The sequence below is a fragment of the Papio anubis genome, chromosome 8 (genome assembly GCF_008728515.1).
Source record: "Papio anubis isolate 15944 chromosome 8, Panubis1.0, whole genome shotgun sequence".
Taxonomy (NCBI): domain Eukaryota; kingdom Metazoa; phylum Chordata; class Mammalia; order Primates; family Cercopithecidae; genus Papio; species Papio anubis.
In genome coordinates, this window is record NC_044983.1 from 55,382,507 (window position 1) to 55,454,595 (window position 72,089).

Genomic DNA, 72,089 nt, shown 5'->3' on the forward strand with positions numbered 1-72,089 from the left:
TTTAGGATATTACTCTACGAAAAATATTCCCTGAGCAATGTGGATGTTTCTGGTTGGTCAGAGTAAAACTGATTTTACTTGAATCCAAACAATTGATCGCATTATTGCCTGGTTAACTGCTCTGAGCCAGTGCCCATTTGATTAGTCTTCTTAATAAAAATTCACAACCAATTTAATGGGCAGCTTTTCTGACCTATTGGATGGAGTACTGTACTCATGGGGGTGTTATAAGTATTACTCTTCATTGCTCTAGATAATTGGTATCAATGATTGAGATGACAAAACATCATCACAGCAAACGCAAAATATTCTATTAGAAAGTTAATAAGGTAGAATAATCTGAATGAGAAAATAAATGTGTTCATAATTTCTTAGTTGCAGGCTCTTGATAATAAAATGAGAGGTATTTACTTAAGAAAGTAGTGAGGAGCTTCATATGCTGGCAGTCTGAGTTTCATTCTGGGTTACCTTGGCCTGAAGATACACTGAATATCTTGGAGATCTGATACCTGACTTCAGTGTCTTGTCAGTAATAAGGACCGCTACAGGCTGTGGGAACACCACATGCAAGAATGAAAACCACTGAAGCCCCAGTCTGGTTTTGCTAGTTGAGAATTTGGGCTCTAGGTTTTATGTAAAATATGCACATTTTAATTGCTGGGAATGTATACTAATGTATGGGTTAGTACTTTATTAACTCAACAAAGCACAGCAGTCAGCTAGACCTGCCCCATTGACCATGGTGTTTAATGGTGGGTTAAGGCCCATGGGAGGATTTAGCTACATATTTTGAGAGAGGGAAGTAATAGAGACGCCATGGATTTTGAAAGATGAAGGAAAGAAAAGTGGGTACTTCAAGTTTCACAGGTGGAAGAAGAGTAGTTCCCTCTCAAATACAGGGACCTAGAAATAAAATGCCTTGTGTGGGAATAGCTACACTGGCACATAGAAGCATATTCCATCTACAAGCTTCTGCTCTGGGTGCTTGGTGGCACTGAATATCACTGCTGGCTGTGAGCACTAAAATAGTGCCTGACTGATGGGGGGCTAATAGTGGCAATGATGAAGGTTGGACAAAGGAGTCCATTGTGGGCAGCAAAACACATTCCTTTTTCATTTCTCTGGGTCTTGTATAATGCAATGTAAGAGGGGAAGTTTCAATAATGATAATATTGAGATTTTCACAAATTTCAGCAAGAGTAAGGGCTCAGTCAGATCAAATGAAATCAAAATATTTTAAAAGAAATACAACATACGTTTCACATAAAGTGCAGTTACAATAGCGAGAAAACTTAGAGGGTACACAATATGAAAAATATGAGCTTAATTTAAGAGAAGAAGGAGCCTGAATCATAACTCTAAGAAGAATTAAAGCCCAAGAGGCTTATTTCCAACTTCCCTCAGACTAGAAATCTCTTGATCACGTATCGCTAGTCTTTGACCACTGGCACCAAGTAAGACATTTTCTCTTTACAATGTCTTACTTAGTGTAGTGTTTGCAAGCATAAGGGTTAGAGTTAGACAGCCTAGACTTGAATCTTGCCTTGCGACTCTGTTACTTGTGAATTTAAACAAGTTGCTTAACTTCTGCCAAATGAAGATAACAGTAGTACCAAGAGTACTCAGTGCTATGCAGATTAAATGAGTGTCACAAGAGTACCTAGCATGGCAGCACAGAGTGAGCATTCAGTAAATCTAACTATTCTAACTATCATCATTATTTCCATTACCATTAGTCAGGCTTTAAGCCTTTATCACCTAGGAAATCACAAAATTCTAACATCTCCCTGCCTCAGTTGGAGTTCTCTGGTACCTTCCTCATATCAACCTAGAGGGAGGCCCCTAAAATAAGGTTTTTATCATTTTTCCCAGTATTTTAAAGACCTTCACTATCTCTCCATTATCTACATAATCATTTTTTAAAAATTATGTATATTTGTAGCTTACATTTAGCTTTCTAACTGTGTTTCCTTTCCTATATCTTAAGTGAATGGTCTCCTAGGTGTTAGTCTTGCCCTTCACACTTCTGCTTGAGTACTTCAATGATTAAAATATTTGCTGACCTACTGATAAATTCAAATATTTCTTTCAGGAAAAAAAGTTGAGAAAGACACATTTATTTGCTCCACATATTTCTGTGACCGGCATGGTGAAGAAACTTTCACAAATATTGTCCCTATGATCTTATTTAGCCTTCATACAACATAATTCTTCTTGGAAATGGAACCCTGGGTATTTTGAACTCTTGATGATGATGGACTTAAAAGAAAATGGATTAAGCATTAGCAGCATAGCATGCCCTGGGCTATTGATATCTTATTTATGGTGTTACCCGATACCGAAAAACACAAGGTTTGGGAAATAAAAGAGAATGCTACCATTATGTGGTTATCTTAGAACATGGAGCCAGACCATATTGCTATTAATAGGACTGTGGTATATGTAGTGAATATTGCAATCAGGTGGCAGGAAAGGTAAGTAGACCTTAGTTGAGCAAGTGAAAAAACTTGTCTTCTTTGTAAAAAGGAGATCAATTTTGTTCAGACTCTAAGGTGTTGAGATGTTTCCAAGGTGGGCAGAACTTGGATCTAGATCACAGGTAATGTAAGGGGCAAGTCCAGAAAAAATGTGAGGATTTGCCCTAAGCAATTATTATTTTCTTTGTCCTATAGATTTCACTAAAGTCTACTAAACTTGCTGCTTGATCTCTGCTGAGCTGTGTGAAATTGAACAGGGCACTAGTCTCTTCTTTGGCTACCTGGTTGAGCCCATTTATAGCTGACACACTCTCATGACCCCCAGTGCCAGGAAACAGCTGATGTGCTTTATATCCCACTATATTTGCTTTACAAAAATTTTTATAAATGGAATAATACAGAAGGTAGTCTTTTTGTTTTTGATTCCCACTTAATGTTTGCTGGTATTCTTTATATTATCCCACAGGTCTCTGAATTTATGTGAAATTTTCTTCAATCATGACAATACCTTTTGGTAATTATTATGTCCTTTTGGGAATTTATATTTTCTGATTCATTGTTGTCATGCTTGCCTTTAACTCTTCAAATGTGATTTTGCTTTACTTCCTTGAACATATTTATAATAGTTGCTTTGAATTATTTTTCTGACACATTGAGATTCTAGAGACAATCAAAATTAGTCTATTGACTGCTCTTATTTTACCCCTGGGATGGGTTACCCTTTCTTGCTTTTTGTGAGTGCCTTGTAATTTTTGGTTAAAAGCTAAGCATTTAAGGTAATATAATTTAACTTCTCTGAATGCTTATTCCCCCCAGCTCCAGCATTTGTTGCTGCTGTTTTTTGTTTGTTCATCTGTTTAGTAACTTTCCTGGTCTAAATATATGAAATGGTTTGACAACACAAGACAATGTTATAAATTTGGTTTTAAACATTTGTATAATATATAAAGAAATTATAATTCTGAAGGAATTATAAGGGGGGAAACAGCCTTTTGCTTTTATACTTGATATTTATCACTCTGATGCTCCCTGTCCTTTTCTGTGGAACTGGAATAATTTCTCATCATAATGAAGAACTTCTTTAGTATTTCCTGTAGTACAGCCAACTAGCGACAAATTCTTAGTTTTCTTTTGTTAGACCCCCAAGAAGCCTGACTGAGAGGAGGAGCAAGTAAAGAATTATAAATAACATTTAATGAAACTGAAGTTCAGGAGGGCTAGAACAAGAACAGAGTTACAAATAAACAAAGGAAGAACACTTAAGGATATCTAAAACAACACTAAAAAGACTCCTCACAGGTGAACACTATGGGTTTCGAATTAAAAATTCCAGTATATAAATTCAAGTTCTCTGATAAATTAATGGCCTGGAAAATCAAGTGCAGGAAATATCTCTAAGTATAGAGTAAAATGACACAGAGAAATCACTTAGAAAAGGATGAAAAACTTAGAGATGGTTCTAGGAAATCTAATATAAGAAAAAGTGCTCCAGAAGGAGAAAAATGAATAGATATAAGAGGGGTAATCAGAAAACTGTATATACATACAAAAAAATTCATTCAGCAAATAAGAGATCTGTTTTTAAAGATTAAGGAATACTGTATTTTACACCAAAATAAGAACAAAAGCCAACAACCAAGAAGTATTTTGGTAACAATACACACACACACACACACACACACACAAACACACATTAATGCAGTTCGGACAGAGCAAATTATCCCCGTTTCCTAATAGCAAACTGCCTTTGGGATGTTTGTTGGTAACTATGCAAGTTGGAAGGCAGTGGAATATCATCAACAGACCAGTGAAATAAAAAGTCTTATTTCAGAATCCTGTGCTCAACCAAGATATTATACACTTGACTGTTTTTTATTTTAGATCAATAATATTCAAGAACTTAGCATATTACCCAAGTGGCCACCAAAAGAAAAATATTTGAAAAAGGTTCTAACAGCATTTGCGGCTATAAATCAGGGACCTTGGAAAGAAAGCAGACCCCGGGAATCGAACACGGTGGTGAGCAATCACTAAGAATGCATTTAATGATAAGCACAGACCATCTGGAAATATATAATATGAGTTTAAGAAAAACTATTGAGGCCAAGGTCGGCAGATCAAGAGGTCAGGAGATCAAGACCATCCTGGCTAACATGGTGAAACCCCATCTCTACTAAAAATACAAAAAAATGAGCCTGGCGTGATGGTGGGTGCCTGTAGTCCCAGTTATTCAGGAGGCTGAGGCAGGAGAATGGTGTGAACCCGGGAGGCAGAGCTTGCAGTGAGCCCAGATCACAGCACTGCACTCCAGCCTGGGTGACAGAGTGAGACTCTGTCTCAAAAAAAACAAAAAACAAAAAAACTATTGAAACAGAAGAGGTATACATCAAAGTAAATTCTATTAAGTTCAGAATTATGCCAACAAATCATATAAATGGAGATGTAGAAGAAAACAGGAAAAGTTTTCTAAATGTCTCACTGAAAGGAGGAAAAATGTAGGAGAGAAAAATGCAAATTATGAGAGACATAATATTCCATGTTATGAAAAAGACAGGAAACAAGACAAAGATCGTTAGAAAAATGTACTGTGTGGTAGTTATTTAAAAATAATTTTAAAAGAGATTAATGTCTTAATGTTTAAGGGTGAAAATGAAGTGAAGAACAAGTTATCAGAGTAGTAAAATTAAGGGAAAAGGTAAAATAATCCAAAATTTAAAATCAACATAGAGTAGATGAAAAGATTAGTTATAATACTTTTTTTTACATTTTAATATTGTAGTCAGGATATGACCATACTCAATAAAGATAAAAATTTAAATTAATAATAAAAAGAAATGGCTAAAAGATACAAAGTTTTAGTTATTCAAGATAAATAAGTTCTAGAGATCTACTATACAGCACAGTGCCTATAGCTCATGATATTATATTGTATACTTAAAATTTGCTATGTTGGTGAATCTTATGTTAAGTGCTCTTATCACATATACACAAAAACACCACATCATCATCATCATAAAGGGGATGGGAGAGAACTTTCAGAAAGTGATGCTTATGATCATGGCCTTAATGGTGATGATTGTTTTAAACAGGTTTATACTACCTCCAAACTCCTTTCAACACTTTCCATTAATACATAATGCTTTTTAAATGTCTATCGTATCTTCAATAAAGTGATTTAAGAACAAAATATAAACTTGACTATAATGAAACCTAATAAATTTATTAAGTGTTTAAATGCATTTTCTATATCATAATATAAATTTTAAAAATAACAAAAGTAACTGAAATATGTTAAATATTTTGAAATTAAAAATATTTTCCTAGATTAAACAAGAAGTAAACAAAAAGTACTCATTATCTAGAAACCAATGGATAGAATACTTCGTTAAAAAAAATCTTATGGAATAAAGTAAAGGAGGTGTATCAGGGAATAGTATGATTTTAAGTGCCTGTATTCGTAAAGAAAAGAGAAGAAAACACTATAAAATAGATATCTTTGCAATCTTCATAAAGGAACAAAAAAGAGCAAAAATAGACTAGAAATGAAAAAGGAGATAAGGAACCACTAGAGACGACTACAGACATTACATTGGCAGAAATTTGAGACCTGAAGAAATTACATGCTTGCCTAAAAACATTCTGCCAAAATATCATAACTGATGTTAGAACAAGTGGATAATTTGTGGACGTTAGAGAGATATAAAGTTAACATGAAAAAGGCCACTAGGCAAATGGTTCTGGAGATGAGTTTTATCTAATCTTTAAGAATAAATGACTCTAAGATTATTCAAATCAATAAAGAACAAAGTTCCACATTTGATTTATACAGTCATCATTACAAACAAACCTGAAGAGGAAAAACAAATATGACATTATGGATCAATCTTTTTATTACTAAGGTTATAAAAATTCAAAGGAAAAACTTAGTAAATGAAATCTTGCAATGTATTATAAGAATAATACGCTATGAGCAAGCAGTGTCTCTTAAAGAATGCAAGCGTGGTTCAATATCAGGAAATCCATCAATAAAATCAACTGAATTAGCAAGTTAAAAGAGAAAAAGCATATCATACTACAAAATGCGGTTATTAAATACTGCAGCCATTGCTCATAAAAAATTTAATAAAAAGAAATAAAAGAACAACTTAAATATAATAAAAACTATCAAAAACTGAAGACAAGTATCTAAAATGGTGACACTACAATCATTTTAATTAAAATTAGAAACTATTAAGAATTTCTACTATGATATTAGCGTCGTCTTTGATGCTTTAGAAAATGCGATATACCAAAAAATATACGACATAAATATTTAAAAAGAAGAGCTACTTTTATTTCTTTTTCCTGACATTATTACGTACCTAGAAAGTAAAAAATAATTGAGAAAAATCAGAATTCTTAAGAGAATTTCATAATGTGAAAAAATACAAGATAAATATCCCCAATTAATAACTTTTATATACTCTGGCATAAAGTTTTAAAAGTGAAACTGGAAAGGGTATTCCATTTATAATAGAGACCAAAAACCTTCTATAATATTAAAAATATTAAGAATGTTAATATTCAATAATTAAAATTTAATTAAATTATTAACAAAATTGATAAACAATTAAAATGTAATATTTACAAGTAATATTTTGAATAATTAAAATATTCTTCAAATATTAAGATTAAAATATTAAATGACTTATTTCCGCAATTATATATAAGTTCAATGAAGTGCCAATGAGCATTTGCAGACCCATTTGAAAATGTATAAAATGATTAAAGTTCACAGTGGATAATAAATGTGTTAGAAAAGATAATAAAGTTATGAAGATAAAAAAATTGAGAGCGGACTTGCTTACCAAATATTGGAACGTATTGTATGTTCATCAGATCAGTGTGGAACGGTAGTCACCCTTTATCCACAGTTTCAGTTCCCATGGTTTGTTACCTGCCATCAACCCTGTGCCGAAAATACTACACGAAGAATTCCAGAAATAAACAATGCGTAAGTTTTAACTTGCCTGCAGTTCTGAGTAGTGTGATGAAATCTTGGGCTGTCAGGTTCCGTCCCTCTCAGGACATGAATCTTCCCTTTGTCCAGCACACCCACGCTGTAACAGCTTTCCACCTGTGAGTCACTTAGCCGCCCTTTCCGCAATCACATTGACTTTCTGGTATGGTAGTGCTTGTGTTCAGGGAACACTTATTTTATCTAATAAAAGCCCCGAAGTACAACAGTAGTGTTGCTGGCAATTGAGCTATGCCAAAGAGAAACAGTAAAGTGTTTCCTTCAAGTAAAAAGGTGAAAGTGCTCCACTTAATTAGAAAAGAAAAAAAAAAATTGTATACTGAGGTCGCTAAGATCTATGGTAAGAATGAATCTATCTGTGAAATCACGAAGAAGGAAAAAGAAATTTGTGTTAGTTGTGCTGCTGCACCTCAAAATGCAAAAGTTACAGCCCAATGCATGTCAAGTAGTTAGTTAAGTTGGAAAAAGCACTAAATTTGTGGGTGGAAGACCTGAACAGAAACGTGTATGGATTGATGGCAATCAGGTTTGATACTATCCATGGTTTCAAGCATCCACTGGAGGGGCTGGAACCTATCACCTGTGAATAAGAGGGGAACTACTGTATTAGGATAGCAATAGATAAATACATCAGACCAATAATTCAGAATTACGTCCTATGCTTTTCCTTTTTCTTGTGTTTAAATGTGTGGCAGCTTTCCTTACTCTTTAGTGGTCATTCTCCTGAAAACTAGCTTTGTCTTCATAAATAATGTTGGCACTATTTGCAATTCTACATTCAGGGTTCTCATTTAGGAAGACAAATTCCCCACCCCCACCCCTTCTGTTGAAACCTATGGATCAGTCATGCATAAATATGAGAGGATAGGCCGAGCGCAGTGGCTCACGCCTGTAATCCCAGCACTTTGGGAGGCTGAGACGGGCGGATCACAAGGTCAGGAGATCGAGACCATCCTGGCTAACACGGTGAAACCCCGTCTCTACTAAAAAATACAAAAAACTAGCCGGGCGAGGTGGCGGGCGCCTGTGGTCCCAGCTACTCCGGAGGCTGAGGCAGGAGAATGGCGTAAACCCGGGAGGCGGAGCTTGCAGTGAGCTGAGATCCAGCCACTGCACTCCAGCCTGGGCGACAGAGCCAGACTCAGTCTCAAAAAAAATAAAATAAAATAAATAAATAAATAAATACAGTCATGCATAAATATGAGAGGATAGGCCGAGCGCAGTGGCCGACGCCTGTAATCCCAGCACTTTGGGAGGCCCAGGCAGGCAGATTGCTTGAGGTCAGGAGTTCAAGATCAGCCTGGTCAACATGGTGAAACCCCGTCTCTACCAAAAATACAAAAATTAGCTGGGTGTGGTGGCATACACCATCAGTCTCCACTACTCCGGAGGCTGAGGCCAGAGAATTGCTTGAACTCAGGAGGCGGAGGTTGCAGTGAGTCCAGATTACCCACTGCATTCCAGCCTGGGTGACAGAGTGAGACTGTCTCAAAAATTAAATAAATAAATAGACAGGCTAACTTAATATCATTGACCTTGAATGTAGGTTTGCAACTTTGAAGTTATAGATTTAAATGCTAAAGAGAAAATACCGATATTCATATGCGTTTGGAGAAAATATATAATTTTAGATTAAGCTTCATTGTTTAGAGCCATACTATCATCAGGATATACGACGTACATCTTTATGGCTAAACAAATAACCTTTCATTAAATCTAAAGTGAGTAGTACCATGCAATCAAGGGCTGTGAAGAGTTTATTTTCTTGGCTCTGTCTGTTATTCTTTTATAGCACATTTGTGTCCAGCTTTATTGTTCAAAACATCTTCAGGAGACATTACTTTAAACAAAATTGATTGTAATATGGTGATTCAAGTTATCTAGCCATTAGATCTATTTTAAAATTTTGTAAAGGAAACACTGTTTTAGCAAAATTAAATAGAGAAAATTGTGGCAAAACATGCAGCAATAATTTATTTTTGCAAAACAAAAAGCGTAGAACTGATCTCTAATTACTAGCCTTTGAGGCATTTACAGCTAAATTAAAATCATCATTAGCTGTTAAGTGTGTTTGCTTTGATTAGTTCCTGTTTTATGAGGTTTTAGGCAGAAGTAATTTGGTGGTATTATTAATGAATTTAATGTTAAGTGGAAAAAAACTTTTGTTATCTGACAAGTACCAGCTCTGGAATTAGCAGTTTAAATTTTGTCAAAAGTCACAGAGATGCTTTCTAACATATTTGCCAGGTATTGAAAATGATTTTCTTTAAGTTATCTTAAAAGCTAGTGTAATGGGAAAAAAGAAATTGCCAGTCTTATTCCCTTAACCATTATATCTCAATGTTACAAAGTAGAAAAGCATAGACTTTTAATACAGTCCTGTTCAAAACCACATTTCACCACTCTGACAATTTGGAACAGTAACTTAGCCATCCTATACTCAATATTCTTCATCTATAAAAATGTGAATATTAACATCTTTTCCAAAAAAGTAGCTTTAAAGATTAAATAAAATAGTGAATGTTAAGTAGCATAGTGGCTGTGGTACATGCACTCAGTAAGAGTTAATCTCTTTTGCCTTTCCTCTCCACTTGATCTTGTGTGTCTAAAGATATTAGAAAACTAATTCCAAGCATCTATCCAAAGATAAACTGAGGGATTTAGCATATTCATGTTATTATTGCACATGAATTTTGGAAAGACAAATAATCTGAGTGTATGTGAGCTTCCTGTTTTAAACAGATAGTGACAGGAAAAATAAAAGTATATTTTCAACAATTTTGTATCAATGGGAAGATGGTTCTTTTTAAATATAATTTTATGATTTCTGAGAGCAGTTGAAAATATTTAAACCCTGTTCGTTTCATTTGCCACTAAAACCAGTAATTAAACTTAATTGCTCCATGGGTCCAGATGTTAAGAGCTACATGGAGTTAGTTAGCACAGAAAGAAACAGAAGTCTTTTTTAAATGGAGGGAGGAATTCAGAGTTGGCCAAGGCTGCATTATTGCATTTTTGTGGCTCCAACACCATCGAAGTGTTTTGTCATACTCTACAAATTTAGTGTCTATGACTCCCATAGATCATCACTATATTCATGAAGGCTAATTCTCAGAATGTTTATATCATATTAGACATTTGTAACTTATTCTAAACGTATTTCCAGCAACTAAATTGCAACCATTGCTATGATTTGAGGGAAATATGGATTTTTGTGTACAGCAATGAGGTAATATTTTGATGCTACAAAATTCTTTCTCTTGGAGCCTTCTAACCTCTCTGCATACTGTGGCATGCTTAATTATAAGACAGAAGTAATCACCCATATTTCCCAAAGTATGCATCAAGCAAAAAGATAAAGGAAAAAAATGCACATTTGTGTTACCATTATTTTGATCTACTTATTTGTGAAAGAGCAGCATGATCAGAAAATGACCAGAAAAAGATTATGGGTAGGAATAAGTCCCAGTATTTCATCATAAGAGATGAATTGCTGTTCATATTTAAATTATGCATCAGGATATGAAAGGTTCCTGCAGGTTCCATAGGACCAGCACTGGTTTGCAAACTGGCCAGGGTAAAATTAATGGCAGGTGGAAACCATTTTATAGCCCTATTGGCATTCATTCTGATATGATACCACTGCCTTTTCGATGAGAAATGTTGAGAAGCAGCTCTCCATCATAAGCTCTGTACAGATTTTACATTAAGTTGTTTTTCATAAAGTTCTTTTTAAAGTTGTTCCTTTATTTGGAAGAGAACAAGCAGTTAAGCTATTGTGGCGACATACAGGTTGGTGTGAGCGTGAAAGCATGGTGTTTGTGTAAAAATGTTTCATTAGAAGGACGTAGTCAGTGGAGTTAATTCACATGCCTTGTACTACTGCTGGACAGAGTTTGCTCTGGTATAACTCAAGAGCTGAAGTTGAGAAATCTCAAGTTATTAAATATTTGAGCCATAAAAGAAATTTTAATGGAAAAACATGAGAGTTGGACTAGAGACCCGCAAATCTGCAATAACAAAGTTATTTTTCCTCCAAGAATGTTTAACAATAATTGTTTTTAAAAGTTGTACGTGTATAAAAACCTAAATATCACTGAGATAAATCTACCATTTGATTAGCAAATTCAACATTTGCTAAATTGCAATCAATCACCAGAACACAAGGATTAGTCCAGTGATTCTTATACAAATTCATTATATGTTTATCACCATTTTCATGATGGAGCATAAAATTGAAATAAGATAGCAAAAAGGCACCAAATCAAAATAAATTACATGGTGATTCACAACAGACTGTGATAAGCAAAAGATAGCAACATCAACTGAGATCTAGCACCTCAGAAAAAGCACTGTTTTGTTTCTCTGCTATGTAACACAGAGGCAGTGCCAGGCAGCCTTAATTATCCATCAAGATCACGTCCTGCCCCTAAGCAGTCTATATGATGCAAACTGATTTCACTAACAAATATTCAATTCACACTTAGACACAAATGCTCCATTCACGGTTTTAAAACTTTCTTAAAGAAGTGACTTTATTGACTAGTCTCTACTGATATTCGTGTGTATGAGTTGCAAGAATCAGGAAAATAAAATCCAGTTATGTTAGAGCATTTCTCATAATTTCCTTGTGAAAGTTCTTTCTCCTTGAAAAGATTTAGTTTTGTTAGTCTATGGACAAATAGACTTGGCCCTCATTGATTTATTCTAAACTAGTCTATATAAAATAGTGATGCACAATTTTTGCTCCTTAGTTCACCTAAAACTGGGTTCTTGTCACACAACCAGGAAAGATTAGGCACACAGACACGTTTAAAGGTGAGGAGAGAGGAATTTATTAAAAGAAAGCTCTCAGTGAAAAAAGAAGAGGTCCTGCTAATAGGCTCCCACCTCATAGATTGAATATCAGGCCACCACACTCACAAGCTGAAGAAGCTAGGCTCCTCCCCACTGCACAAGTTACAAACTGCTCATGACTCCACCATGTTCCCCCAGTGTGAGTGTGGGCATTATTCAGAAAGAATCGGTCGGGAAAGGGTGGGCAAACAGGGGCAGTTCTCCCTCTGAGTTGCCGGTTTCCGGGACCAGGAGTACAGTCTTTCAGCCTTCAGGCTGTTTTAGACTTGACGGTGAGGTTTCCAAGGGGAACCTTGGCTGTCTCCTGTCTCTATCAATAGTATCACAAATCGTGCATTTTTTTTTTCGTTCAAACTTTGGAAAGTAGGTATGATGATCTCTATGTTATAATTAAGCATGCCACAGTTTTCAGAGAGGTTAGAAGACTCCAAGAGAAAGAATTCTGCAGCATCAAAATTTCATCTCATTGTTATACGCAAAAATACATGTTTTCCCCATATCATAGCTATGGTTGAGATTTAATTTTTAACGCTGTAAATATTTTTTGAATAAATCATAAATGTTCAGTATAATATCAACATTCTGAGGGTTAACCTTGATGAACATAGGGATGATTTTTGAGAGTCACAAACACTACATTTGTAGAGTATGACAAATCACTTTGATGGTGTTGGAGCCACAGCATTGCAATGATGTAGCCTTGGTTCCCTCCTCATTCCCTTTTTGATTCTTCTTTCCATTTCAACTATCTCCATGTATCTCTTAACATCTGGACCTGTGGAGCAATTCTAAAGTTTAGTAGAAAACTATGGTAAATACAATACTCTCAGTCAAATGATATTTTTAAAATCCCAAACTCTCTTTTGCCAGTAAATTTTACAGGGATATCATACTTGATGATCGTAATTACAATTGTGAGTCTCTGACAAATCTTGAGGAGTATTTTGAATTAACCAAGGGGAAAGAATTCCTGAATGTTTTCAACTATAATGCTTAATTGTTAGCTCATGTGAAGTTTTGGTTTGGTAACTCTTCATGATAATACTACACTCTCAGTGTAAAGAAAATTTCTTATTTCCTAGCTAATTTATTTCTTCCCTTCATCTTACCATAGAAAACAGTAACAACCAAAAAGCTTTCCTTAACCAAACAAGGCTAAATAAGGTCTATTTTGTTAATTGTTCTAAATTGTCATTCATATGAGTAAAGAATTAACAGGAGTGAGATGTTATATTCTGGGGATATTGTATTTCCTAGACATAAAACAGAAACTGAAATAATATCATAAAAATTAATCACAACAAGCAGTGTTGTATTTTTATGGTTATCATCCTGTACCTCCGAATAACTTTAGTACTGCTGGTTTTGCTTCAGAGCCTTTCAACTCCAGAAGGAAATTGTGTCCTCAAAACTAATGTGTAATATAAGGAAGTCTCAAAGCAGTATGTTACAGACAGAATTAGCCATGTAGACAACATATGCTAGTGACTATATATATGGGAAAATTTAGAAACAATAATTTTAGATCACTTGGAAGTACATAAAATGTAAAACTGTAATGTATCCTATAATTAAATTGTATTTGTTAAATTAATAAGGAAACTTAGTCATGGTCAAATGACTATGTTTTTGTTTAACATGCATAAGAATCAAGATTCAATGAGTAGTTTTTAAAATTAGAATTGTTTTAGCTAATATAGTTTCCTTAGTTCTATTTTTTACTAACACAAATTATCATGGCAAAATACTATTGATCTTTAAAAAACAGCTTGCATAGATTGAGTTATGTCTCATTTATTTGTACGATTCCATATTTCTTTTAAAATTGCAAGGCTTACATAATGGTAATAGGCAAACTTAGTTTTCCATGCATTATCTTATTTTCCCAAGAATTCTATGGGGTTGGCATTCTTATTACCAACTTCATTTTAAATATGAGGTATCTGTGACTCAGAGAGGTTAAGTCAATAGACAGTTTTATCAAAAAGTTGTAGAGTTGGGATTTAAATCATACTGTACTTTTGTAGGTATAACACTTATCAATTAAAATTTGTATGCCTCCCCTTTCTTTCTCTCCCTTGATTTTATTGTATTACATATTTTTTAAACATAGAAAAATAGAAAAATACAGCTACCTATTTCATCCCAACTCTGATTTCACAAATACTGACGTTTTGTCTTGTTTTTGTTGTTGCTGTTGTTTTGTTGTTTGCCTTTTGGAAGTAAAATATACTAAATGGAGCTAAGTCAAGCGGCAACAGAAAATGGTGTGAAGCCGCTCATCTCTTGTCTCTCTGTTCCCACAGCTACAATCCTCTGCTAGTTTCTTAGACTCTTTCTTCTGGACTACATCAACAAACTCATGTGCACTCTCCCTTGCTCCAGTCTGCCTTTGATCAAGTCTGTTGCTTATACAACTGGTATGATAATATTCTCCAAACATTGCATTCCTCCTGTCAACCTTCTTTTCAATAATACACAGAGCCTCATTGTTATCTGTGTTATCAAACATTTAGCACTCAAAAACTCATGTCACAGGGGTCCTTTATTTATTTTATTTTTTTAACACTTCTCCCCTATAGACCCTTCCATTTTACATGGTATAGTGTCCCCTTATACCTTACAACATCCCATGGCTTCATCTGGTTTGTGGTTGTGGTTTTGGTTTTGACCAAACCATGCTCTTGGTTTTCTTGACAACTTTATTAAAACTAAGCCTCTTTCAGAAGGTATTATCTCCTTCACTCCATTGTTTCTCTTCTGGGTATGGCTTTAGTATTCACGGATTTAGTTTGTAAAAATGCATACCATTTAACACTTTTCTTGGTTCTGATACCTCTTGGTTCAAGATGGTGGCCTGAGAATATTTATATGCCTCCCGGCTCTTAAAAAATATCACTGGAATGAAAATAAAGGTATACAAAAGTGAACCAACCCATAATAGCAAGACAATAGGAGTAAGGGCCAACAGTGAACTAAAGCTATTAATACAATTCTGGCAGACAAAAAGCAGATGTGTGTGGTGACGAGGGAAACAAAGCAGAAATAACCACAAGCCAGAATAACAGAAACTCTGTTTAAAAAGCCATATCTGGGGCAATTTTCTAGGGGTTCCAGGAAGTAACGCCGCATAGCGTCAGCAGGTACTCCAAAGGAGCACTTCTCAGTGAAGCAAAAGAGTGGTATAATGATTTGGTGACACTCATGACGTGTCAGCCCCACCAAGGCCCCATCAATGTAGCATGAGCGCAAGCTTGAAATTTGTAACATGCGATGAAAACTGGAGGAGCATCCCTAAAATATATGAACCAATCTACCTAGAAATAGCCAGAAATCTGGTGAGTTGAACCTACCAGAGTACAGGCCTTCTTATTCTGTTTTGAAGTGCTCCTGCTTGCACCTGCAAGCTTCCATGTGTCATGTCTTAAAGTAAAATAAGCCAATTGATATAGTCAACATGTACCCAAACAGTCAAAGAAGATTATAGCCATAAAATAGAAACAGACTTCTATGACAAAAAGGAAAGATCATAGAACAAGTAAAAGCTTTTAAAAATTAAAATATATATATAACTCTGAGGAATTTTAAAAATTATGGTAGTGTCCAGAGCTATGAGTGATGTTATCTTCAGATTTTTAAACACAAACATGCAGATTGAAAATATCAAAAGAAATTGAGTGCTTTGAGGCAAAATTGAGTAAAAAAGGGATGGAGAATTGCATAAAAGAAATGAGATAAAGGTCTTTGGATTAAAAGGCTGTAGCTAAACAGAATAAAAAACAAAATCCATTCTCAGAAGTATTTTTGTGAAATTTCAGATTCCCAAGGATAAAGAGCAGATTCCATAAGTTTTCTGGAAGGAAAAAAAAAATAAAATGAACAAATAAAAGATTTTATACAAAAGAATACTCAAATGGGCAACAGAGTTCTCATCAGCCATAGTTGTTGCCAGAAGGGAATGGTGTCATGTTTTCACAGAAAGGGAAGACTGCTGTGTGGCCCTCACCTGAACTCCCGTCTTAGTTTATATAGTTTATGGGACCTCATATGTGGTTAATATTTGTTAACTTGACCAAGACAATGAAGATAAAGGAGAAATTTCTCCCACCAGAATAACCCTTCAGCTCCTCTGTCTAAAACACCACCGCATTTGTTAGTAGGGTTTGGAATCAGCACCACTGATTTCCTTCATTTGGACTACTCTTTTTAAACATAGCAATGCGGTCAGGTGCAGTGGCTCATGCCTGTAATCCCAGCACTTTGGGAGGCCGAGGCGGGCGGATTATCTTAGGTCAGGAGTTTGAGGCCAGCCTAGCCAACATGGTGAAACCCCGTCTCTACTAAAAATACAAAGATTTGCTGGGTGTGATGGCACACGCCTGTAATCCCAGCTGCTTGGGAGGCTAAGGCAGGAGAATTGCTTGAACCTGGGAGATGGAGGTTGCAGAGATTGTGCCACTGCACCACTCCAGCCTGGCCAACAGAGTGAGACTCTGTCTCAAAAAAAAAACAAAAAACAAAAAACAAAAAAAACTTAGCAATGCCCCAATGCACCTTGGGGATCTTTTCCTCTCAGCATATAGAGCTGGACCCCAATCTTTTTATTTCCAACTTTGTTGTGATACAATTGCCATACCATATAGTTCTTTTTTTTTTTAATTTGAGACGGAGTCTCGCTCTGTCGCCCAGGCTGGAGTGCAGTGGCCGGCTCTCAGCTCACTGCAATTTCCGCCTCCCGGGATTACGCCATTCTCCTGCCTCAGCCTTCCGAGTAGCTGGGACTACAGGCGCCCGCCACCTTGCCTGGCTAGTTTTTTGAATTTTTTTAGTAGAAACGGGATTTCACCGTGTTAGCCAGGATCGTCTCGATCTCCTGACCTCGTCACCGTCTCGGCCTCCCAAAGTGCTGGGATTACAGGCTTGAGCCACCGCGCCCGGCCCATATAGTTCTTTGATATAAAATTAAACCATTTTTTTCCAACTTTGTTGTGATACAATTGCCATACCATATAGTTCTTTAATTTAATATAAAATTAAACCATTTTTAGTATAATATCAGATAGGTGCTACCATCACCACAGTCAATTTTAGAACATCTTCACCACCTCAAAATGAAACCCCATATGATTTAGCTAACAGCCCCTTATCCCTAGTTCTCCCCACCATAACCCTAAGCAAACACTTACCTATTTTCTGTCTCATAGGTTGCTTTATTCATATGAATGAGATCATACGATATGTGGCCTTTGTAACTAACTTCTTTCATGTAGCATGTTTTCAAGGTTCATCCAAGTTGTAGCACTATCAGCACCCCATTTCTTTTCATGGCTGCATAATATCCCATTGTATGAATATGCCATATTTTGTTTACTCATCCACCAGTTAAACATTTAGAATACTTCTACCTTTTGACTATTAAGAGTAATGTTGCTATGAACATTCATGTACAAGGTTTTGTGTGAACATATGTTTTCATTTATTTTGGTATATACCTGAGAGTGGAATTGCTGGGTCACATGGTAACTGCATATTTAATCATTTGAACAACTGCCAGACTGTTTCCCAAAGCAATGGTATCACTTTACATTCACACTAGCAGGGTCAGTGTATGAGGGTTTCTATTTCTCCACATCCTTGCCAGCACTTGTTACCTGGTTTTTTGGTTCTAGCCCTATTAGTGTATATGAAGTACTACTTCATGGTGGTTTTCATTTGCAATTATTTGATTAATAATGATATCAAGCATTTTTTCATGTGTTTCTTGGTCATTTGAACATCTTTCTTGGACAAATATCTATTTTTATCCCTTGGCCATTTTTAAGTTGGGTTATTTATCTTGTTATTATTGAGTTGTAAGAGTTTATAGATTCTGACCTAATATCATTGGGTAGTCATTATCCAGACTCCTACATGGTTCCAATACTGAGGCTTTTTGCAATGCTGTAACCTACATTCTTTATTTTCAGTTAACAGTCTGTGTATGACTGCAGGTTTCTGATATCATGTTAGTTTACTTTATATGAAATTCTGTAGATCTTTGATATTCGTGAAGGACATATCTTGAGACCATATTGAACCCATGAGTTTCTATAGGCAGAAACGTTTAAAATCTTGACATTTTCTCAAATCACATTTCAGCATGGAGTCCTGCATTTGTTGGGATATCATCAGCCCAGAAGTTAATTGTCTATTAGTGAATTGTTATTCATCACTAGCAGAGAAAATGTACACTGATAGGGAAGTCACTGACATTTTTATTAATTGCCTTTTAAAAATTTATGTAAAGCATGTATAGTGGACTCACTCATGTCATATATCAGGTTAATTTAAATAGTGAATTATTGAAATATTTTTTGTGGTTATTTCCTTGACCTTCTTAGATTTTTTAGTGTTACTTTATTTCTCTCACAACACTGGCAGCTATTTATTTTTGTGATCACTTTTCAGTGACACACACACACAATAACAAAAGTCACCTTATGTATGCATGCTGAGGATTATAGAATCAAAAACCTACACAGGGATGTGGATGTTGACTATTTAGGTTTCCTTGTGCACTCTTCTTACCCCTTAGCTTATTTGCATCTGTACAGCAGCCTTACAACCTGTGCAATTCAAAATTTTCAATTGGAAAAATTACCTATCACTGCATGTCATGCGCTTTTGAATTTGCTCTAAAATAGTCAATATGGTAGATGTAAAATCTATTCACCCTAAAGATCTTTTGAATAAAAGTCTAGGAAGAGTGAGAAATAATACTGCCTTACTTTCCCTCATTCAGAGTTGTTTAGTAAGCAGAACTTTTCCACAGAAAGTGATCAAGATGGTGAAGTTCTGAAAATCAAGAGAAATAGTTGAAGGATCTGGGATAAGATTATCCAAAGAGATCTGAAAACTCTTCAAATAGAAAAAGTACTTCCATATGGAAAAATGATTATAGCTTGCTAGTTTAACCACAGAGGGTAGAACTAGGACAGACAAATATAACTTTTGGAGAATTCAGTTCAAAGAAGTACTTTCTAAGAATTAGAACTGAACATTCTTGGAATAGGATGTCATAATAGGTAGAGCATTTTTATCAACTTGGACATATTCAACTTGAAGTTGGTCAATCCCTTTATCAGATAATGGTTGTGGTACTGAGGCAGTGTTAGAATAGATATCCTTCCAGGTTTTTCTCATACCACAGATTCTATTCTAAGTTCATACAAGCTATAAAACATTTAGGACTTAATTTAATAATTACCAGAGGGCTGAATGTTATTCTTCTGTAATGACATTAAAATTTTACTGTAGCAAGAAATATTAGAATTTATATTCTAATCTCCTGGTCCCTTCTGACTTTAGAATGTTATTGGTAAGAGGGGAGGGGATAGTTTTGCTATTCATCATTCTAGAGAGGCAAAATTAAGCTATAATTATCTTAAAATGTTTCTGCAAAATGTAATTTTCTATGATGTTCATCATGTAGTAAAATTGATTTTTACAAAATATATAGTATATGTAACCAGTATCAACAAATTAAATGGTGTTCTAATCTAAATAGGAATAAATACACATTTCAAACATTCAAACTATTTTAAAATATGATAAATACAATTCACCAAAAATAAATTTATAAAAGCATACATGGTTGAAAAATTTAAAAGTTTTGTATATAAGCTACTCATTCTCTTATTTTATTTGCCAAGTACTGGATATACATATTACTACATTACTCCCAAATATTAAAGGGCTGGTCAATATCTTCGGTCTTAGAGTTTTAGTATACATAGAATAGATAATTTAAAAAATGATAATTATCTTTCCCTTACAATCCTATGATTATGCCCCTAGAAATGGACCGTAAATATCAGGTTGGCACTGTTAAGAATAGAGATACCCAGATACCCTATTTCCAGATAACTAAGTCCTTACTATTTGTTGAGCTGTAAGTCTTGTGTGACAGATGGTGTAAGAAGAGAGGGAAGAAGATGAATGTTTACATTAAAAATCCATGGGATAACACTTAGGTAATTGTAGGAACTCAGACAACTCATAAAACATCTCTAAACTTCAGTTTCCTACTCTCTGGTAAGGATATAGTACTCACTATATATAGCCTATGATAATTACAACAATCTTATGGCAAGTACCATTATATCCACATTGCATATAATAAAATTTTACCAGTGTGCTAGACAAAATTGCAGGAACTTTTACTCAGTGGTTGCTTTTATTGTAGTAGTTGACCCTTAAACAGCATGGATTGGAACCACACAGGTTCACTTATACATGACTTTCTTCAATAACTATATTGGAAATATTTTGGAGATTTTTGATAACTTGAAAAATCCTGCAGATGAATCATATAGCCTAAGAATACAACAAAAAGTTAAGAAAAAGTTAGGTATGTCATGAATGTATAAAATATATGTAGATATGAGCCTACATATATTTTTACTACCATAAAGTACACACAAATCTATTATAAAAAGTAAAAATTTATCGTAACTTATGCACACAAATATTTACACATTATACATGGTGCTGTTCACAGTACAGAGAAATGTAAACAAATGTAAAGATGCGGTATTAAATTATAACTGCATAAAATTAACTGTAGTACATACGGTAAATCTAGAAACCCCTTGTTGCTGTCGCAGTGAGCTCAAGTGTTTCAAGCATCCACTTAAAATGCCCGTGTGACATAATCATCTCCCTATGAGCAGTTTGTCTCTCCAGTAAATTGCCTATTGCAATATAAAGTGATCTCTCTTGGTTCTTGTGTATTTTTCATAGTGTTTAGTATAATACTGTAAACCTTGAATTGTACCATGTGATCCACATGAAGTGTCACTAGTGACGCTGGAAGTGCTCCCAAAAATCAGAGAAAAGCTGTGACCCTACAAGAAAAAGTTGAATTTCTTGATGTGTATTATAGATTTAGATCTGCAATTGCAGTCACTTGCCATGTCAAGATAAATGAGTCTAGCCTAAGGACCATTGTAAAAAATAAAAGGAACCTGTGAAGCTGTCACTGTAGCTATGACAGTAGGTGCAAAACACTTGTACTTTTTGTGAAATATCTTTTTATCTTGTATTGAAAATGCAGTTTTTACATGGGTGCAGATTTGCAATAAGAAACGCCTCTCTAGACTAATGTGATTTGAGAAAAAGTGAAGTCATCATATTACAACCTAAAGCAAAAGGAAGGTGAAGAATCTAAAGCTGAATAATCTAATGCCAGCAAAGGATGGTTTGATCATTTGGCTTAAAACATGTCAAGATCACAGCAAAAGTAGCTTCTGGCAGCAGATGAGTTCCCAGGTGCCAGTAAGAATATCACTGAAAAGAAAGGACATTGGCCTAAACAGGCTTTTTTCTTTTCTTTTCTTTTCTTTTCTTTTCTTTTCTTTTCTTTTTTCTTTTCTTTTTCTTTTTTTCTTTTTTTTTTTTGAGATGGAGTCCTGCTCTGTTGCCCAGGCTGGAGTGCAGTGGCATGATCTCGGGTCATTGCAACCTCTGCCTCCTGGGTTCAAGTGATTCTCCTGCCTCAGCCTCCTGAGTAGCTGGGACTACAGTCGCCTGCCACCAAGCTGGACTAATTTTTGTATTTTTGGTAAGAGACGGGGTTTCACCATATCAGCTAGGCTAGTCTCAAATTGCTGACCTTGTGATCTGCTCCCCCTTGGCCTCCAAGGGGGGGCAGTCCTAGCTCATGCTGGGATTACAGGCATGAGCCACTGCACCTGGCTTAAACAGGCTTTCAATACAGACAAAAATGCCCCATTCTAAAAAAAAAAAAAAAAAAAAAAAAAATTAGCCAGAAAGCACATTTAATAGCAAGGAAGAGAAGAGAGCATCACAATATAAGGCAGGAAAGAGCCTAACTCTAAAAATATATCCTAACTCTATTTTTTGGGGCAGCACATGCAGTCAGGTTTATGATCAGGACGGCCCTTATCTATAAAGCCATCAACTCCGGAGCCATGAAGGGAAAGATAAACACCAGCTGCTAGTATTTTGGTTATATAATCAGAGGGCTGAAAAATTAGAACACTTTTTCTGGATTGGTTGCATATATGCTTTGTCCCTAAAATCAGGAAGAATGTTTCCAATAAGTGACTGCTTTTTAATATTTTTGGATATTGGATAACGCCCCAGTCACCCAGAATTCTGTGAATTCAATACTGACAGCATTAAGTGGTCTACTTGTCTCCAAACACAACATCTCTAATCCAGACCTATGCACAGTATTATATGGAAAGGATTGCCAATGCTACAGAAGAACAGTCTGATGAGATAACATCGTGAAAGTCTGGAAGGATTGCACCATTGAAGATGCCAGAATTTTTATGGAAAAAGCCATAAAAGCCATCAAGCCCCAAACAATAAATTCCTGCTGGAGAAAACTGTGTCTACATGTTGTACATGACTTCTGCAGGATTTGCAACAGTCAATCAATAAAATAATGAGAGAGATTTATGGAAATGACAAAAAAAAAAGATGGTGGCAGTGGTGGTGAAGAGTTTCATGATGTGACTCTTCAAGAAATCCAAGAGCTAACAGACACCGGACCAGAGTAATTAACAGAAAACAAGTTGACAGAGATGAGTGCTTCCAAACTAGTGCCAGATTATGAGGAAGAAGACATAGAAGCGAACTGACATTAGACAATCTGGCAGAAAAGTTCTGATTATTAAAGACTGCTTTTGACTTATGACAAGAAATCTTGGATGACATTGGCACTGAAACTAAATGATGTAAGAAGGATTGATACTATGTAGAAACACTTTTGGAGAAATGAAAAAGCAAAAATATCAGACAGAAATTATACTACATTTCCGTAAAGTTACACCGAATGTGCTTGCCTCTCCTGCCTCTGCTTCTACCTCCTCTGTGTCTTCCTCTGCCACCCCTGAGACAGCAAGATAACCCTTCCTTTTCTATCTCCTCCTCAGTCTACTCAGTGTGAAAACAATGAGGATGAAGACCTTTAAGATCCATTTCCACATAATGAATTGTAAAATATATTTTGTCTTTCTTACAATTTTTTAAATAATATTTTCCTTTCTCTAGCTCACTTTATTATGAGATACAGTATAACATATATATTTAAGTAAGCTAGATAAATATATATATTATATAATTTATACAAATTTATATAATTTAAAAATGTAAATATAATTTATATAAATATTTATATTTATATTTATCTAGCTCACCTTATTATGAGAATACAGTATAATATGTATCTTGCATATAACATATAAGATATATGAGAATCAACTCTTCGTATTGGCAAAACTTTAGATCAACAGTAGACTATTAAGATTTGTGGGGAGTCAAAGTTTATATGTGGATTTTTAATTGCATGGAGTGGGTCAGCATCCCAACCCTCATGTTGCTCAAGAGTCAACTACGTTGATATTATTATTTTTATTATTATTATTATTATTTGAGACAGAGTCTCGTTCTATCACCCAGGCTGGAGTGCAGTGGCGTGATCTTGGCTCACTGCAAGCTCTGCCTCCCAGGTTCACACCATTCTCCTGCCTCAGCCTCCTGAGTAGCCAGGACTATAGGCACCTGCCCCCACGCCCAGCTAATTTTTTGTATTTTTAGTAGAGACAGGGTTTCACCGTGTTAGCCAGGATGGTCTCGATCTCCTGACCTTGTGATCCGCCCACCTCGGCCTCCCAAAGTGCTGGGATTACAGGCGCGAGCCACCGCGCTTGGCATATTAATTACGTTTAAAGAGTCTGCAGTGGGAGTTGATTGCCTCTGTCAACTGCCAGATCTCAAGCCCACTACACTGCAGTAGATATTTAAGACTTCAGAGATAACTCACATTGGTCATACTAATTTTTCTATTGTAAATAGGATTGTTTGGGAAAGAATTTTGATAAAACCTATCTTAGCCAATTAGTACCAGCTTTTGAATGTTAATGCCCACATATAAAGAAGTAATATGTCTCCAAGTCTATATTTCTTTTAGAAAGTAAGTGAGGCAGGTCGGGCACAGTGGCTCACACCTGTAATTCCAGCAATTTGGGAAGCCAAGGTGGGTAGATCACTTTAGGTCAGGAGTTCCAGACTAGCCTGGCCAATATGGAGACAGCCCATCTTTACTAAAAATATAAAAAATTAGCCAGGTGTGGTGCCTCATGCCTGTAATCCTGGCATTTTGGGAGGCCGAGCAGTTGGATCACTTCAATTCAGGAGTTCAAGACCAGCCTGGCCAACATCGGAAAATCCCGTCTCTACTAAAAAAACAAAAAATTAGCCAGGTGTGGTGGCACACGCCTGTAGTCCCAGCTACTCAGGAGGCTAAGGCATGAAAATCGCTTGGACTCAGAAGTCAGAGGTTGCAGTGAGCTGAGATTGCACCATTGTACTCCAGACTGGGTGACAGAGCAAGGAAGGTTCTGTCTTAAAAGAGAAAGTAAGTGAATCTCCCACCCTGAATCCTGGTGTTAATTATTGACTCTACTATGTAAGAAATAATACTACATTATTTTATGATGTCGTACTTCTGCTAATAAACTGCAATAAAAATTGCTATGTTTTATGCATATAATATATAATATAATATGATCCTTACTCTCAAGAATCTTACAAAGAATTACAAAAAAGTATCAACTTATAATTCCATTTAATTGTCTACTAGATGTAGTTAAGAACTGCCATTTTTGGTACTCAGGACTTAGCTACTCTTGGTGAATTAAAAAAAAAAAAATTTAACTTACTCTTTCTCTTATATTTCTCATTTTCTTTGTAGTTTCCAGCCAACTCACTCCTCATGTTTTGTTTTGTTTTGCTTTTCTTTTTGTTAAGTTTTATCTTATAGTCATATACTGTAATTCCTGTGTTGTTTTATAATGCATATTCCTACTGTATCACAGAGAAAGTGGATTAATTATGTTGCAACAAGCTAAGGCACCACTTTTGGGATGAGTTTTCGTGCTAGGTACATTTCATAGTTCTACACATAGCTGGTTGCCTTTGAGTGCCCATTCCTGACTGACCCAATGGGTATCTGGATGATAGTGCTGGCCCAACATGAAGCATGGGAATCTACAGCTGCTTTTTTCCTGAAGAGCACCATAGATGTCAGGTGCCTAGTGCACCTCTCTAGCTTAGATCCCAGTTAGTCAAGACTTTGGGCTCTCTTTTGTACTGATCCAGTTCCTTTTCCTCTACTCTGGCACATGATTCCTGCAAATACTTGCCAGTGTATCCAAGATATAAAATGCTTTTAGAAAAAAAAAAAAAAAAAGCACACACACACACACACACAACTGTGTAAATTGGTTGGTTTTGAGAATTTACTATTGTCGATCTAATATGGACACACAAATTGCTTTGACGTTCTTTAATACCAGCACCTTCACTGAAATTAATACAAACTTTCTATAATTTTCTTTCAATCCCTTGACACTCTCTTACACTGACTTTTCTAACATTCTGCCTCTCCTCCCCAACAAATCTGTTGAGTCTACACATGTACTTCTCCCTTCTGTCCAGTCTCAGAAGTGTCCTCTATCAAGGAATAACACCCATCTTCAACTGCACTTTATCCCCATATTCTTTCTCATATCCTTTGGACCTCTCTCCATTAATTATTCTCATTCTACCTGTATTTCCAGCCCTTTTGCTTCAACTGACCCCTGACCTTCAATGAGAATGAACACCGGATCTGTCTCATTTTTGTCTCTCTTCTCTATGTAGAAAATTTATTGAAGGCATAGCCTAATCTCATAACTGATCTCTTTCTACCTTTCTTATTATAATGTTGCATCAATATTTATTCTTCCACATTTTATTTTGCAAATCCAGTGGTCTCCAAGTTCTCATACTACTTGGCTTCTGCTGCATTTGTCATATTGGTTCTCTTTCAGTCTTCTCTGCTATGTTCCTTGCTCTCTTTTTACACTTTTCTCATTCGGGTGAACATTCTCCGTCCTTTGACTAATCCTTGAAACAAGGTTATTCTTCAGTGTTCCACTGTGAGCCCATGTCCCTCTATAGTTCCTCTCTGGGTGATTTCCCCTGCTCATATTATCAAGTCTACAGTAGTATCTGAAATACTCATCTCTAGACAAAATTTATTTGAAATCCAGACATGAATATCCAATGCTTTGTTAGGCAGCTCCATCTGGATTTCTCACATATAACTAAATTCAGTAAATTCAAAATTTGCATCTCTACCATGTGCCTAACTCTGCTCTTCTAGATTTCATCACTTTCTTAGGCCTCTAAGTGGAAAATCTATAAGTCATACTTCCATAACTCCAAGTATGGTCTCTTTATCCCCTCCAGCACAAGATATTTGCTACGAGAAACATAAATTTTAGATTTCTGCTGTTTTGAAATCCTAAATAAATTCAAAAAAAATGTCAATTTTATCAAAGAAAAAAGAAAAGTGAGATAATAGATTGAATATTTGGAAGACCTGTCAGATCAATTGAAAGAATTGGGGGAATTAATAACCCTACAAGATAATTTAAATGGGACTAGAAGTGATTAAAAAAAAAAAAAAAATCAACATTACCTCCAAATTGACAATGTAATGTGCATACTTCTGAAGCTTTCCATAAATAAAGTTAGAAAAATTAATTCTCAGAACAGAAAAATTATTAAAAAACAAAACAGAATAAAAACTTTCTTGAACTAAAGAGTAGCATCAGTGAGGATATTATGAACCAGAAAAATTAAAAAAGAGAACAAAAACACATTTAAACATGTACTTTTTTAAAAAAAAATTAAAGATGAATGTATACTTTGCATCCAAACAGAAACAAAGTTAGAAAAACATTTAAAGAAAAAAATGAGGAATATATTATTATTTTTACAGCATGTAAAGGTAGATAGTGCATGGCAACTATAATAATATTTATTATAAAAATAGCAAACATTTATTAATTTTTTTCAGAACTGGGCTATGTATTTACAGGTATTATTTTATTCAATCCTCAAAACAACTGTAAGTTATAGACATTATTATTAGTCACATTCTACAGATGAGTAAACTCAGACTTAGAGAAGTAATATGTTTAGTGTCTCCAAACTAGTGATTATGACAGTAGGGACTTGAACTGTCCTTTGATGCCAATCAGTAATGTCAGCATCATACAGTGGTTTTAAAGATGTGGTCACAAACCATCTACATTAGAATTATACAGACTCCTACCAGAATTCTGCATTTTAAGAAAATGACCCTGGTGATCATTTTTCGACATTTTTATACAAAATGCTATACTTCCTATGTGCTGTAGTTGCCTACGCAGTAAAATTACATGATATAGTATTATACATTATACTACAAGCTTAATGTAGCTTAATGTAGCTTAATGAGAGAAATCATGATCCAAGTATTGTCAATCATAAATACAGTCATAGTAAACACATTATATAATACCTCTATTTAAAGAGTCAGGAAGTAAATGACCTAAAATACTTTTCTTGAAAAATGTATTTGATGACGTATTTCAGCCACCAGAAAGATGAATAAAATAAAGTATCCAAGACTGAGGAAGTAGCAAGTAGCAGTGTGGAAGATTGGTGGCTACTTAACCTCGCTATATTCACTTTTCTTATTTTTGAAATGAGAATAAGATGTCCTATGTCATACAATTGTTATGGCATTTAAATAAGATAACTCATAATATGCCTAGCACAGTAAAGGGCACACTTAAAAACAAAAACTTTATTTTAGAGTCTTATCTTTCAAAATGTAAGAGAAAGCATTCCAAATGAATGCAAATTTTAAGGCGGTTGGACCTTGAGAGAATAGTCATCTGTAGAAAGATTATTTAGCATGATGATCTGAATTAACATCAGGCCTGGAGTTAAAGAGGAATGTTTGTATTGAATTAAGCAATTGTTACTCAAATTTCTCTCAACAGATGTGTGTCTTGGGAAAAAGAAGGGCTGTTAACACAACTAAGGGTTTCACTGATTCCCCAGTGAAGCAACTTCATGGGAGAACCCCTCTAAGAGATTTCCTGTCTGCTTTCACAGAAGACACTTCTCACTGTCATGCACCAGGAGGACTGAATGTCTCTGTGGCCTGGAGGCAGTTATACATAGCAGCAGCAGCAGCAGCAGCAGCAAAAGTTAACAGAGCCAGAGTCTGTCTTCAAAGAGCAGTCAGTAGAGATGAAGAGTAGATTACTGATTCCATAGTACATGTCAGATACTGCCTAGGGACTTCCTAAGTAGAGGTCAAGGTCCCACTGTTATACAGGTAGAGGTTAATGAGCTAGCAAATTAGGATATTAATATTAATGGAGCATCTTTAGTACCCACAGGCTAATGAAGTCTGGGGTCATTTGGGTTATATTAACATGAAACAAAGTGGAATTTTAGGCCAAAAGCATTTACCAGAATAAAGGGAGCAATTTTCCTGATTAAAGGAGATAAAATCTGTAGTTGTTGCTTGAGATAAATAACATAATATTAAAATATATAACCAAACACTAGTGAAAATATAAGGAGCAAAAAATGCAATGGGTGTTTCTCAGTGTTTGACAGAAAAAGAAAAATTTTAAATAATTTTACATAATCTGAATAATATATTTATGAGATTATATATAAAGGGTATATAGGTGTACATATGTTGATATATATACACACGTATATGTATGTATATGTGTGCGTATACTAACATGTTCTTGCTTTTAGTAAAGTTGGCAATTTAAAAATAAAATAAAAATACAATAGATTCCCAACAAATGAGAAATTCTCCAAAGGAAAAATTACAGGCCATATTCAATGAGGAAATAAATTATATATAAAGTTAATAACAAAAAAATAAAGAATTTTCTAAGCACTTGGATGTAAAGAATATCAGAAAGTAACAGTAGTGAGAAGAGTCCATATTAAAATCCTAAGAGAAACATATGTACTAATAGGAAAGTACCCTTAAAAACCTTTTTACTAAGCGTTTTAGTATTTAGACAACTAAGAAAAAAATACTGAGTCAGTTTGTGTATTAGAAAGGAATTAATAAAATAAATTGAAATATTAAAAAGAAAGCAATTAGTAGTGCTAAAAAATTAATGATTTAGAATATAAGAGACTAACTGATTAATAAATCCTAAAGCACTTTGTTTGAAAACTACAAAACTAAACAGATAAAGGTAAATGTGTTATATAAGTAACAGAAAACAAACACAGGTGTAGAAAAAATATGAATTAGTAGATAATTATAAGATAAATATATAAAACTCTATCCTAATATATAAGAAAGTATTCATGAAATGGATGATTTCACATTAAAATGCATTAATTCTAAAAAACCAACTAAGATTGAGAAAAACTTGAATGGAACATTACTATGTTGTTACTTTAAAAGAAAAGTCTTGTCATAGGATTATTTTTAAAAGATGCTGAACTGAAATTGCTTTATCAACTTTCTAATGGTTTCTAGTGTGTGTATGTACACAGATAGATATGTAAAACCAAACAAATATAAATATTTATAACTCCTATTTCTTATTTATTAGAACTTTCAGTACAATGTTAAATCATTGCAGGCCAATTACATTTATGAAAATATTCACAAAAATGAAATAGAAAATTGAACCCATCACCATGTTAAAGAATATGTAATAATGAGTTATGACTAAGTAGCGTTTATGATGAGTACAGGGATACATTATATTAAGACATCTACAAAAAAAGGGGAAAAAAGAAATCTACAAATATAATTAATAATTTTAATAGTTGAATTTAGTAACCTATCTTATTAGATTATACTTCCTTATTATATTAAATAATATATTTCATATCAATAATCTATATAAAATTAAATCTAAATGTATTTCCATTAAAGTCAGAGGATCACACATTTTTTATGCTTGTCTTTAAAATAATTGGGAAATATAACACAAAAATAACATATGAAATATATAAATTAAAAAAACAAAGGAAAACATAAAATTAGAAGAAAACACAAAAAATGAACTCTTTTCCAATCAAATAAGAATAGTTTTCAGAAAAGAAAAAAAAAGAGTTCATTATTATAAAAAAAAAAAGAGTTGATTATTTTACAAGTAACGCTATGAACAGACAATTTACAAAGAAATGCAAATATTCAGTAGACAATGTAAAGATGTTCAACCTGACTGGTGAGTCAAAAGAAACAAAGTTGATAGTTACATTTTTATTTATCAAATAGAAAATGTTTGAAAATACAAGAAGCCTGGTGTGGTTAAGGTGCTAAGAAAGCAGACTTTCATGCACACTGTTGATGGGAGCAAGAACTGGCAATTTTTTTGGTGGGAAAAAATTTAATATAAACCTCAGTCTTAAAATATGAGTTTGAATTCCATCTCTCCTATAGCCCTTTTGTACAAATTTAACCTAAGGGAAAAATGCATGGATATAAACAAACGCTTTCAAGAATGATTTTCTTAATTACTTAATTGCTTAACAAGATGTAGCGAGATCTCCCACCTAATCTTCAAGGTAGGAGTCAGTTTTACAGGCCACAGTTTTTCAACCCTCAGCTTTTTTGAATGACACCATATGCTTCTACTGAATACATGCCCAAATTGACCCTCCAGTCCATCTTACAATGTGAACGGCACTGGTTACTATGGTTCTACTTCTGCCCCAGTCAGGAGGAAGGGCTTCGTCCAGGATGAGGGAACCCTTGCCAAGTGATTGGGGCAGAAGGAGAACCATAGCAGACCTTGCTCTAATCTTGGTCACAGCTGTTCCTGTGGAATAGAGCTTCATAAATGTAGCTGTTGTATAAACAACAGCTACATTTACTGTATAATTACTGTGTTCCAGACATTGTTTTACTACATTTTATGTATTGAATATATGAAACAACCTGATGAGGTAGGTAATTCTATGTCCTTGTTTTAAAGATGAGGAAACTAAGGCATAGATAAGTCAGTAACTAGCCCATAGTCACCCCAAAGCCACAGCACACCCAGCCACACTGCATTGCAGCTCCATATAACACTGGTCAATGTTTTCACTGTTTGTATACACAGAATTTATTGAAAGATTACATTTTTTCTAGGCCAGCGCTCTCAATGGAGTATCAATGTATCCTACAACCTGGCAAAAAACTCTTCAGAAGTACACATGTCCTTCACTTCTGTATCAAATTCAGATACAAGCTTTAAAAGTGGAGGAGGAAGAAAAGAAAATAGCAATGTATGAAGACTAAATAGAGAAAACACAATTGAGCAGCAGAGGGAGAAATCAGAGGACAGAAGTGTGAAAAAACAATAGAAAGTCTTTCTCTGGTCTGACCCTAGGTCCACAACTCTAGAGGAAGTGCTGAAAATAACTTCACTATTCCCAGGGGAGAGGGAAGGAACTGAAGTTTTCTGCTCTCACATTTCAGGTTTCCATAAATGGTTTCAATACTTGAAGGCTACCAGGGAGAAGAATTAGTCTTCTCATAGTTTTTGGACATAAGGGATACACATTGACCTCTGAGAATTAAACTTGAAATCACCATAAAATACATGAGAAGAGAGATATACAAATTCACTGTAAAGAAACTGACTTTTCCAGGCCAGCAAGATTTTGCAGACACAAAGCCTGAAATGTATTTCTTGGAACATAAGTTCTATAAAATATCCTTCAGAGGAAAACCAAAGCTTCTCTTACCCACATTTTGGAGATTCACAGAGCACATTTCTATACTAAGGGCTCTAAATAGTCCTGTAGGAATAACACATTTGGTTCAGTGTTTTAAGCACTTATTTGATAATGTTTCTGCTTTTAGGACCTGGGAAGCCTTGGTAACTTAGGCTTACAAAAGTAGGAGATTGCAGAGCCTGAGTAATATTTACTATTCTAACGTAAATGGACTCTTCTCTAGATGTGTCAATATGGTAGAATTTACGTGGGATCTGGAATGAGCTAAAACAGGAATCCCTGATCTTACTTCTGCCATTTACTAGCTCTGTGACTCAGCAAGTTTTTTGATCTTTATGAGTTTCACTTTACTAATCTGTAAATTGGGATAATACCACTTGTGGCTTTGTAAAATCCTATACTTATACTAAAGTCATGAGTGTCCTATGAGTCAGGCATAAGCTATTTTGCTAGAGGTAACTTTGTAGTATCTGGCAAGTTATTTTTAGAATCTACCTATTGTTTTGCCTGGGTCTGTATGCATGTGTGTAAGGATGGGGCGGGTGTTAACTATGCCAGGTTTTTATGACATTCTTTTCTTTCATGCCGGTACTTCCCCAAACCTGTATTTTTGGAATGTGCATATCACTAACTATAGGCACGACTAGATTCCAATCTCCCCTTTGTATAGAATGCCAAGAATAGGGCAGGAGGTTGAGGGCTATACTAGGGGCTTTTGTTGATTTTTCTCCTTGTGATTTTAATTTTGATCTGTGCATGAATGCCAGATTTAATTCTTAGGTCTAGCTTTCTCCCGGTTCTTCTTTTACTGCTAGTTCCATGGAACTGTATTCTGGGGGTTATTTTTAGGCACGTGAAGCCACATGAGCTTGATTCTATACTTTATTTGGTTGAAAAGCAGTACAAGATGGTAGAGGAGGCAAATTAACAAATACAAACACTGAAAGAACACTGAAGCAAGATCACATAACTTTTAATGCAGCGTTTCATCTCTTCTTCCATTACTGTAATGGAAATTCCTTTAGAGATGTTAGTTTAGTTTATTTAGATTATGTCATTTAAGAGTTTGAAGATAGTTCTAGTTTCACTTAAACTTAGAGCAATGTTTATACAACTTCTTTGGGCCTTAAAGAAACAGCTGATGTATTTCCAGGGCAGCCAATTTGGAATTAAAGGCAGACCAAGATCCTCATACCATTTAAATGGACAATTCTGCCCATGGGCAGACTTACTAGTGCGTAGAGAACAGTCAGGTTAGTGCATTTTTTTTTACTCTGATAATAAAAATACATAGTAGTTGTTTTTAGATCACAGAGTGTGTCTAAAGCAAATAATTGATTTAACCCCCTTAAATCCTCCTTGAAACAATAAACAAAGGGTCTTAGCCATATCCTGGTAGGAAGTAATTTTTTTTTTTTTTTTGAGAGTCCGTTAGTCCTTTTGTAAAGAACAAGAACTTTTTAAAGTCCCGAGGATACCATTTAGCAAATTATTGTAGCAGTTTCTTTAGTGATACCCCAGGGCCCAGAAAGATTTAATGAGCCTTTGAAAGTGCCCAAGTTACTGTTAGAGAGTAACTTATAACTGGGAGAATTTAGCTAATCATGCTGGAAAGTTTCTTTGGATGGCTGTGTAGATCAAGGCCACATAAAAAGGATAGGTTCTGAACAGGGAACATACTTCTCCATAAATTAAGCTTCATTTTATGATATCCAATGGCATTATTAATGCTATATTTACATACAATATAACACAAGTAGCAAAATGCCTTTGAAATATGTATTGCTTGCCTGTATTCTGTTGCCTTAAGATCAATAAGCATATAAATACCTTCTTTTAGGGATTGAGAGATGATTTTGAATCTAATTATATTAGTTTCTGATAAGAATGTTTAAATCAGATGTAAGTACTTTGGGTCATGTTTATTTGCCGACATGGTTTGGTTTTGACATCTGCCTCTACTACTGGGGGTAAATTACAAATATTGTCTCTTAGCATTATAAGTATATGGGAAATGGAAAGGACTCTCTCTTCCCTTATTTCCACATTTCAAAGTAGAACTTAAGTAACTTGGAATAATACTCAGCACTGTAGACAAAAATGGCTACTGTCTTTAAACAGAGGGTCAATGCTGTAATCTTATGCTTTATCAAGGACTGCACTGAAATCACTGGCTTTATGTATAAATGCAGAAGAACATGTAAATGTATCCTTGAAAGGAAGATGGCTTAAAGTCATTCTAATTAAACTATCAGAGTTTAGACCTTTTGGACCTCTAAGACCTTTGGAACTCTTTGAAAAAAAGGTGACATCAAGGATCTTGAAAGAGAGTCTAATTGGGTATATTCTACAACCTTGGTTTGCATCTTTATGATATTTACCTCATCTCAGGGACTTCTAAAACAGACTTTACAGAAAAGTGCTAGTTATTAAAAGATTTCCTTTTTAGACAAGATAATTTTGTATCACATTATAGGTAGCTTTGTGATTATTTCGTGATCATTTTGCATTGCTATAGGCCAGTTTTCACAGAAATTTCAACTTCTTCAACAAACAAAAACAGGATAGTAAGAAAATCGCGTTTGTTACCCAGTTGATTTTCTTTTGATTCCAAATCTTATTTTTCTTTTGGAGTGGATAAATTCACAGAAGTAAGAAGCTGAATGCAGTCACGAGACCAAAGCACTTTATAAAGTGAACTCAATACCCCTGTTGGGGCTCAGAAAACAGTACCCCAAAGTGAAGACCTCAGAAGCAGCCCCCAAAGTAAAGTCTCTGACCTTCTCCTGCCCTCCCATCCTCTCTCCCTACCTTCTCCACTGAGGCAAGGTAGAAACTAAAATTCCTCTTCCCCAAGGTGGGTCATAGAAACCAGCACCCCTTTTCCCCAAAGTCTGCCATTAAGCCTCAAAATATTGCTTTAACCTCTCCTCCTCTAGGAACCCCGCCTTTCTGTGTAATAGTTGGCCATAAAGAAATTAAGACCTTCATTCCAGAGAGTCCTACTGCATGCCTGGGAGGGAAGAATGCTGCACAGAGAGGCCAAGAAGCTGGACAGTCCTTGCTGGGTTTCCCCACGCAGTCTTTAAGCATTTGATCATATCCCTTCTGTCCAATTGTATTTTACACGGCTGTCCAAAAATCATTGAACCTAAGTGTAAAAATGGATTGTTTTCCCTGTATCTTTGGGTCTTTATTCTGAAGGCTCTTGTAAAAATATGATCAAATAAATTTGTATGCCTTTTCTCCTATTAATCTGTCCTTTGTCACTTGATTTTTTTTAGCGAATCTTTGGAGGACAAAAGGGAAGTTTTCTCCTCACCCCACACCTCTCTGTACCTTCATGTTGAGTTAGCCCAAGCTCCTGGCTGACCCTGACCAAACAGAGCGAGCAAGATCTTCTACGGTCCTATTGAAAATCTATGACAGAGTAGATCTACACGAACAAACCCATTTTTTTTTTTTTCTTTTAAGACAGTTCTGAAAACTGGTCTCCAGAGACAAAAGCAGACATCTAAAGACTGCTTCATCATTTCCTCAAAGCTGAATATAAAGCTATTCTCCTGTGGTTATAACTCTTAATTTTTAAAATCCTTTTGCTCTTTTCTTGAAATTCCTCTGATCTGGTGCTTCTTAAGTTTTATTACATAATAGAATCACCTTGGGGACTTTGTATTAGTCTGTTTTCACAATGTTGATAAAGACATACCCGAGATTGAGTAATTTACAAAGAGAAAGAGGTTTAATGGACTCACAGCTCCACATGGCTGGGAGGGCTCACAATCATGGTGGAATGCAAAAGGCACGTCTTACATGGCAACAGACAAAAGAATGAGAGCCAAGCAAAAGGGGCAACCCTTTACAAAAACATCAGATCTCGAGACTTATTCACTACCATGAGAGCAGTGTGGAGAATATCCAACCATAATTCAATTATCTCCCACCATGTCCCTCCTACAACATGTGGGAATTATGGGATCTACAATTCAAGATGAGATTTGAGTGATGATCAGGTTGCATTCCAAACCAGTTAAGCTGAACTATCTGCAAGTAAAAGTTAGGCATTTGTATTTTTTAAAGAACTTTTTCATCATCCAAAACAGAAACCCTGTACCTATTAAACAATCACTCCCCATTACTCTCCTACCCCTCAACCTATGCTCGCACATCCCCTGCCAGCCCATGGTAACCACCAATCAACTTTCTGTCACTATGCATTTGACTATTCCAGGTACTGTATATGAGTGAAATCATACCATGTTAGGCCTATTTCACTTAGGATTATGTCTTCAAGAATCATCCATATTGTAGTATGTGTCAGAATTTCCTTCTGTTTTATAGAAGAATAATTTTCTTTTGGATGTATACCATTTTCTGTTTATCCATTCATATGTTGATGGACATTTGAGTTGTTTCCTTTTTTTGCTCTTGTGAACAGTGCTGCTGGAACATGGGTGGAGAAATATCTGTTTGAGTCTCTCATTTCAATTCTTTGGGGAATATACCTAGAAGTAGAATTTCTGGATCATGTGTTAATCCTATGTTTAATTTTTTGAAGGAATTGCCATACTATTTTCTACCATGGCTGCACCATTTTACATTCCCACCAGCAGTGTACAAGAATTCCAATCCCTCCACAACCTCACCAACATTTGTTATTTTTTGTGGGTTTTAAAAAATATTTCTTATAATAGCCATTCTAAGAGTATAAAATGGTATAATTGCTTTTTGACATTCAGTATATTTATTCCATCTCTTTTTTTCCAGTCCATCATCACTTTTGGTTTTGATTCTTTCTTTTTATAGTTTAGAACCTTGTTAACTCAAAGTGTGGTCTGTCTCTGGAATGCCAGAACAAACATCATCTGGGATTTTTTTCAGAAATAGGGATTTGAATCAGAATCTGCATTTTAACAAAGCCTCCAGGTGATACACATACAAATTAAGTTTTGAAAAGTGCATAGTATGTCACATTAATTACTCTTGACATCATTTCAGGATGTTTCTACCTCTGTCTTTCTGCTCCATGTGCAGCACACTCCTGTAACCTTCAGTTAATCCAAACATCTATATCTATGTTTCTATGTCTACACTGCTGGACATTGTTATACAAAATTCCAATACCTGAAAGAGTGTTGTTACTACAAAGTCATGATTTCCAACCGCATGTGGATCCTCACTAGCTCCTTTTAAAGCATCTCTTGTAAATTCCATTTCTCATTATGTAAAAGAGCAATTTTGATTTGCAAAACTCTTCTCTGTTGCCTTTTCCAGCCCATCTCAGTCTTTTCTGAAAGGAAGATTTTGCATTCTTCCTCAGTAAGAAGATAGAATAGGAGCCTTCAAGTGCAAAGCCTCTCAACTGAATGTCCTCCTCCACTTACAACCTAATCACTTACCTTTCTTTTAGTGATAGGAAAGCAGTATTTTGATCTTTTCAAGGTTTTATTTCTCCATCTGTAGCCTGCATCACAACTCCTTTCCATCCTTCAGCCACTTTTTCTTGAAAGGCTTTCCATTAACTACCATTCAATTAAACCTGACTATTGATTTCACCTGCAAGGCTCATTTTTCTGCAACAACTTCAGATAACTCATAAACAAATGATTATGTCCTTCTGGAATTCAACTACACTCACCTCTGAGTACTTGAATTGACACCTGTCCCTGTTTCTAAGAATTATTCCTGACTATGCTCACTCTTCTCAAGTCAATTTAGGGCTTCCTCTTTTAACCCCCTATAATACTGGTGCCTGACTATCTTACAGCACTCATCAAGCTGCATTGTAATTGTTGCCATGGCTGTCTCCAAAATCTAGACAGTGAACAAATCTGAAGACAAGAATTCCTTGTACTTAATACCATTTCTGGCATATGGTAGATGTTCCATAATGCTTGTTAAATGGCTAAATCAAATGCTGAAGTGTTCCCACATTCTGTCCACTGGCTCAGCACAGGTAGCAGCAGATCTTCAACTTGATGTGCCTTGACCCCATGGCTGGCTCCTTGCATCCTGAAACATGCTATATTCCTATGTAACTAGAGGGTGTATTTTGTGTTAGGAGAATCATTCTATAGGCTTTAACTTTCCGAGACCATAGTTTCCTCCATGTATGTTAATTTCGAGCTAACTGTCCATTAAAAAAAGGAAAAATGTGGCCGGGCACGGTGGCTCAAGCCTGTAATCCCAGCACTTTGGGAGGCCGAAATGGGCGGATCACAAGGTTAGGAGATCGAGACCATCCTGGCTAACGCGGTAAAACCCCGTCTCTACTAAAAAATACAAAAAAGACTAGCCGGGCGAGGTGGCGGGCGCCTGTAGTCCCAGCTACTCGGGAGGCTGAGGCAGGAGAATGGCGTAAACCCGGGAGGCGGAGCTTGCAGTGAGCTGAGATCCGGCCACTGCATTCCTGCCTGGGCGACAGAGCGAGACTCCGTCTCAAAAAACAAAAAAAAAAAGGAAAAATGTAATTTGAATTAGCATGTCAAATTTTGGGGGGACTCATTGTTGCTAAGTAAAATTTGTTCTCTAATCTGAATTTGGATCAATTTCTACAGTATTTCCAAGACTAGTGCTTCTCAGATTTTAATATGCAACAAGATTACATGGGATTTTGTTAAAATACAGATTCTCAATAAATGTTGCATCTGTAAATCTGAGTTGGGCAGGAGATTCTGCTTTTCTTCCATACTCCAAAGTGATGACAATCTGCTGGGCTGGGAACCACACTTTGATTAGCAATATCCAAGACCATCACCTCATGTTGTAAAATATTAAATTTTTATTGTGTAAATTAGATCATTGAATAGCTAAGCATAGGAAGTGATACGGTGTATCAATGATGGTTATGTAAAATTAAAGATCAATTAATTATCAAGTTGATAGTTACCTTTATCACGAGTCAAAAGAGGTGAGTAAAAGAACATCAAAGATAATCGTTTTGTAGTTGTTGTTTTAATACTAAAAGCAATTTCAAACTATGAAAGATTACTTTGGAATGATTTATGACCTGAGACTTGAAGCAGTATAATAGAACTTTAGAAAGAGGAGAGTGATGTCAAAGACGCAGAACAAGGTCTTACTTTACATTTTCCAGACTGAGTTAAAATGTAAGGCGTGACTGTAGAGTTGCTTATCTCATAGTGCATGATGCATGAGCACCTATTTGAAGCAGCCTGGAGCAGGGTACAGGATGAGGTATAGGAGCAGGAACAAGTGTGTCACCAGCACTTCTCAGGAGTTCTGGCTGGGACAGCCACATTGACCAGGTGCCCTTGCTACTGAGCAGTACAGTGGCCTTGCATTTAAGCTGCTGGGTTCTAGAAGTGTGGGTAGGTAAATTGGCCCAGATTCTAAGCTACAGTATAGCTATAATCCTAAAAATCGGGGTACAAGAATGTTACAGCTAGGCAGTGGAGGACCCTAAGTGGGGTTAGATCCTCCCAAGTCAGTGTTTTCAGTCCTGACTGAACATGTGAATCACCTGGGTTATCTTTAAAGCCCCTCACTTCTAGGCCCCACCCTCACAGGTTCTGATGTAATTGGCCTGTGGTAAGACTTAAGTATCAGTAGTTTTATGTTTCCCAGGGGATTGTAATGTGCAGTATAGATGGGATCCACTGTTTTAAGTGATCCCAAGATAAAATTCCTCCTTTGTAGACTTGGCCGAATGTCTCCCTTTATAGCTGGGCCCCTTAATTCCAATTTGCGGGCTTAGATTCATCTCTTTCTTTAAGATCATGGCTGTCAAACTTCAGCAGGCATTAGTATCACCTGGAGGGCTTGTCAAAAACTAGATTGTTGGGGCCTCATCTGATAATTTCCCATTCCAGGTCTGGGGTGGGGCTGAAATGTGCATTTCTAACAAGTCCCCATATGGTGCTGATCCTGCTTGTCTGGAGATCCCACTTTGAAGACCTAGGGCAAGGCCTGATCTTCAAAAAGTGGGATCCTGATATTAAACTCAGGATGAAACTGCCTTTGTAATATTTCTAAATCCTAATGATGCAAAATTTAGTCATGGAATCTAGACTTAGGCATTATTGCCATAACTCAGCCCTCATCCTGTCTTCCAGTTTAGATCCCTGACTTTCTACTACTTTTTTTCACTCTTTCCTAGCTTGGAAATCCAACTATGAAAATTTCTGATTTTGAATCAGAAGGCTTGGGTATCGCAAAGATGTTAAGCAATGAGTTAAAATGAAATGTTGTTTAGAAATTTACCTCTGGTTGTGGGGTTGAGGATGGGTTGGAGGACAACTAGTGAGAGTGGTTACAGGAAGTTTGGCAGTGACACAGGCCAGGCAAGGGCAATGGCATTGGGATGGAGGGAAGAAAGCAATATACGAAATAGTAAAGAAATTGTTTGACACAATTAATTGATGCTATGTTAAGTTGAGAAAGAATCAAGGATACTTCATCATGATCCGTGATTTATCAGTAAGATAACTAATAACAAAAAACTTACCATCACTAGTTATTACTTGATATTATGTATTTTATGGAGTATCATAATTGTCACTAAATGGTATGATGTAAAAGAGATAGGTGTTTGTTAAATCGTTTATAGGAGTCATGGTGCGCTTATGAAGTGTCTAAGTTTGACCCTGTCCCACTTTTGTCTTTTTGTAAAGGAACAGCTAGAAGCACAGATGGTTATCTAAGATCCTTCAGTGTTTTTCACCAGGAACTGTTATCATGTTAGAGTAAGTTAGATTTCTTGAGGGAAGTGCATTGATTCTTCCATGACGTAAAATAACTTTTATGTAGCTGGAGATTAGAAACGTATCAGACCTCGAAGTTGGGGGAGGCTCAGAATATGAGCAGTGCACTCCAGAAGTCTATGAGCATTTTTCAGGACAATGTGATTTCTCATTTTTAGCATTCCATCCTAGCAAAATTTCAGATTGTCTCATTCTACTTCTTGGAAATGAACCCAATAAAATGGCAAATATGCTTAGTGAGCCAAAGAAAATATTTGAAGTTGAATTTTACTTCTTTGATGTTTTTTCTTGGTTGTAATTTCTAAAGGACTTCTTTGTCTTTAAACATGAGATTGGCATTAAATTAATAGAATGATTTAATCAAGTCCCCTTGGTTTACAGTTCAGAGAATGCTAAGAAATGAATAGTCAGTATTACAGCTAAGTTTTCACATGGCATGAATCATTGCAATTTCCTTTGCATTTTTCTGGCTAGAAAAATAATACAGAACCAATAACAACCAAAGATGAGGTGTCAAGGAAAACAGGAGCTATGAAGTAAAGTATGTAAAGTTTTATGGAGCTGCCTGGATATCAGAGTTGTTTGTATAACTCAGAAGAAGTAATCTGATCTGGTGTTCCCAAAATTCTTTAAAATATTCATCTAGAAAACAGAATATATACTCTGGCATCTTGAAACACTTTCTGTCTTATAAGACTACATCTCCTCTAAACTGTGATCCAGGATAAAGCTAAATGAGAGCAAAAGGAATAACAGTTGGTGGAAATATAACAAGATGAAATGTACAAGACAGAAATATCCACTGTAAAATCCCAGATGTACAGAAGTGATTTGTAACTTCAACCATCATTGTTAAATCTTGTTTTAATTTTTAAATTTTTTTTAGAATTACAGATTAGTAAATGCTGTAAAAATGTTTTAATATTAGTGAAATTCATGTTTCTGATTTTAAGCACGTGTGAAGTGAGAGGATACTGAAAGAATCTTCTGAATTAGCTTTTTTCCATTTTTTTCTCTGAATTAGTTGGAAGTATTTTAAAGATAGTTCCATAAAACTTGGAAATTCAGATGTCAATGTAGAAGATATATATAGCTTTAGAGCCAAGGCTTCACTAATTTGAAAAGTTATACTTGTGGCACTATCAGAGATATCCATGATACACAATGCATCCCATTTACAGAAAACCCTCACTTACAGAATTCTAAACTTTTACAAAAAAAAAAAAATCTAGTATGTGAAAAATAAACTTCAAATGATTTTACACGGGAGAGGTTAAAAATTTATTCAGCTTCTTTCAGCATGGAGAGCATGCAAAGGAAAATGGAGAATTAGCTAAAGTCAGAGCAAGCAAAGAGGTGATCTCTTGGTTTTACTTGCGAAATGGGTATAATGACAATAAAGACCATACATGTTATAGACCTTGCAATAAAGATGTAGCACAGGACTGGACATCTTTATTTTGCAGCTGCAAAAGGGCTGTATTTTGCTTTGGAGCTGAACATTGTAAGCTCTGACACTGCTTGAAAGTCTTGGAAGAACTTCTGTGGTTGAGAATTACTATAAAATGAGCTAATGCAACAGTGATCATTCCATTACATCTTTACATTAATTAATTAATAATTCTCCTTAGCAAACCAAGAAAACTTGATATATCAGAACATTAATTATTGACTTGCCAAAGTACTGAATTAGACCTGGATCTGTCTGGGGAGAGGTATGATATATTAAGTATAAATGCTCTGAAACACTAAGAGTGGATACAGCTGGAGACAGGAGGAAAACTATGACACGGATGCAAATTTAAAATGAGAATGAAGGGTGGACATTCAAATGTCTTCTGAAGCAAGGCTACCCCTATGAAATAATAACGATGATGGCTCATCAGAAGATACTTAAATGTTTGGGTAGGAAAGTAGAAAATGGTCCCGCATCTGATTTCTAAGTTTCCTTTAATGTGAGCCACCCTGTATGCAATGGGATGAACAATCCCATGGAATAATACTGAGTCTGACTCTTAGTTTGGTGCATCTCAGATTACCTCATTAACCATTCCTGGCATTTTTCTTCTGACTACCAGGAAAATGCTGCTTGTCCTCACAATCTTCAGCAAGATTCTTTTCTTACAATAATAACACTGTGATAATTCTTTCAAGGCTGAAGGTCACTTCAGTTGCATTTCTGTTTAATGTTTTTATTACCAAGTTTCGTAGCATTTCATAGGTCCGCTAGGACCAAGTATTATGAACTTCACAGCATGTACTATTATTTGTAAAATTAAACAAGAAGGTGTCAGCTAACAAATGATAACAATGATTATGACTTCTTAGCTTCATATCTATGTAAATTACATTTTTAACTTTGCTAATACTTTCTCATCTCTCACCACTTTCAAACCTTATGAAAAATCCTATAAGATAAACCACGTATCTATTATTATCTCTATCTTAGAGTATGTTGAAGTTCTTTGAGTTTCAGTGGTTCACATTAACTTAGTAGTACAGTTAAGACTATGACTAATGCAATAAGAAATAGAAAATGTAGGAAATTTTCCATAAATTATAGATATTCATAAGTACACACACACACACACACACACACACACACATTTGAATTTTCCAGACTATTGTTTGAGGATTATTTACATGTTTTGTGGTAAAGGGGTTGGACTTGAATTATTGTGCTTCCTTGTGTTCATGTAATGCACTGTGTATAATCCTGCCATATGCATAAATGTCTTGTGCCTCAATAGAATAAAATTTCCAGGGTAATGGAAATGAAAGTCTCACAATTGGGAAGTATTAAGAAAATGGAATAGAATCAGTTAAAATAATTAGGTATATTTTATAGACATTTTTGTATAAGCATTCAAAAATGAAGTCAACTGTAAACCTAAAACTATTAGCAGAGAATAATTGTAGAAATAAAACCACAAAATACTCTGCCCTTTTGTACACAGCATTCTGAGGTATTAAAACTAGATATTCACTGCTCTGTTAAGATCGATTTTTTTTTTTTACAACTAACTCAAATGCTGTAGGATTAGAGTTATTGCTCTTTAGATACTAAATAACGAACATCCCAGCAGGGCAGTTTTGTGAGTTACATATGATGGCATAACCATACATCAAAGCAATTCAGGTTAAGAAACACATATTACTTCCTGGGACAGAACATTCACTTAAGATTATAGATAAAGAACATTCTCTTAAGGAAGGAATAAAGGCTAACTTGACTTTGAGCAATGGTGAGAATTTTCTTTTGAGGATTTAAACATGCCCTCAATCTTGGGCCATCTTACAACTCTCTTTCTTTATTCAGGCCTTTGATCTTGCCTTCATTGTTGTTTTAATGACTCTGAGCATCTCGGTATATGTTTTGAGTTCCTTGACCCTTTTTGGAAGGAGCTTCCTATGAGTGCTTGTTATTAATAGATGAAATAAATAGCTAGAAGTCTGATAGTATTTGACCACATAGTGAAAAACATGACATTTGTCACAACCGAAGGGTAGAATTAAAAGAACTATGGAAAGAGTGGAAATAGAGGGCCACTTGAATACTTAGAATTATGTTTCTCAGGTGAAATTTGAGGGATATTATCTCTCTCTAAGCAGATAATATACTTACTAAAAACTTGGGCACTCCTGGTTATAAACTCACCAGTAATTGTTTGCTAGCGAGAGGAACCTGTTCCAATGAGACCTTCATTTAATGACTAGACAGTGTCCAGGATAGGAATAAAATGCTCCGATCGTAAAATACACCTGTTGATTTGTTTTCAGGAGAAGTGTTGGAGGTATATTTAATGAACAAAGTAATATGCACTTTTAAAGTCTTGTTAACTATTTTAACTTTCTATTTAAGCGGTTAAAAGTTGTAACTTGGTAAATGGTTTCCTAAGAAGCTTTAGTATATAATGAGTGGTGTGTGGCAGGATGTCTGATCCACAGTCCCCTCCTTCATGTTCTGGAGCTGCTCCTGATGGAAAGCACAAAGAAAATCCTACCATATTCAACTCTTCATACCCCAACTCTAGCAGCTGGACCAAAAGGGATTTCCAGACATCCCTGTGAGGCCTGAGCAGCTGTAGGGGTACTGGACAGCCTTATCGGATTCAGTCAATATTTACCATGTTACAGGCACAAATTTACTTCTATGCCATATGACAAAAGCTCTCCTATTACCCATTTACACAAGGAAACTGAAGCTGACAGAGCTGTATGTAATTCCAAGTTCCTGTTTCTAAATCCATAGGCCTCACCTGATCATACCCATTTAAAACAAACAACAAAAGCATAAAGCTGTTAAATAGCAGATCATCAATAAATGGGAGTAATAGGAAACCCTTTGGGAATTCTAAAGCCTTTTACTTTGTCTTCCAACAGTAAGATAACAGGTATTCTTGTGTGTAGGCCATAACCCGAAGTTTCATTAGTGTAATTTTTCTAAGCACCACTCTGAGTAGATCTAGTGCACTCCACAAAAGTGGAGAACATTGGTGGAGGAATAAATGAATGAATAAAGGGGGAGGACTTATCATTGAAAATTCTTTATATACCCTTTATACTTTTTGGAAAAACTGCCTGTGATCTCATAATCACACATATCTTTGAAACTATGTGGTGCTTTCTGTTTGTTGCGTATAAGCATGTCCCAAAGCTTTAATGTCTGACTCAGTTTTCTGCAGTCTATTCATGAATACTCTACATGACTACAATAAATCATAATTTTAATTTAATTTTCTATAGCTATTTATCTTTTAGTTGTACAATGTGTTTCCTGCGGGTAGTTTATAAATTATAAAGCCTCCAGATCCATGTGAATGCATGCATCTTTGGATACCTTTACAAAACTCATGGTAGGTCTGTATTGAAATACATTCTCTGTTGTGTGTTTCCATTAGAAGCGAAAAACAGCCCATTTAAAGATTGCTTATAGTGATTGGCATAGATATCGTATATTGGCAAATGATGTTCTTTACACGTTTTGTATGCACTTTATGTAGTTACATACTGTTGTGTATTTTTATATGCTTTCTTGTCAACTATTTACACTCACAGTGTTTATTTCTGAGCCCATTCCATTAACATCTCTTACCTTTGGTTATACTTTCAAAAATCATTGTCTTAAAAAGTTCATTTATAATATTCCTGGCCATACACTTTAAATATTTCTCCCAAAACTACTTGAGAAACAAACATGGTTTTAATTTTCTATAACTATTTATCTTTTAGTTGTACAATGTGTTTCCTGTGGGTAGTTTATACTCATATCCAGGTGAAGGAGGTTGCCAGTGTTACATCAAAAAATAAACTTTAAAAAGGCTCTCAAAAGTAGTGTTTGGAAACTATTCATTTGACCTTCAGTGACAAAGCTTATGCCTTGCAAATTGATTAATACAGATACAATATCAAATCATTTTTCATACAATTTTTTAATGTTTGTTAAGTGCTGGAGCAGTATGTAAACAGAGTATTTGGCATTTTTATTAGGCTGCGGAACTCAGTCATTTCCTTTGCAACAACATCTCATAAACTATTTTGACAGTCTAATAAACTATAAAAAGCTGTGGTAAAAACTGGCTCTGAATGTTATAACCGTACAAAATGGAAAGAGCAAGAGAAAACATCTATCACTGGGATTATTATCACTGTTGCTATGGCAACCTGGTTGCAATGGCAATATCTCCACGGTTCTGCTGTTTGTTATCATCTTTCTTGATTTTACATCATTGAAATTGTAGTAATTACACTGTGCCTGATGAAAAATGCATGCTGTCATGGCAACTAAGTCAAATATTCTTAATCATTTCACCTCTTCAATCTAAAATGTAATTGTTTGTCAGTAAAATAGGTTATACAGAAGGCTTCTATGGACTTATGATTGCTTTAAGTGTTTAGAAAAAAAAAAAAATAGTGCTTTTAGGCTCAAGACCCTAAGCTAAACTAATAGCCTGAGATGGTAAACAATGACTCATTATAACAAGTAAGTAGCATTAATTGTAGAGTGACTTCTCCAATGTGGTAAAATTATAAACCTTCATGACTTTAATATAGTACTTAAAATCAAAGACATAAGAGAATATTTTCAATCATCCTAGTATCTTCAATAAGTTATTTGAATCAGATGTTATGTTAATTTTGGTGTGTCCCTCTTCTATGTTATGAGTCAGTGTCTTCTGATGAATATACTTTGGAATGTTTTCTTCTTCTGTGAATAATTAAGGCACAAAGAAAGAATCCTCTTTGCAAATGTGAAAAAAATAAAAGAAGACATAAAAAGAATGCCTTTTCAAGTAGAGCAATTGGTTATAAGTCCATCAGCTATACTACAAAGTAATATATTTTGTGTAGTATTTTCACAAGTACATGATTTTTTTTTTGCCATATCTACCTATGTATCTGAGTAATGTGTGTATCCTATTAGAACAGAATGGAAGAATCAATACAGTTGTGCTATCAAATGCCAAATTTATCCTCCTGAGTGAATATCCATAAATAAATTGTAAAATTTTAACAGTAACATGAAAACAGCAGTACACATTTTTATAATTACCTGAATTTTATTTCCTCTGAAGGATGGAAATTTTGCTTGAGTAGGAAAAGAAAATTGAGTCAAAAATCTTTTGTTTTGATAATAACAAAATTTTTACAGCTTAATTCATATTTCTCTTGATATTTGAAGTAATGATGCTACAAATGAGAGCAGCAAAATAAGTTATTTTATACTTTTTCCAGAGTTCATGAATAGTATAATTATCTTTCTTCTATCTTTAGCTGTACTTTACATTTGAAAACACAGAATAAGCTAAATATTATATTCTCTGGGTTTTAAATTCATGAAAAAATTTTACTGCACATAGAAAATTATACATTTTATTTCAAACATAGCCAGGCATAATTTCCCCCTCTCTGTACCTGTATGTCTTCTTTTTGTTAGCGTGTCATTACTTTTCCATTAGAAAGGGGTACTAGCTAGCTGTAATATGATTAATCCATTTCTGCCAAAAGCAGAAGATGTCTTTGCTATTGTAAAGCCCGGATTTTATCAACATTGGGGGAGGGGTGGAGAAATGAAATGCAAGTATGTATTTTCAGAGCTTGAATACCAATGTGTTTATAACGATGATAGTAATTTGATTGTGATGGTGGCTGTTTGCTTCATCTTTAATGGATTTAAACATAAAATTGCTTTAAAACTTATTCATTGCTTCTACATAAAAACAAAGTATCACACAAAAAATGAATATAAAATACTGAAATGGAAAAAGATCTGTCATTAATAATAATTTTAGCTAAGAGTGAAATCTTTTAATAAAAACATCAAAAAATCAGTTTAACAATAGACTGAACATGTTACTCATACCTGTTTAGGTTAAAAAAAATTATGCTGCCAGTGACTATTAACATGCTGTATTATACAGATAGAAAGCAAACAGTGTGTAATTACATATCTCAAGAATGTTAAATAATGTATCATCAAAACGAGGTTATTTAGAATTATAAATTCATAGCAATATAATATGAATAACAATAGTCGGCCTAGAGACCAAAACTACAAGGTAACTATCTAGGAAGATAACATTTGTTTGAGAATGCTAATATTGATAATATTTTAAAATAACATAATCAGTTTTCCAAAACAATTACTTTAACTCTGGCTTCCTCAAGAGTATGTCTGTGGTTGAGTGGATGGTTTCACAAAATAGTACCGACTGTTGTAGCCATATCCCTTGTTATCACCTCCTCCTGCCCCACCAGGATTATGATTAATACTAGACTTAAACATTGTTAAAGTACATATGTGTATATAAAGTACAAATATAGAAAATGATCATGGCTCTGTATTAACTTTGAGCCTTTCTCTGGCTTTCCTTTCAGCTTGTTACTGCTTTAATAATTCTTAATTTTCTATTTTCTAATTAAAATTGCTGTAAGAAATGAATTGGCTCGTCTCATCCTTCTTTGGGCTAAACGTTGCCCTGGACCCTTCTCTAGCTGGGGGCTTGCCTCTGAGTAGGCTGTGCCAGGATGCTGCTCTCCTTGGTCCCCCAGCAGCTGGGTGCCTGGGCCCCTCTTCTCGGTCCACTCCGCCCTGGCCGGGAGGTGATGGAGTCACATGGGACACAGAAGTATGGCACAGGGCTGACTGTCCCACAAGAAATGGAACATTCATGTCTTCATCAAATGAGAACTGTGCATGAATGAGGGCCAGGCACTGTTTGAGGCACTTGCGGTTGTGTTCCCATTAGTGAGCAAAGTGCCACGAATCCCTGCCCTTGTGGGCTTCCGTAAGCAGCCGCCATTTTCCTTTGAAGGAGCTGAATGTGGCCCGTGGCATTTCACTAACTCACATCCTTGTCTATCCACCTCATAACTGGGGGACCATTCGGTGAAAATATACAAAATCACATCGTGAACTCTGAAGTGCTGTAGGAACACGAGTGATCATTAGTATTTAATCTAATTTCTCCTCCCCTTCAGGAAATTTTCTCTTTCATTCTTCTCACTGTCAGTTACGAGCTCGGGGAATTCAAATTAATTTAAAGATTAGACTGAGTAAAATATAATTAGGAAGGTAAATGTTCTGGGGGTGGGGGAAGAAGGGCAGCAGAAAATGCGTTCCCCACGTAAATATAAATGACACTGGCGTTATCTGCCATTTTTACATTATCTGTGCACTGTTGCTGTGTCTTGGCATGGATAATCTGAAGCTGACTAAAGTTATACAAGAAATCAAACTGTATAGGTGGTAACAATAAGAATTCAGGCACTTCAGGAGCAAATTCCAAAGACTTCCCTGCATAGAGGTAATTTAAAAATACAAGTTAAATATGGTTTTCAGTATTGTGTTAAACAGACATATTTGACTGAATAAATTCTATCCTGAAAATAGAAATATACTCTAAATTTGAGTTGTATATCAAGACTGGAACATTTTTTTCAATTGTTTCCTTAAAATACACACATGCAACAGTGTCATGTAGAACAGAATTTGTAGAATCTGGATAATTTAGATCTGTTGCTCAATCTGTGTGTGTATATTTTAACAATTTTTATATGATAAATTTCAGGTATCTTCTATTAATCAAAAGTCTCTCATACCTAGAGAAAAGCTCTAAAGATAAAGTTCTCTATAGACTCCAAGGGAATCCTATTAGAATTCTGATTGGTCAAGATTTTTATTGCTTATTTTTTCCCTTTGAAACAGGCTATTAAAATAGTCATAATTAAAGAATACCCATATTGGAAAGGGTTTTATAAATGGAAATCAGATTATTCACATTTCTTATGGAATCTTCTCAAAAAGTTAAAGATACAAAAAATTGAAAAACAGGCATATTGCCTTTGTGAATCACAAGTTAAATATTAAATATTTCTTACAGCCTCCAAGGCAAAAATACTATTAGGGTATTGAAAATCTGAGCAACCTTTCTGTGCCACATTTAAACATCATTGATGGAGCTTTTAGGTCAGAATGAAACTTCCAGATTCAGTAATGTGAATTTCATTTCATTGTGTAACCTTCTTAGAACTGCCTGAAGGCTCAGACTAATAATACTTCTAATAAATGACAAGCTTTTTAAATATATGAACTCAGTCCAGCATTTAAGCTAAGAATGTTTGAAAAGGCAAAATCTCATTTTTTCTCTTTCATTTTTATACCCAATCTGAAGGTAAAACCACAGAACCAATCTGTAAATTGAAAAATATAAATTTCAGAATTGTTTTATACTCTTTTTTATGTAAAGGTTTCAAAATCACAAGTCAATATAAGCAAACCAGGTCAGTATTAGCATGTTCGGTATCATTTCTAATCAATTTCAGTGTTTTTGCTGTTAAATGGAGCTAAAATGATCAGGTCATTCAAGTTATGTCAATAAGACAAAAATCATGACTTCCTTTTGTAAAGGTATTGGCTTAAGTGAGAGGATCAATCTTTGTAACATCATGGTTCACCTTCTAACCACACATGTTAAGGTGTTACATGAATATTCATAATGGATCAGAGAAGCACTTTAAATAAAAGCTAAGAATTGAGAGAAGTAAATTCATGTTAGCCATCTAGTATTGCATTTTTACTTAGAGTACTATTAAAATGTTAGTAGATTTCTTATTCTCAGTAGCTCCTTGCTGTCTAGAAGATTAAAGTCAACGTCTCAAAACCAGGGCACAAAAGGGAGGACAGAGAAGTGCAACACAAAGCATTTTCTTGAAAAACAAAACAAAATGTCATTTCTCTGATACATGAAATTTCCTTTTTAGAAAAACTTGCTGTTGCCATTAGGTCAATGATTTAAATCCTACCCAAGTCTTGAGCGAATGAAAATCTACTGTGAATGGAGACCTAATGCACAGGAAATGCATTCTGGGATTAAGGCTCTCAGTCTAACTGCTGAGAAACAAACTCACAGAGTTTCACAGTCATCTTGTTAGTGTCAACCTGAGATCTTCAGAATAAAACCAAGGAATGGGTATGGCAGCAATAGTTTTCTTGGAAGATTATACACTGCTAATCTCTAAGGGAACTATTACTATAGTACACTATACTATATTTGAAAGGAATTATTAGTATAATATTAGTGTATTTGTATATTACATTCTCTTCTGCATCTATTTTTTAATTATCTTTAAAATACTGTTGTTTTAGTAGGACTTTTTGGTTTTTAAGTGACTGGAAACACAACCCAAACTAGCTTCAGAAGAAAAAAAAATATTGTTGGCAGTTTCCAGATGTGGCTGGCTTCGAGGCTCAAGGATGTCTGTAGCTCTGTCTCCTCCAGCTCACCTTTCAGTCACAGCCCTGTCTGCTGGCAAAATGGCTCCCAGCTTCAGCCTCATTTGCTTTCGCTTAAATCCCTGTAGGAAACAGTGAGCCCTTTAAAGTAAACTCTAGGAAAAAAGCCCTGAGGTTCATTCTGCTTTGTGTCCTTAAGGGGACTCAATCATAGGGATGAGAGAGCGAAGTCATTCTAGTTTAGGCCTGCATTTTATGTACTGCCTCTGGATTCTTGCTGATATAGCTGCACTCTGAACACGAGCCTCCTAACAGTATGGATCCTCAAACAAAAATCAGGGTATGTGGCTAGAAGAAGGAGGAATACATGTGAGTGAGGCACTCAACACAGAGTCACAATCATTGTCAGTGTTCCATCTTCCATTATACTTTAAAAGTATTGCATTTGCTTTCCTGCTTTTGCAGTTCTTGTTTTCTGCAGCACATGGAATTCTCTCTTAGCAAAATATTAACTCCTGCTTTGTGACTATATTTCATGACTAATGCAATTATGTGTTTGGGTATCACAGTCTGTCGTTTAATGCAATGAATTAACTCTAATAGAATGAAGCATAGAAGTGATACCAGAGGAAGGAAAGGTAGCATGCTTGGCAGCGCTTGGGGGTGCAGGATTCTCAAAGGTAATAATAATAGAAGGGCTTTGGGTAGCTTCAAATTACTTTTTCTTTCTAATTGGCAATTAGTTCTAATTAACTTTTAATTAATATTCAATGTTTTCTTTAACAAATGGAACCCTGATGAGATCACATCTGTTAATACCACTCAGTTTCTATTTCAGTATTCTACAATTTTCCATTATGACTATAGCAAGTGCAACTTCAGACAGAAAAGTGATCACCTTTTAAGTAGGATGAAAAGGTGGCCTGACTTAAAGTCATTGTGTTTTAAACGTAATTTTAGCAAAAGCTATGACTCTATGAAATTGGATTTTGTCCTATAATCTTACAAGATGCTATCAGGAATTAGAAGTTACTGCCTCATTTTTGTGGCTTCAGTGAAAATTCTTTTCAAGAATTGAAAACTCTATAAAAGTCCCTCTTTTTACTATGATGGACACATAGAACATAATATAGAACATAATGCATAGAAAGAAGCTTAAAGGTCTCTTCCATCCAGTTGTTTTGGAGATAAAGCTGAAACCCAGGGAGTATTTTGGCTTGTCTGTGCAATTCTATACAACAAATATTAAAAGGAACAAAAATCAGAGAAATCTGCAGATATTTTACCTTATAGAAAGATGAACCTTGCAAGAAGAAAGCTGTGCTTTATTATCCTACCATTAGTTATCTTTGATTTACAAAGTTGCTTTTAGATTATTTATAGACAATATATTTTTTTGTTTCATACTTTAGCTTTTTAGTTCAGTTGGTGTTTTGGCTTCTGGCTTGAATAATCGTTCTTTATTACCTCTTTTTTATTTGTGAGCAAGCTTTTAGTAAATATTGTGGATGCACGTCCTTTCAGATTATCTCAATTTTACCTTTGATTATGATAATTTTTCAAATATGCTTCTGCAGTTGCTCAATATTAAATAAAACTGAAGCAATTTTTCGTCATGATGTAGGGGTTAAGAAAAACTGGGGTTCATCAAGTAATTTCTCAATTTCAGGCAGAAATCAGACTAGGCAAACCACAGATGCTTCTGGCTAATTTTTGGTTTGAACATCCAATTTCATTTTCCTTGATGAGAAGCCAAAATTCAAAACTTTGGTTTTGAGAAGCAAAATTCTACTGGGCTGACTGTTCTTAAAACTGGCTGCAGAATTGTGGTTTAAGGACTAGCTTATTTGAAAGAGATTTTGGCCCCTGTAAAGTAATAAGGAAGTTGGCTATATTTGGGTAAATAGGTTGTAGTTACTTCTTTTCAACTTGAAAATGAAAAATCATTTGCCAAAACCCAAATTTCCCTTTCTTCATTGATTTTCTATTGCCCAAGATACTTTGGAAATGTGAATCAAGGTTTCTTTTCTTTTTAAAACAAACCACCATAATTATAATAAGCAGATGAAACCTAGTGGCAACAAAAGTAATATTTGATGGGAATGAAATCTTCCATCTTGAGTACATATTTTTAGAACAGATTATTGGGTTGGCATTATGTACTATAGGAGACTCTTCTTTTTGATATTTGATGAAACACATGTAACTGTTAATAAACTTTCTTGGACTCTACTATACATTGGAAATGATATACATTTTTGACATGGAACTTAGGAAGAAATAGAGGGATATATGATTGAGAACTAATCACTTTCAGATTATAATAGCACCATTAACTTTATTTTTTCAAGCACTTAGCTTCAGTCTTAATACTGAATCTTGATTTTTTATTGTTGGGATTCTGGATGATGATGCTTCTGACATCTTAGGTTAAAAATTTCAAACAGTATTTTTTTAAAAAACACTTTTCTTGTGTACTTACGAAAGTAACTGTGGTTTTCAGCATCATTCTCTTATGACAAATGAGTACCGTTCTATTGTTAATAACTTTATACATATTGATTTGTAATTTTTTTTGAGTGATCTATAAAGGGAACGTTGGCATAATTTTGCAATACCTTAAGAGCATAGTAAACCACACATAACCATTATTGTAAATAAACTAAAAATATAAAAATTAGCTCTTGGAAATTGATAAGTAGAAAATATTTATACATTGTACATATTCCTTGCAAATGTTAAAATTCCCCGTATTATTAAGTATTGGCTACAACCAATCAGCTAGAGAAGATAACTTTTTAAATTAACTGCTTAAACAAACTATAATCCAATTCTAATTACAACTGAAGTGAAATCAAAATTCAAAAGAAAATGCAATACCAAAATAAAATTTGGAAATTCAAAAGTGATGAACAAATGTCAAAAAAATTAAAAATTCCAAATAAAATGAAAAGTCAAAGGAAAACTTACTTTCTTTTTATAATCTCACTTTTAGAATTTCTCAGATAGAAATTATTAAACAGAAATAGAAGTTCATATGAAAAAAGATATCCGTTGCAAAAATATATAGCAAAAACTGGAAAATGATCCAAATGTCCAAAATATTGAATGCTTATATAAATTTTGGCATCTAATTTCAGCAGATCATTATGCACTCAGTAAAATATTTAAATTATTCAAAACTGTATGTACCTTGTGTTATTATGTATTTGCATTTGGAAAAAACTAGGAGTAATTCAATTAAAATGAAAACATAAAAAGGAAAAATTTTTAGAAAAATTTATAGGTACAGTTTTCTTAATCCTATTATCATGTGGTCTTTAGTATCTTAAAATGCTAACTTTGAAAAACTGCTTTTATTGAAAAATCTTACCATAAAGTAGCAGAAGTTTTATATTATCTAGCAATTATAGAACTTCTTGCATTCAGAATTATCTAATTTAAAATTAAATGATATTTCTGAAGTTCATTGTAAAGCAGTTGTTTAAAACATGCAAAAAATGCATTTCCTTGTGAAATGATATTATTAATAAGTAGAATTATTGTACAATTACCATGAGAAGGGAAGAAACACTGTTGTAAAAATGATTAAAACAGACTTTAACATAAGAGAAATTTTTTTCTCTGTAACGTTGGAGAACTTACATTTACCACACTTCACCAGAGAAGTTGTACAGATGGCAAATTAACATATGAAAAGATGCTACACATCATATGTCATCAGGAAAATAGAAATTAAAACAACAATGAGATACCATTACACATCTACCAGAATGGCCAAAATTCTCTGACTGAGAAACACCAAATGCTGGTGAGAATGTGGAGCAACAGGAACTCTTATTCATTGCTGATGGAAATGCAAATTGTACAGCCATTTTGAAAGACAGTTTGACAGTTTCTTATGTCCTCACAAAAACCTGCACATGAATGTTTATAGCAGGTTTATTCATAATTGCTAAAGCTTGAAAGCAACCAATTTGTCCTTCAGTAAGTGAATGGATTAATAAACTGTAATACATTCAGACAATAGAATATTATTTAGCACTAAAAAGAAATGAGCTATCAAGCTATAAAAAGACACAGAGGAAACTTAAATGCACATTACTAAGTGAAAGAAGACAATCTGAAAAACACTACATACTATATGATTCCAATGTATGAGATTCTGAAAAAGGCAAACTATGAAGACACTAAAAAAAATCAGTGGTTGCCAGGGGTTTAGGGAAGGGGAGGGAGGAATAGGCAGAGCATAGGGGATTTCTAGGGCAGTGAAACTACTTTGTATGATACCATAGTCATGAATACATATTATTGTGCATTTTCCAAACCCATAGGATGTACAACACCAGGAGTGAACATTATTGAAAACTATGGACTTTGGGTGATAATGATGTGTCAGTGTAGGTTCATCAGTTGTAACAAACATCTGCTTTGGTGAGGGATGTTACTAAAGGCGGTGTATATGCATGTGTCGGGGCATAAGGTATACAAGAAATCTCCAGACTTTCTAGTCAATTATGTTGTTAACCTAAAAATTCTCTAAAAACTAGAGTCTATTAAAAAAATTGAACACCATAACTTAATTGGGTTGGATGGAAACTTTCTCGACAAATGACTGTTCTGAAGTAAACTTTGGGAATCTTTCAACAAATTACATTTTCTCTTTAAATGTTGTTTTTCTCTCTTCAAGGTATTGTTTGTCCTCTTTATTCATACAAATATATACCAAAGAGCTTGTTTTATAATTCAGAATAGTGATAACTAGGGACTTTTTAGGGGAGAGTTTATGAATACTTTAAAATCCGTGTCTGCAATGATTGTTTCTATTTTCCAGGTCGAGTGCATCTCAGATCAGCCAGGCTTGTGTTGGGAGTTGGCAGAGAGGCAGAGTGAGATCTATCTTTATTTGAAAGAAATATTATATTGAGCATTTTTCATTCCAGGAATTTCTCTCCCACCCTGCAAAGCATGCCAAGAGCAGATGTCCTTGGGGCAAAGCCCAGCTAGGGATTATATACCATCTTGCTATTTCTTTGCTTACAGCTTTTTCCATTGAAAATGTCCTTTCTTTTGCAAACAATTTCCAATTTATTGTATGTGACCAGCAAAATTGAGATTTATGTTCAACTTTTCAGGAACAACTCTATTTTGTAGCTGAGGGCAAACTGTGTTGCAAGTTGTATATCCTGGATTTGTTCCCATTTTATTAGGTAAGCATAGGTAATCTGTTGCTAACACAATGTTCATAAACTGATTTCATCTCTTTTGTGCTTTATAAACCTGAGGTCTTATATCCTTCGAATTAAAACAAAAGCATATACTATTCTGTGTAATACACTACCTGGTATAACATAAACTTTGAAACCAAGATCCCTATTCTTGATTGGCTACTGAGTAAACAGTAAGACATCTCTTTTAAATTAGACTAAGAAAAACATTCCTTAAAACCTTGCAAGAAAAATTAATGCATGCGTTTTTAAGTTCCCTTGGCAACGCAAATAAGGGCTTATATTTATGTTCATTAAAAACACTGTGTCACTCTGCAGTGTTAGTTATAATGGTTTAGAAATGGATATTTAAAAGTGCAGACTTGAGAAACTTCTTGCAATCCTGTATTTTAGAGAACAGTGTCATGACTGAAATTTCAAAAATATCAAAAAAGCACTGGTTTTTAAAGCACATGGTTGTCAGTAGATGGCTTTAGCTATAGTAGATTTATATTACTGACTGTTAATTTGCTGATTCTCTCTGTTACACTAACAACCAGCGGTTTTCATGATTTTCTTCACATTTCATGTACACACATCTGTGGATATCACAGGTAGAGATATTTAAAAATAGAAAACTACATGTTCCAGAAGAAAGAGATCTTATCCCAGATTACTTCTGGGCAAGGTTCGCACTCCTTATTACCCTCATTGACAAAATAAAATATAAAATAAAGCAAAAATGAAACAATATAAAATAAATAAAACTATCCTTTAAAACTGAAAAGGAAGAGAATGTATATCAAAAGTACACTTTACCTTAAATATTTTCATTCATATGTAGTGAAAATCTTGCATAAACAATATAAAAGTGATAGAAATATATAGGCATCTTATCCTTTCCTTACACAAAATATATAAGAATTTTTCCAAATAGGCATTTTTTTGAGAGACAGGATCTTGCTGTGTTGCCCAAGCTGGAGTCAATGAGTACTCACAGGTGCAATCATAGTGCACTGAAACCTCCTTGAACTCCTGACCTCAAGGGATCCTCTCACCTCAGCCTCTCGAGTAGCTGAGACAACAGGCACACACCATGATGCCTAGTCCAAACAAAAAAAAGATTTTTGTGAACAGTGCCATACCTCTGTGCCAGCAGGACTGGTAATAGTAGGGGAAATTCTTTCTCTTTATCTTGTATGTAAGAGGGCTTTTTTTTCTCTCTCTCTTTCTAAATAAGTATCTACCCTGTTTGTCATTGCTTGGGTTACATTATAAGCCAAGACAAAGTCAAACTGTAAAAGTCGGGAAAAGAAAAGACATCAGGACATTTTCTTAGCAGGTTTTCCTAAATTAGGCTCTACTTTTATACGTAAGAAAATAACCTGATTTGTGTCTGAGATGCATAGTCACAATACAGTAGATCATGCTGTCAGGAGTTTTGTTTGATGGCTTTAAATTCATATTTTTCTAATCTTAACTCTTTTCCCCCCACTCTCTTTGTGTGGACTGATGCTGGGTGTTTCTGCTGGCGTCTGGATGGGAACCTGGGGGGCTAGATGTTTCTCTGTGGTGCTATCAGCACATGTCATCTTCACTATCCTTTAGGAACATAATATGGCTCATAAACATGGACAAGGTGCTTCAGTTGATTCCGATTATCTACTTTAGGATTAGGATACCCTTGCTGCAGAGCAAGACAAATTTATGGGCTACTGTGGGCACAGTGTTTGGCTAGGTATTTTATCAGACTATTTTGACGCACTACCTTAACGTTTGGTTCCTGGGATGGCCTTGGGCTCCACTAAGGTAAATGGTCAATGCAAAAGCCTGATACTCTCCCATGCAAGCTCTGACTGGCTGCAGGATGGTTTGCTGAAACCCTCAATATAAAACAATGTTATCCTGGTGGAGTTACTGTGACAACAACAAAAAAAACAAGCCATCATTACTCTACTATGGAATATTCCTTTTGTGTGTGTGTAAATTATAAATATTACTTTTTCTCCCCACCTTCAGTTTTTAAAATGTGGTTTCACATTTCATTTAATGCTAAATGGTTCATTACATAGAGTAGCAACTCAGTTCTCTTATTATGGTGTTATCTTTCACTTTGTCAAAATATGTCTACTTGATAAGAAATCTGACAGAAGTTGCTTATGATGGGATCACTAACAGCCATCAGTTTCTCTCCAGCAAATGAAACTGTAACCATGGTGACGGCCTTTTTTTTTTGCCAGAATGAAAATGAGACAGCACTCTGCTGCAGCCATTAGCAGAATACACAAATGTCCCTCAAGGCAAACATCTAAAGCAAATGGACTGCAAAGGAAGGAGCACTAATTTCTATTTATTTAGGATTTGTAAACCTAGCAGAGCAAGATATTAACAAAGGAACAAACAAAGAAAGCTTAAAAATCCCTGCTGTTTGTGTTTTTCTTTTGGTTTATGAAACTCCTTGTTTCAAATCAAAAATACTCCGGTTTGATTTTCCTACTCTAGTGTTGAATAATACCAACAATGTGCCTTTGACTCTCCCCCCGGATGTTTCCTGAGTTTTCCTTCCCCCTGGCAGAAAGAGGAAAAGAGAACTTAATCAATCAAGTAGAAAAAGTACTTTAAATGATAAGGAGTTTCTCCTCTCTTCTTTTAAATGTATATTGTAGGGAAAACTATCAAAAATGAAATACAAGATGTCGTTTTTCATATACTTTAATTTTCAAAGAGGCATGTTCATTCTGATAAGGTGCATAGAAGCTGATAATAAGTCCATTCTAACACTATCAGCAATCAGCCACAGACTGTCAAAGACCTTTCAAGTGTCAGACCCTTCTCACTGTCTTCTTATTCACCATTAGATCATCTCACTAGAAACTACTTAGTGCATGCAGATATTCTTTTGACAGATGTGGCTTAGGTGAAGTTTCTTTAGCCATCTATGATATGAAAAATGATTTTCTTTAACTGTCTTATAACTAAACCAAAATATTATTTTAGAATAATTGATTGATCTCTGTCTCTCTTTCTTTCTCATTCTCTCTTAAAGCCTTTTCTCTCCCTCTCTTTCCCTCCCTCTCCTTTCCTTATTTCTTGAATTATTCTAACAATTGAGCAAAAATCCCTTTCAATATTCAGTTTATTAAACTGACTGATTCAGTTTATTTGCTAAAAACATCAAATTAATTTTTAATTTACAACTTGATCAGAAGAGCAACTAACTTCAATAGTGTTTCACAAAGGCTTCAGGAAACTTCCTAAAGGCTAATTGATGTACACATTCTTCCAGAATCCCCACTGCCACCTCTAGAAAGGCACAAAATTATCAGCTTCAGGTAATGACATTTTTGCCCAATATTTTATTCGGAAAATCCAAGTTGGTAGATTCTGAAGCATACCAAGGGGGTCAATCTAAAAACGTGTGGCTGTATTTTTATAGTTATGCTATGGAATTTATCAGTGACCGCTACAGTGCAGATACTCTGCATACCCATCTCTGGAGTGTGTTGTTCTTTAATTTCCAGTTGTTTCTTTGGACAGGTCTCAGTTTGCTGTACATTTAGTTTTTCTTGCCAATGTTCAACATCTTCCTCAAGGCACTGTGGATTGAAGGTAAGCTTTTTTGGGCAGGTGCAGTCAGAAACTGGCCACTGGCCAGATATTCACTAACTCATTCTTATGCTCTTAAACTGCAAGACCTCTAAGGGTCATCACAATATCTCCAAAAGTGATGGAAACAACAGGAAAAGAGGTTTAGGCGTTGATTTTGAATCTGGGGAAAAAGTTTAGCTTGGAAGGTTTCCTTTCCATAGTCATTCTTTAATTTTTACTGAGCCAATGATAAACTAATTGATATCTCTAGCTTGAAACTTATTTTGTGAAGTGTTTTATGAAAAATATTTGTATATTAATTCGTGAAATATACACTGAGTGCCTTGTCTATGTAAGAAATGATTTAGACTCTAGCATATGAGATGTGATTTGTATATAAATAGCTATATAATGCCATATTAATAATAAAAATAATAATAACAGTCAATATTTGCTAGGTGTTTGACAAGTACCTGGCACTGTGAGGTGGTAAGGGGACCACTTAGGAACCCATAGCAATAATCCAGATGAGGAGTGAAAAGATCCGCCCTTGAATGACAGTGGAAACAGAAAAGATGGATTGGAAGCTAGAAATATGACGAGTTAGAAAAAATTGTATCCCATATATCCTTCTCCTTTATAAAGAAGGAAGAAGAGTCAGACATATCTTTGAGATTTTGGTATTTCCCAGTCAAATATAAAATATAATTATCCTATTGTATTAGTCTGTTCTCATGCTCCCATAAAGACCTGCCTAGGACTGGATAAATTATAAAGGAAAGAGGTTTAATTGGCTCAGAGTTCCACAGGGATGACTAGGCCTCGGGAAACTTATAATTATGGTGGAAGGGGAAGCAAACACATCTTTCCTCATATGGCAACAGGAAGGAGAAGAATGAGTGCCCAGCAAAGGGAGAAGCCCCTTATACAACCATCAGATCTTGTGAGAACTCACTTACTGTCACGAGAAAAGCATGGAAGAAACCCACCTCCATGATTCAGTTATCTCCACCTGGTCCCTCCCACGACACATGGGGTTTATGGGAACCACAATTCGAAATGAAATTTGGGTGGGGACACAGCCAAACTACGTCATATATATTATTTGGTCCAGGAGTGTCCTATGTGGTGTAATGTTAAAATGCTCAGGCCAGTGTTTAGACAATTACTAGCTGTACATATGGACAAGCTGATACCATTTTAGCTCAGTTTCCTCACTTGTTAACTGTGTAGAGTTTTTACTTGTTGTCTGCAGGGCATTGGTTTCAGGACTCCCCAAAGATGCGAAAACCCATGGATGCTCAAGTTCCTTATATAAAATGGCATAGTATTTTCATGTATCCCATGCACATCATCCTCTAAACTTTAAATCATCTCTAGATTACTTACAATACCTAACACAATGTAAATGCTATGTCAGTAGTTGTTATAATGTAGTCTTCTTTATTTGTATCATTAGTTATTGTATTTTGTGTGTGTGTGTCTCTGTGTGTGTGTGTGTGTGTGTTCTCTCAAATACTTGTGATCCTTGAATGGTTGAGTCTGTGGATGTGGAACTAACAGTTCAGAAGGCCTGACTGCATAAAAGTCACTGGTGTTTAGTGAACATCCAATGAATGTTAGCTCTTATTATTTGTTAGGAGAGTGGGATGTGACAAAGTTTAAAAGGTACTGTTTGTATTGTCAGCTGAGCACTCTCCACAGTGATTCTTTGATTAATTAAAGATCATCTAATCAGCTGTACTCAAAGTGATGTGATAAGGAGTTTTTACCGCAGGATGTGCCAACACCCTGCTTCCTTCATCCACAGAGGAGATCTCAGCAGAACCAAGCAGTGCGCTCAGTGACTGAGTTGTTTTGTGTTCTAGCTTGTGGATTGTGAACAAACAGGCCCTCCACCCATAGCCAACCCTTCCATGGTGTACACTTTACATATCACTGATCTCCACATTAAATAAAAGGAATTAAAAGCAGAAAATTAATGTCTAAAATATGCCCATTAGGACATGCTTACTCCACCTTGTAAACCTTTGACTTCTCTCCTGTACGCCAAGCACAGGGAGGTCCAAAATAAGGAACAAAGAAAATGGCACTGTGACTTTATCTGTCATTGGCCAATCCAGTCCCCTGAGCCTAAGGGTCTTCTTTTTTTTTTTTCTGGGTGGGTGCTTGACCACCAAGCCTTGGTCATGCCTCAGCTAGATGATACTAGGTTAAGCTATTCTGAGAGCCTGTCAAGAATGTTAAGGCAGTTCTGTGAGTATTTCTAGCTGTCTAGTCTGAATCACCTCATGAGGAAGATCAAATTTCTAGTGATTTCTTGTATTCCTTAATATTCCAAGGATGATACTAAGTTATCTGATGCTCATCTGAACTCACCACCATATAGACCTCAGCCTCAAACTCAACTCAGGATAAAAGCTATCTCTACAAGATGGAAGACAACAGGCCTTGCATGCTGGCACTCATTCTGTATTGTAGCTTGAGGACCACTTTTGAAGTGTTGCTGTTGTAATGACTTTGTAAGAAGCTGAATAAACGTCAGCACGATGCATCTGATTCCAGAGTTCCTAAGGAATGAGCATGCACTCTTTGAGTGCATGACCTAGCACTTTTTTGATTTGTTGCCGTTACAGTGCAGGAAACTTCTAGAAGATCTTCCCAGAGGCAAATTCCCATTAAGTTTTGAAATCAGCAGTCCTGTCTCTCAGCCTTTCCAATTCTCCTTTACATAACTCGCCCCATATTTTAGCAACTTCATGTACAGGAACTACTTTCTCATGATGCCATTTGAAAATCCAATTCACATATAAATATAAATGATCATTTATAGAATTTTGGAAAGTGCTTGCTTTCTCAAAAGCAACTAAAAGTAGTAGATAAACATGTCTCTAATGATGGTATTACATGTACCATCATTAAAATACTTTAGAGAAAAATCAACTCCCAAGTGTCCCTAAAATCACCATCCGTTCTTCTGAGCCATAAGGCTACTTTGACAATGTACATGTCAGGATCTCTCAGCTCAACATGATGGGAACAGAGAAAACGAAAGGCAACTAATTTGCTTGGTGAGCACTTGCTCTGATTTCTACTGTACTAAATTGACTAGCCATGCAAAAAATAGGATTAACTCTCCAATTAGGAACTCGTAATTTTTTTAAACAATTTGAGCCTGCCTCTATAAGGAAGTTATTAATAAAAGAAGCCATTACATTCAAAATAGACAGTAGTAAAGTTGGGAACTTCCTTCTTCATCGAATTACATTTTCACTCACCTAAAAGCAATACCAAGCTTCCAGCTTTCAAAATAAATGAAGGCTACTCAATAAGCGCCTAACACCCATAAAAATCTGAGCCAAGCGAGTGTTATTTCAGGTTGGTATTTATCCCAGGAGTGAAGTTTTATGGGAAGCATATGAGATGCATGAATATGTTTCAATGCATATCATATTTATTAAAATTTTTTTAGCATTTTTATGTTTTTCCTGGCAACTTAGAAAGTCATCTTTCAAGTAATTTAAGTTACAAATGTAGAAAAATAATGTATATTTAGTTTATATTTCTTAGTAGTGAATATTCTCTTTTAACATTTATTTCTTCTTTATAATTATTGACTTTTTTCCTAATCTTAAAAGGCCCACAGCCTTTACCTCTTGGTTCCTTGGTGTTGAATATTCACAATGAGAGTTTAGTGATCTCAAAACCTAAGTGAGCCAAGGTTTTCAGAAGTTGAGCATGAGACAGACCTTACAGCCTTGCGCTCCCCACTTTTGCAACATCTTAGGTTTTTCTGAGTCACGGGGAAGATTGGAAACTCATGGCAAAATTTCAGACTCTTTTTTATCTCTAGTTTCCCAACACCGTGCTTGTACAATTATAACAAAGACTCCCCCTGCTTTAATTCAGATCAACTCCTTCCTGTACTTGGGTACATTTCTGCTGGTGCCTAAAGATAAATGTCCCCAGCTCCTGAATTATGGCCTTCTCCCCTTAACATTACTAGTTTTAAAGAATGAGGTAAAAAAACAAACAAACAAACAAACAAAAAAACAAAAAAAAACCTCATATAAGAACTTTCATAATCAAGGAAAAACATGTTATCCAGTCTTCCTGCTCACAAATGTCATAACTGGTCCAGTTAAACTGCAAATAAAACATTTTATTTGAACTTAGAGGTGCTACAGTATTTCCTTTAATTTTATAGGTCATATTGGTGACATTGTTGGATAGAATTTATGAAATGCTTTAAATAATGACAGGTTACCATTTTTCAAATGTTTACATTTTGTTAATAATTTCACTTAACATGAAAGAGCTGAAAAAACTAGAATTAGTTGAAAATATTATATTTCATGTTTTTGAGAGCCATAATAGAATTCATTTCTAACTTCCAGTCACTATGTATGTAGCTATCTGAGCATGTTACACATTAATGTACTTCAAATCAAGCATCTCTCTTCCACACATTGTTTTATAAAAACTTGAAATAACATTTCTTAAAATAAAAAGTAAAAAGAACTGTAAGGGGGGGTCAACTTTTGTCACAAACTTTATGAATTGTTTAGAGATATATTAAAATATTGCAACAATTCACATATCAGCTTTCAAATATTCCTATTTCCAGTTTGTGAGTCTAGATTGTTCACTGTGCTTTGCTTCCTTGGGTTAAAATGTATTGTTATTTTCCTTAGACCAGTTACTTCTGACTCTCACATGATCAGGAAAATCCTTCCTGATCCCCTGGAATATTTTCTCACAGGAGTGTTCTATATCTAGGTAGATGAATTTCAGGAAGAAAATACAGCTCGTCTATGATTCAAAAATATTGCTAATTCTTGATTACTGAGGCTTTTTCTTGACTGGATGATGAAGATGATAAGACTTGTAACGACCTTCAGAAACAAGAGCGCTTGAGAAGGGTTATATAGTATATGGGACTTGCTGCTTTCCCACATGGGCACTGAAAATGTGTAAAATTGGACTCAGGGATTAGAACAATGAAATGATTAAAGAGCGACGACCCTATTAAAGTCACAGCATAGCACTGGTTATGTAAAATATCTTTGAACCTTGGAGATTTTTTTGCTTTTTTCAATTTTTTCTATTTCTATTCTCACGTTTCCTAGAGCTATGAGATGATCACATTGTAACTGAGCACATACACCTTATTCTCGAAAGGTTGACACCAGGAACTCTTCAGAGTACTTATCATCACTTAGGAAGAGGTAGAAAGATAGTGGAGAACACTAGAATTTATAAGACTCACTATGAAAAATGCCAACTACTTCTCATGATATTCCTTTTAAAAACATGTCATCAAACATCTGGTAACTACTGAGTTAAGTGACTTGAGAAATAATTTTCTAGACTAATTAGGGACTATGCTAGATAACACAGGTTTCCTAGCTGTTGGTTCACTCCTCTCTCCAGTGATATAAATGGTACAAATATAGTGCTTTGAGTGTTCAGCAAAGAAGAGACCAATTCCTTCTGGAAGTGAATTTGGTATTTGAAATGGAATACATAAAGAACTGGTAAGAAAATGCAGAAGATAAACCATTCTAGGGAGAAAAAACAGCATAAACAACTTCATGACAGAGGGTGCTCAATAATACAAATTTTGGAAACAGAAATATGAAGTAGAAATACTTTAAATAGTAGAGAAAAGTTTGAATTTGAGTTCTACCATGAACTTTGAGACACTGGACTTGTTTTTAACAACCTAAGGCTTCATTTATAAATTAGATGTAATGTCATCTTCCTTTTAGAGCTTTTACGAGCATTAAATAAATAGTGTTTGTATAGTACCTGGTTCATAGTAAATGCTCAATAAACCATAGTAATCTGTTAAAGGATTTTTATGCAAGGCAATGATATAATTTGAGCTACCTTTTATTTCTGAAGCACAAATTCTTTCTTAAATGAAAGGAGAGCGAAAGATACTTTTCCTGATGTTGTGCTTCATAGAAAAATATTTAAGTTAGGGCTTAGATCAACTCCAACCTGTACTTGGGTACATTTCTGCTGTTGCCTAAAGATAAATGTCCCCAGCTCAAGTATGATTCATCCCATATAATAAACGGCTAACTGCATTTTATGTCCAAAAATTTAAGACCCAAAACTTCAATGATACTATTAATATGGTGAACTTTTGTTGTATAACAATCAGTGCTTAAAGTAAGAAAGGACATGGGAAGTACTGTGTCTTTTTTTCAGTTAAGTAATAAATAAAGAAATGAGATAGTTCTCTTATGAAGTTATAAAAGCAAGTTTAAACATCAGAATTCATTTCTGAGGTTATTTAGTCTAAATCCATTATTTTCCAGTGAAGAGACTGAGGAACAAGAAGATGAAGAGAGTACTGTCTGTATTCATTCTTAAGAGCATGACGACCCTTGAAAATTTTCATTAGTTAATGTAAAAATAAGAAATTTTAAAATGATGGGAGCTTTTGTGAAGCAAAATGTATTTATTTAAATATTTAACATTATTATTTTATGCCAAATATGTATATAATAATAATAATATTGAAGGACATCATAATTTTTACTAACCTTATTGAACAGCATATTAAATAATCAAGTACTTGTCATGATATTCCTTTTAAAAACATGTCATGGCTCTTTAAATCAAATATCTGGTAACCACTGAATTAAGTAACTTGAGAAAGAATTTTCTAGACTAATAAGAGACTATACTAGATAACACAGGTTTCCTAGATCTTGGTTCAGTACTCTCTCCAATGCCTCCAAATGTAATTTCTTTTAAGAACCTCATTATAGGATCCAGGAAAACAAATTCAATATTTCTGTGTTCTTTCCCAGTCACTTTTTAGACATTCTGCTTCGGAACAAAATTTTCCCATGTTAAGGAAGGTAGAAGGCAACTAATAAAAATTTTTAAATACGTCAATATCCCTACCTGATGATCATTCTTTGAATGTTTTGTAGGGGGAGTAGAGAATGTAATAAAAAAAATTGGTTATCTCCATATTTTATTCATCCCGTTTTGGCCAATGATATTTCATCGATATATATATATTCACCAGCTATGTCCATGTGTGTATACACACACACACACACACACACACACACATAATGATTTTTTTAATATCCTGACCAAATATTGTGTTTGTGCCTCTGGGTATGTGTGCATGTGTGTATTTGTAGCAACTTCAGTGGTATATTTGACCTTCATTGTTCCCTCTAAAGGATCATGTTGAATGTGGAAATGATGAAATGAAGTTTGCAGAAGCTGTAGTTTTGCCCAAGATTAGTTTGCTGAATTTTGATTTCTTTACCTCACATGACATTTTTGTTGACTTTAAAAGAAGCTTAATGGGTAGAAGAGCTCTGAAGGGATTAAAGAAGAACATGAATTCTTCCCAGAAGTTTTAAATCATATTTTAGTTCCTGGGAAAAAATATAGGTCTGGACTTGAATAGTATTATGCTACAAAAATATTTCATCAGAAGTGTGGAGTTCATCAAAATTACAAACACACATTGCATCCCTTCAAAGATGTCTTCTAACTGCTGGCTAGATTTCACATTAGATAGTTAATTGTAAATCAGGAATTTTTGTTGTTGTATCCTTCCAATTGCATTAGTAGCTGATGACATAGTCTCACCAGTTATACTGTATTACTTAGAAAAAAAAATCTCTACAGAAATATTTTCCTGACTGGGCACAGTGGTTCATGCCTGTAATCCCAGCACTTTAGGAGGCCAAGCCAGGTGAATAACTTGAGCCCAAGAGTTCAAGACCAACCTGGGCAACATGACAAAACCTTGTCTCTACTAAAAGTACAAAAAAATTAGCCAGGCGCATGCCTGTAGTTCCAGCTTCTCAAGAGGCTGAGGTGGGAGGATCACCTGAGCCCGAGAGGTTGAGGCTGTAGTGAGCCATGATCATGCCACAGCACTCCAGCCTGGGTGACAAGAGTGAGACCCTGAACCACATTAACACATGAACAAAATAAATATATTTAACTAACTTACTCATTTCTACTGATAGAACACTAAATTAATCCTAATATGTCATTTTCATATCTATTTATTTGTATATTTTCCCCTTAGAATGGTTTTTCCAACAAAATTTCTCAATCTGAGGATAATCGATGAAGAGGCAACTACAGCCTTAAAGTACACCCTAACCATGTTGAGATTTGTCTTTGCCACACATTCTTCATATAATCTCTTCCTGTGTGAAAGAAAGAAAGAAATGGCTAATTTTACATCTCCTAGAGAATAACATACATATATTAACTCTTTGAAATATAAAATTTAGAAATGGTCATTTGAATGACGCCAGTGCAATCATGGAGCTCCTTAGCACACATGGAACATGGTGATTAGGCTGAAATATGGATTAGAAAGCCTGTTGTGCAGGGTGACTCACTGTTCCCCTTCTTATGAAAGAAAGAAAATGCAGTCTTTACTCAACACTCAAGAGCTATATTCCAATTGCATAGGTCACATGATGATGAAGTCCTGCAGTTATTTTCTTAACTTCCTCAACCTTTCCCCATTCGCTGTCAAAGACCCAATTGCCATCATTCTTGAAGGATAAAAGCTCCCCCACTTTTAACACATTTTTCCTCATGCCTTCTGATTCTCTCCTCCCTAATGTTCCATGCATCCCTTATAATATCTTTTGGATAGGTTTTCAGTCCTTCTCAGTCAGACCCAGTTCTGGGCTGGAAGATTGGATCCAAAATATGGGGGAACAAGGACATTCCACCTGATGCCAGAGAAATAAAAAGGATCCTAAGCGTCTATGTTGAACAATTATATACAAACAAATTTCATAAACTAGAAGAAATGGATGCATTCCCAGATGCTTGCTACCTACGAAGATTGAGTCATGAAGAAATAGAAAATCTAGCTACTTACAAATCTCCTGCAACTTTATAATACCAATAGAGTGCCTTCTGCCTTTGTAGTTTTCAGCGACATTATAAATGTGTCATCCAATTGCCTTAACCTCAGTGGGTTCCCTGTATTAGGAAAAAATGGGTCTCAATCAGTGTGAAAGTTGATTATGAAGTAACCTGTGAATACTTCTTGAAAATTGACGAAATGGTTAACTTATGGTGTAAGTATGTATGAAACAGTATATGACTTCTGGCAGAAAATGGAATTGCATCAAATGTTAGGTATCCCTTGAAAATTTACATAAAGCAACAGGCATAGTATGACTACTGAGCCAAATATTATTTTGAGGTTTTCAAGATGCATGTTTACTTTCATATTGTGGGGCTGAAGCAGCTAAAAGTGTTTGTAGACTAAGAAATGTTTTAGGTAAGAAAAGGCATTTAACACAGATGAAATCTGACTATATGGAAAGAGAATGCCTTCACAGTTATACACATTGAAGGAGAATTAAGAGACATAGCCCAACTATTCTGATTTGTAATAAAGTAGCAAGCTTCATGATTCAGTCAGGCTTATGCTCCTGTTCTACAAATCCCAGGTCACTAAGGAGCAACTCAGGTGAACAGTTTTAGTCATGGTACAGTTGTTTGCTTCATGAGTACTTTGTGTTAGAGGACTATATGGGGATTTGCAGATATCTCTGAATATATTCCTCCCAAACATCAGAAGTCTGCTCTCTATGGAAACAATGGGGTAGAGTCTGAAAATGGGTTGCCTTCTGACAATTAGACGGGACCCTAGCCTAACAGATTGCAGCAGAAATATTCAAAATCAACGTGTGCATGTAAGATTTGATACCAAAAAGGAGAGAAGAAAATCTTCAATGAAAACACAGAAAATCTAGAATTAGATAAATAAATATTGATAACACCCAGATAAATCTTTTCTAGGAAGATTAGCCTACCAGTCTGATCTTCATTTTCACGATTGTGAAAACGTATGTGTTAGACCAATGTTTCTCAAAACATAGCCTGCATCCAAATCACATAGAGACGTGGTTAAAACAAAGAACTCTGAACTCCACCACCAGAATTCTTGATTCGGTGGGTCTGGAGTGAGGCTTGAGAATTTACATTTTCAACAGTTTCCAGGTGGCGTTGATTGATGCTCCTGTTCCCACAACCACACTCCAAAAACCACTGCATTAAACCAGCAGAACCTGCTGCTGTTAAGCATTTAAATCAAATAAGTATCTCTCAACTACTTTATTTCTTGTTTCCAAGAACCTGAGGAATATATTATGCCTAGACGGAAGAAAATATACTAGACAGGTCAATGTAAGTCTTCACTTGGCACTTATGTTTAGCAATGTAAGTTGATAATTTGTTTTTCTGGGTTTATACATCAGTCTATTGTGAGCAAGAGCGTATCTAGGATTTATTAGAGCTGAATTTACACAATTGCTTGGGACGAATCTTTACGGAAAATAATATAAAGTTTTGAATAAATTTCTTAGGTGTGAAGGTGAATCTATATCTAGAAAATAAACCACAACAGATTATAAATGGAAAAAAAGCTTGTAAGTACCACAAACATCACAAAATTCAGATGAATGGTCTAGCTGCTGCTTCTGTACACTTGCTCTACTAGCTGCACACTGCTGGTGCTGGGTGCCATAGTGCACATTTGTGTGGAGATACAGCCTCAGGTCCTGCACTTCGATCATGAAATCCACTGAGTCAATGCAGGCGGTGGTTAGAATATCGCTGGAAGCTTTTCCTACTTGCACAGCTAGCAGTAGTAACATAGCAATGGCACCAAACCATCTAAATATAATTGTACTCTATCCAAACTAAATACATTCCCAACTCAGTTTTGCCTTAACACTATTCCTGAAGTGGTCCAGGGACCACTCCAATGCCACTCAATGACACTGAGGAAGTATTATAAAAATGGAAGAGACAGTGGTCTCAACCAATTGTAAGTAAAGGTGTGATCCCGTGAATCTATTATTAGACTCTTATTAGACATGAGCTTAGAAGGGCCCATGTTATTTAAGGACCCTGAAGCTTGAGTTTCTTTAATCTCCCAGCAAATCCATGGGAAGAAAGAGAAGGAATGTCCGAATCTGATTAAATCTAGAATCCCAACCATTTCCAGTGGTTGAGTTTACAAGGCTGAGGGTTAGAGATTGGCCAGCATGGATTCAACAAGATAAAAACCATACTTGCAGCCCATTGGTAGCGTATTCTGCATCACCAAGCACGACATGTCTAAATTTGTAGAAATTCTACCAGCCTTTGACACTTCATTACCTGGGACGTGTTCCAGTTTCCCCCTTTTGTTCTACACCTGGCTTGTCTTCTGGATGTGGGCAAAGAAGTAATAGGAAAGACATGAATACATCAAGAAAGTGAAAGGCAGCTTTGCAAAGTGATCTCCATGGCAGTGGGTAGGTCAGAAAAAGGCAAGTCATGGAGTTGAATGACCTGGGTCTGAATTTTTGCTCTTTACAAGCTGTGAGCCTTGGCCAAGTTAACCCCTCTGTACCTGAGTTTACTTAACAGTAAAACAAAAACAATAATATTACCTTCTTTATAAGGCTGCCATAAAGACTAAATGAGCTAATATATGCAAAGCATGTACAACACTGCCTGACACACAGTATCACTCAATAAAAGTTAGCTATTATTATTTGGAAAGTAAAGGCATTTAAAATGTGATTTCCAAAGCAGTAGCAGAAAAGATTTTTGGACTTATTTCCACTCTCCTCTTTTAATACTAAAATTAGCATGCTTCCAAGTCCAGTTCCTGGGTAACTGCTGTTGCTATTCTAGGCCATCTGTGATCTTCAATAGCACCACGTTTGGCGTTTCCAAACCGCAGCTATATCCCGTCACAACTCCTAGTGATCTGTTGTCTGTTTATTTGCAGAATTGGTCATAATTTGGTCCTTTTTGTATAAATTGTCTACATTAGCTCTTAAAATTCTG